Source organism: Dasypus novemcinctus, chromosome 3 (genome assembly GCF_030445035.2).
Source record: "Dasypus novemcinctus isolate mDasNov1 chromosome 3, mDasNov1.1.hap2, whole genome shotgun sequence".
NCBI classification, from domain to species: Eukaryota; Metazoa; Chordata; class Mammalia; order Cingulata; family Dasypodidae; genus Dasypus; species Dasypus novemcinctus.
Window position 1 is genome coordinate 177,721,733 of NC_080675.1, and position 72,089 is coordinate 177,793,821.

Here is a 72,089-nt window from a genome sequence, read left to right on the forward strand (position 1 = left end):
GTAAAATATATAAAACCTGAAATTTCCCATTTTAACCACTTTCAAATACTCAACTCAGTGGTACTAATTACATTCACAATGTTTTTCTACCATCAACACCATGCATTACCAAAACTTGTTCATCATTCCAAACAGAAACGCTAAGCATAAATTCCCCATTCTTTACCCCCACCCAGGCCCCTTGTTTCTGAATCTATGTATTTTGCATATTCTAGTGAATACATGTAAGTGAGATCAGATGATAGCTGTCCTTTTTCATCTGGCTTATTTCACTCAACATAATGTCTTCCGGGTTCATCTATGTTGTAGCACATATCGGAACCTCATTCCCTCTTCATGGCTGAATAATATTCCATTGTATTTATGTACACTTTATTTAACCATTCTCTGTTGATGGGCACTAGGATTGCTTGTCTTTTGGCTTTTGTGAACAATGCTGCTATGAACTTCAGTTTTCATTTGTCCTTTTGAGCCTTTGCTTTCAAATCTGTTGGATATAGACCTAGGCGTGGAATTTCTGGTTCATATGGTAATTCTACACTTGGCTTTCTGAGGAACTGCCAAACAATTTTTGAATGGACTGCACCATTATTTATTCCCACCAACAATGAACAAGTGTTCCTATTTCTCTACATGCTCTACAGCAGTATTATTTTCTAGGGCTTTTTAAGCAGCTGTTGCAAATTCAATCATGTCCCCCACAAAAAGCATGTTCGGGTGTGTATTAGTCAGCCAAAGGGATGTGATGCAAAGTACCAAAAATCTGTTGGTTTTTATAAAGTATATTTATTTGGGGTAGAAGCTTACAGCTACCAGGCCTAAAAGAGTCCAACTCAAGGTACCATAGGAGGTACTTTCTCACCCAAAAGTCTGTTGCCCCTCATTGCCGCACGATGGCAGGTGACGCCTGCTAGGGTTCAGCCTTCTTCTTCCCTCTTAAGGCTCCATGGCCCCAGCTCCTTCCGATCTCAGCTATAGGCTGGCATAAGGCTCATCTCTCTCCCCAGGGATCCTGTCTCCGGCTCAGCTGCTCGCTCTTTTCACAAGGTCAGCTGTAGACTATCAGGCTCATCTTTCTTCCCAGGGCCTCTGCCAAGTCTAATGAGCTCTCTCTCCCTGCATATCTGCTTCTGCATGCTTGCTTCAGTGTAAGAATCTGCTTTATCAGCCCAAGGGGGCTGGGACTCAACCCTGAGCCTCATTCTGAGGATGTGGTTGAATCAAAGCCCTAATTTTAACATAATTTAATCAGACATCTCAGCTGGATCTAATACAATCAAAGGGTTATCATGCCCAGAAAAACAGACCAGTTTATAAACATAATCAATATCTCTTTTTGGAATTCATAAATAATATCAACCAATAGGTTAAAGAACTCAGAAGGGTAATTAGGAAATATCTTGAGATGAATGAAAGTGAATACACAACATAACAAAACCAGGAAGCGGACTTGGGCCAATGGATAGGGCGTCCATCTACCACACGGGAGGTCCACGGTTCAAACCCCAGGCCTCCTTGACCCGTGTGGAGCTGGCCCATGCGCAGCGCTGATGCATGCAAGGAGTGCCCTGCCACACAGGGGTGTCCCCCATGTAGGGGTGTCCCCCACATAGGGGTGTCCCCCACGTAGGGGAGCCCCACACACAAGGAGTGTACTACGTAAGGAGAGCCCCCCAGCATGAAAGAAAGTGCAGCCTGCCCAGGAATGGCGCCATACACACGGAGAGCTGACACAGCAAGATGACGCAACAAAAAGAAACACAGATTCCAGTGCCGCTGACAACAACAGAAGCAGACAAAAGAACACACAGTGAATGAACACAGAGAATAGACAACAGTGGCAGGGCAGGGGAAAGGGGAGAGAAATAAAAATAAATATTAAAGAAAAACATAACAAAATCTACGGGATGCACAAAAGGCAGTGCTGAAAGGCAAACTTATAGTGCTAAATGCTCACATTAAAAAAGAAGAAAAATCTCAAATCAGAGGCCTAAACTCACACCTGCAGGAATTACAATAAGAAGAATAAATTAAACCCAAAAAAAGCAAAGGGAATGAAATAACAAAAATTAGAGCAGCGATAAATAAAATGTAGACTAAAAACCAATAGAAGGGGAATAGTTATAACTCAATGGTTAAGTGCCTGTTTCCTATGTATGAGTCCTAAAAAAATACAATTAATGAAAGCAAAAGCTGGTTCTTTGAATAAAAATCAACAAAATCAACAAACCTGTAGTTAGGCTGACTTAGAAAAATACAGGGCACAAATAAATAAAATTGGATATGAAATGAGGGCCATTACTACCAATCCCATACAAAATTTTTTTTAAAAAGGTAAGTGGATACTATGAACAATTGAACATCAGCAAATTAGATAACCTAGGTAAAATGGACAATCTCCTAGAAACACAAAGATATATTGACTCAAGAAGAAACAGAAAATCCCAATAGACCAATAACAAATGAAGGGATTAAATTAGTAATTAAAAAACTCTCAACAGGGGAAGTGGATGTGCCTCAACTGACAGAGTGTCCACCTACTATATAGGAGGTCCAGAGTTCGAACCCAGGGCCTCCTGGCCTATGTGGTGAGCTGGCCCACGCACAGTGCTGCTGCACACAAGGGGTGCCATGCCACACAGGGGTGTCCCTCACACAGGGGAGCCCCACACGCAAGGAGTGAGCCCCTCAACTAGAGCCGCCCGGCACAAAAAAAATGCAGCCTGCCCAGGAACAGCGCCGCACACATGGAGACCTCATGCAGCAAGATGATGCTACAAAAAAAGAGACACAGACTCCCGTAGCTGCCGCGAATGCAAGTGGACACAGAAGAAGACACAGTGAATGGACACAAGAGAGCAGACAATGGCAGGGAGGGGAAGAGAAAAATAAATAAATCTTTAAAAAACAAAACAAAACAAAAAACTCCCAGCAAAGAAAACCCAGGACCAGAGAACTATACTGATGAATTTTACCAAACACATTCAAAGAGCTGATACTAATCTTGCACAAACTCTTCAAAAAATTAAAGAGGAAGACTTCCCAACTCATTTCTTGAGGCCAGTATCACTCTAATACCAAAGCCAGGCAGAGGTCTTACGAGAAAAGAAAATTACAGAACGATAATAACCCTTGTCATACAGATACGAAAAAACTCAACTAAAACACTATCAAACCAACTCCGACAGCACGTTAAAAGAATTGTATACCATAATCAAGTAGGATTCATCCCAGGCACGCGAGGATGGGTCAACAATTTAAAAATCAATTAATGTAATATACATCACGTTAACAGAACAAAAAAATAAAAAACCAGGTTCAGAGTTTTCAGGTAAGATGGGGGGTAGGGAGGTCCAGGACTCAGTTTGTCCTCCAGGGCAGCTAGTAAACAGCCAGGAACTGTCTGGAAACTACTGTTTGGGTGCACTGGAGACCAGAGGAACACTGTACATCTTCCAGGGAAGAGTGGAAGGACGACATGGATATACTGTGGTGAAGATCTGTGTGTACCTCTCTCTATGCTAGGGAGGCATGGCAGGCCAATTCGGGAGCCACTCCCTGCTTCCTGGTTGGAAATAAAAGTCCTCTTTCTCAATAATGGGGGTGGGGTGGGGAAGGGCAGGCACCGATTGCAATTTTTGATTAGTGAATTTGGATCTCAAGGTCCCAGCTCTGAGAACAGCTACAGTTTCCACGAATTCAGGACACAAAGCAGTGGGCAACCTCTGTTGCAACCCCTCCTTGGCAGGGGTGAAAGTGGAGCTAAATTAGAGACGTCAGTGCCTGCTTGGGGCAGTGGGGAACAGTTTCCTCATGGGAAGCTCTTCCCCCAAGACCTGGGTGGGGCCTGTTATCTGCTTCCAGTACACAAAGGAGGGGCACACAGGATAAACATTTGCATTACATAAGAATTTGGGAGGGAAACATGCTTCACAGGTCCCCCACAGTTCTGAAAACCTGTAGGGCATACTCCATTAGATTTCAAAGTCTGAGAGTCATCCTTAGAAAGATGTCTTGTCCTTGGGGCCTCATGGGGACCCACGACATCCACAGGCTTACCCAACAGCCATATTTTCAGTTCCACCTTCTTCAAGCACCTGAGTGGCAACCGAGTTCCAGAACTCACCCTCACCCCATCTGAAGGACAATCTCAACCCCTCAGTACAGTGAGGTGGTGGCAACATACTCCCTGAGCCCTGGCACTCTCAGAGAAGTGGGGTGGCAACCTAACTCACCCCAACCACTGGGGAAGTGCTCCACAATCTCTGTAGCCTGGGGCAGCCAAACTTTCCCTGAACAATCTTTAAATGCCAGGGCAAACTTACCATTTCCACACACACACAAGTAGGGTCTCTGTTTTTGATTAGGCCCAGCAAGTGGGTGGAGATTCAACCTGAGTCATGCCTCCCTAAGCTAGTCCAATTGAGAAGGTCTCATACCCACAGGAGTGGACCAGCCCACAAACATAATCTTTTTGTTTTGGGGTTTCAAAAAATAATTTTAGACTGTCACACAGATGATATGATCCTATACCAAGAAAGTCTTGAAAAATCTACATCAAAGCTACTAGGGCTAATAAGCAAGTTCAGCAGAATGGCGGGACATAAGATTAATATGCAAAAATCAGTAGTGCTTCTCTACACTAGTAATGAGCAATCTGAGGAAGTCAGGAAAAAAAAATTCCATTTACAATACTAACTAAAAGAATCAAATATTTAGGAATAAACTCAACCAAGGATGTAAAAGACTGGTACTCAGAAAACTGTAATGCATTACTAAAAGAAATCAAAGAAGACCTAAAAAATGGAAACACATTCTGTGTTCAGGGATTGGAAGACTAAACATTAAGATGTCACTTCTGTCCAAATTGATTTACACATTCAAAGCAATCCCATTAAAAATACCAAGAGCCTTTTTTAATGAAATGGAAAAGCCAATTATCAAATTTATTTGGAAGGGTAAAGGACCCCAAATAGGCAGAAATGTCTTATAAAGGAAGACTGAAGTTGAAGGACTCTCACTTCTGGACTTTAAATCATATTACCTAGCTACAGTGGTTAAAACTGCATGGTACTGGCATAAAAATAGACATATAGACCAATGGAACCAAGCTGATTGCTTGGAAACAGACATCTATGGTCAAGTGATTTTTTACAAGTCTGTCAAGCCCACCCAACTGGGACAGAACAATCTATTCAACAAATGGTGCTGGGAGAAGTGGATATCCATAGCTAAAAGATAGAAAGAGGATCCCTATCTCACACCTTATACAAAAATTAATCAAATGGATCAAAGACTTAAATATAAAAGCCAGTACCATAAAAATCCTAGAAGAAAATGTAAGGAAACATCTTCAAGACCTGGTGGTAGGCAAAGGTTTCTTAAGCCTTATGTCCAAACATAAGCAATGAAAGAAAAAAATGGATAAATGGGACTTCCTTAAATTTTTACACTTCAAGGGACTTTGTCAAGAAGGTGAAAAGGCACCCTACTTAATGGGAGAAAATATTTGGAAATCGCATATCTGATAAGGGTTTGATTTCCATGCTATATAAAGAGATCATACATCTCAACAATAAAGGGGCAAGCAAAATCCAATTAAAATGAGTAAAAGATTTAAATAGACCTTTTTCCAAAGATGAAATACAGATGGTGAAAATGCACATGAAAAAATGTTTAATATCACTATTAGGAAAATGCAAATCAAAACTATAATGAGATATAATTTCATACCTCACAGAATGGCCATTATTTTAAAAACAGAAAACTAAAACTGCTGGAGAGGATGTGGAAAAATAGAAATACTCCTTCACTATAGGTGGGAATGTAGAATAATGCAACCTCTGTGGAAGACAGTTTGGCAGTTCCTCAGGAAGCCACGTAAAGAAACACCTTATGATCTGGCAATCCCTCTACTAGGAATATATCCACAAGAAATGAAAACAGGGACATAAAGAGACATTTTCACACTGATGTTCATAGCAGCATTATTCAAAATAGCCAAAAGATGGAAACCCAAATGTCCATCAACTGATGAATGGATAAACAAAGTATGGTATAGGGAGAGTGGATGTGGCTCAAGCAATTGGGTGCCCTCCTCCCACATGAGAGGTCCTGGGTTTGGTTCTCAGTGCCTCCTAAAGAAGACGAGAAAACGCTGCAACCAGCAAGATACTGCAACCAGAAAGACACCGATTATTAGTCAACCAAAGGGGTGCTGATGCAAAATACCAGAAATCTGTTGGCTTTTATAAAGGGTATTTATTTGGGGTAGAAGCTTTCAGTCACAAGGCACTAAAGAATCCAACTCAAAGTTACTTCCTCACCCAAAGTCTGTTGCCACATGTTGAAACAAGATGGCAGGCAATGTTTGCAAGGGTTCAGCCTTCCTTCTTCCCTCTTAAAGCAACGTGATTCCAGCTTCTTCTTGTCGGAGTCAGTGACCCAAGGGTATCGGGAATGAAAGACAATGAAAGATTGGGTTCAGGGGATCTGAGAGCATTGATTACTCAAGCTCATCAGACAACTTTATTGAGTCAAGGGGCTAGTATATATACGCCTAACATATGTGACATTCAGCATAAAATCAAGTTACCTATTACCCTTACCTCATTCTGTATTAACTAGTGATTGATGAACACCAACAAACTTTACTGGAACTATTATTATAAAAATCAGTAACTATACTCATAAATCTTGTTACTCAGGTCGTTCCATTCTATATGTTATTGTTCCACCTGTAGGTGTACTTTCCCAGCCATGATTGTGATCTGCACCGATAATCATAAGGGACAGCTTGACTCAGTGGTCAAGGAACTTGCTTCCATGGAAACAACATGCCTTTGTTTCCCACATCTTCTGATCTCAACTGTAGGCTAGCATAAGGATCATCTCTCTTCCCAGGGCTCATTTCTTTCCATGCTCAGCTGCTCTGCTCTCTCCATAAGCCCAGCTGTAAACTATCAGGTGAACCGCTCGGCTCTCTCCCTGGGGCTCCAGCATCAAAAAACTAAAACTCTCTCCTCTGCCCTGTCATTTTCTCTGTGAGTCCCTGCCCACCAAGGCATGAGGACTCAACGTCCTACTGAAATGTCCAAATCAAAGCCCTAATCGTAATTTAATCAAGTAGAAGTGAAACCTCTGAATTTAATACAATCTAATATGCAGAGAGGAACAGACCAGTTTACAAACACAATCCAATATCTATTTTTGGAATTCATAACCAATGGCAAACTGCTACAAGCTGCAACAAGCAAGACGCCGCAACCAAGCAGGTAACGCAGCCAAGTACAAAACGCAACCAGCAGATGATGTAACCAGCAGGAAGTGGAAGTGGTTCAAGTGGTTGGGAAATCACCTCCCACATGGGAGATCCCAGGTTGAGTTACTGGTGCCTCCTGAAAGAAGATGAGCAGGCAGGTGAGAGAGCGATCTGGATGGGGAGAGTAATATAAATAAATAAATAAATAAATAAATAAATGGATAAATGAATAAATAAATAAATATTTTCTTAAAATGTGGTATATACATACAATGTAATATTTTGCTGCTGTAAGAAGAAATAATATTGGGACATATATGACAACATGAATGAACCTTGAGGACATTATGCTGAATGAAATAAGCCAGACACAAAAGGACACATATTGTATTGCCTCACTAAAATGAACTAAATATGAAGCATAAACACGTGGAGTTAAAACCTAGAGTATAGGTACTAAAAGATAGGATGAGGGCTGAGAAGAGGTACTAATTTTTAATGTAGAGTTTTTAATTAGCTTGACTATGGAAGTGTAGAAATGGATAGAGTTTTTGTTGACCATTATAGTGAGTATAACTAGCATGGCTGGTTCATAAATGGGATTGTGGCTGAAAAGGGTAGTCTAGGGACCTAAATGTCAATGGAAGGAAAGCTAGAGAATAATCTAGGGACTGAATAACAGTGAACCTGGTGGTGGATGAAGATTGTGGTTAATATTATAAATACAAAAATGCTCTTCTATGACCTAGAACAAATGTACAACACTATTACAAGGTGATAAGAATATGGTGATGCATGGGAAAAATACAATTAATGTAATTTATAGGCATAGTTAACAGCAGTGTTGCAATTTTCTTGCATCACTGTCGAAGAAGGAAGTACATCAATGCTAAGAGTCAATAATGGTGTGCTATGGGATTTTCTTCTTTCAGACTAAGGAAAATGTTCAGAAATTTACTGAGGCAATGACAGTGCAACTCTCTGATGAAAGTGTGAGCCACTGAATGTCCACTTTAGATAGATTGTACAAGGCATGGGCCTGTATAACACAGTGACCCATGCGGTAGATGATGGACTGTGGTTAATAGTACAAATAGCAGAGTGTTCTCTTATAAACTTTAACAAATGTACAATACTAATACATGGTGTTAATAATAGGGAGGTGAACGGAAAAAAATATACCAAACATTAGCTATGAACCATAGTTAGTAGTAATAGTTTGATGATGTTCTTTCATAATCTGTAGCAAATATTCCACAACAGTGTAAGGTGTTGGCGGAGGTGTGGTGTATGGGAATTCTGCACGTTATGCATGAGTGTTTTGCAAGCTCACAACTTCTCTAACAATACATGTATAAAATACAACCCATTTCTGGTACTTTGCAGCCCTTTGGGAAACTAAGACACTTGGGAAGTGTTGCCAAATTAAAAAGGACTTTCTAACCTCCTATTGGTTAAATTTGTATCAATAAAATATTAATATAAACACTTCAGAAATTACATAAAGTTCCTAGTGATTTGTCAATGGCCTCAATGCCCACGAGAGATCCTAGTCCTGATCTGCTAATTTACACAACAATATAGTTAGTGGTCCTAATTTCCATTGTCCTTTTAAAAATGTTATATGTCCCAGAAAAAAACAAATTTCCTTCTGCTGCATTATTTGTGTAATGAGCTCTCATCAGAACTCTCACCTTTATTAAGCAGTAATAATTTAGTCATGGCTGTTTTACGTTTTTTGTCACCTACAGACTATTTTTATTCTGAGGCTTCACAGAAAAACACTGGCAATCAGTTACAGGCTAGTGTGTCATGTTCAACATAAAGGACAGCCTCAGAGACCCGTGGAAAGGACTGCTCCAGGAACTCTAGGGTACACGCTTCTAATGTTGTGGCTCGAATAACTTTGAGGTCATACTACTGGACCCAGTAAAGATTCCAGAATTCTAGTGAAGAAGACAATGGGTTCATGAGATTGACAGCATAAAAATGAGCAGAACAAGGACTAATACCTAGGACTGAATGAACTGATAGAGAATGACTATAGTCTGGATTGATGATTCTGATCTTTTAATGTTCTCTTTTCAGTATAAAGGAATCCCTTTCTCTTTTCCCTTAAAGGTTATATGATTCATAAATCATTCCTCTTTTTCTCCCTGCCTATACCCTCCAGAATTTAGGAAATCTTATTGAATATTCTTATTTTTATGGCAAAATAATTACTTGCCTTGGCTAATTCAGAATCTGTTCTTGATAATAGGACACAATGTCATGTTTGAGAACAATGCTCATTTAATCAGATATGACTACAGACTTTTGGGATCTAATGTTGACTTCGTGGAGCCAATGCTTAGAAAAGTCTTAGAAAAACCAGTCTGGTATCTGGCTCCAGGTTTCCCAGCCTTACAAGTCAGTAAAGAAAGCTACTTTCTGATAAGCATAGGAATGATATGAAACTTTGGAGATCTTGAGAAAAAGGAATTCACCCAAATCTATGTATAGTGCAGGTGAAACCTGGAGTTCTTGGCTTAGCTTCCTAGCCTTGGAAGCCCTAAATTAGAATCCTAGAGTCTGATTCTTATGTACCTTTGAGTATTAGTTTCTCAAATTTGTGGTATTTTGCTTCCTACAACACTTTTCTTTCAACCTCACATAAGATATAGTAAATACAAGAAAATTAAATAGATGTAAAAAGGATGGGAGACTGGCATTTTTATTTGCTTTTTACTAGAAACAAATGTTGGAAAGCTCTATTTTTATGTGCTTTATAGGGCCATATCCTATTAAAACTCTTATTAAGCAATTTCTGTGTTTCAGACAGAGGTGGGCAATATGGACATTCTAGATTCTTATTCTTAGAGTTTCTATTCTTATTAATAAAGAAGTGAGCAAAATGGACATTATTATTGCTTTAATGAAGCTTAAAGTTTAGTTCAAAAGAATGATATCAAACGAAACCACAAACAAATATCTGCACTAACAAATTGAGATATGTGATATTAAGGAAATACAATGGGAGACCTTCCTTAAGTTGGGCGATCATAGACAATCTTTCTGAAGTTTTAATAGCCCACATTAGTCTTTAAGAATGAGAACAGGCCGGCAGCCAGAAGGGAGATGAAATTTTTCCACTCACATTTGATTAAGCACCAGGCATTCTGAGGCAGGGAGAACTTGAGCTATTGAAAGGTCTAAAAGAGGACAAATATGGCGGGTACACTGTGATTGAGGGCAAGAGCGTTATGTGCTGAGGTTGGAAGTGTTGGCCAGAGTCAGGACATATTCCTTGTTGATATTTGGCTTTATATCTAAGTATAAAGAGAGGTCACTGATTCGTTTTAAGAAAGGAATTGATGTGATCCAGTGGATATTTGTGAAAATATACCTTTTTGTAGTGGGTATGAATGCATTTAAATTTCAGATGACTTTGAAATGGAAGACCCAACATAGTAAACATATCAAGTCTCTTCAATTTGATCACAAATTTTAAGCAATTCCCATCATAATTCCAACAAGATTTTTTAGAAGATATACACAAGAATATTTAAAAATGTATATGGAATGAAAAATAAACTAGAATAGAAAAGGATGCTTTGAAAAAGAAGACTAAAGTGAGAGGAATTCATCTCCTTGATTTCAGCACTTATTGTGTAGTTAATCAAGACTGTTGAGTTTTGGTTAGGGATAGATACATTCATCAGTGGAACACAATGAAGAACACAGAACCCAGAAATATATCCACACAAATATGCCCAAGTGAATTTTGACAAATGGGCAGTGCATTAGTTAACCAAAGGGGTGCTGATGCAAAATACCAGAAATCTGCTGGGCATTATAAAGGGTATTTCTTTGGGGTAGGAGCTTATAGATACCAGGCCGTAAAGCATAAGTTACTTCCCTCACCAAAGTCTATTTGGACAAGATGGCTGCCAACACCCATGAGGGTTCAGGCTTCCTGGGTTCCCACGTTCCTGTGGCTTGCTTTTCTCTGGGTTCCAGGTTCCTTCCTTCCTGCTGCTGGCTTCTCTTTCCTCTGTGTGCTGACTTCCTGGGTCTTCAGCATCAAACTCTAACATCAGAAATCCCTAACTCTGTTCTTCGCCATGCCTTTTATCCGTGAGTCCCCACCCACCAACTCAATCATGCCCAGGTACAGATCAGATTACAAACATAATCCAATATTTCTTTTTGGAATTCATCAACTGTATCAAACTGCTACAGGCAGAAACAACTCAATGGAGTAAGGGTATTCTTTTCAAAAAATTGTGCTGGAGCCATTAGGGAAGAATTTTGGCTATTAACTCACACCTTATGCGAAAGTTATCTAAAAATGGATCATGAACTAAAATTAAAAATGTAAAATTTGAAAAAATTTTAGAAAAAATACTAATAGTAATCTTCCAGATCTGGTATCAGGCAGTCTTTAGACTTGACCCCAAAGGTGCCATCCATAAGAATAGATTGGTAATTTGGACTTCAACAAAATAAAAGAATTGTTCTACAAAAGACCCTGCTAAAAGGATGAAAACAAAAGTTACAGACTTTGAAAACATTTGGAACCACATATCTGACAAGAACTCCTATCTAGGATGCATAAAAATACTCAAAACTCAACAATAAGGAAACCCAAACAATCCAATCACAAAATGGACAAAAGACACTAACAGGTATTTCAGTGTAGAGGTCCTATAGATGGCAAATTAGCAAATGTTGGTCATCAGGGAAATGCAAATTAAAATCACACTGAGATAGCTTACATACCTATCAGAATGGCTAAAATAAAAAATAGTGAGAACACAAAATGCTAGGGTGTCTGCAGAGATACTGGATCACTTTCATATTGCTGATGGCCATGTGAAAAGGTATAGCCATTTGGAAATCAGTTTGGCAGTTTCTTAAGAACTGTAAATAACTAGCAGAAGACCTAACACTTGTTCCCCTGGGTATTTATCCCAGAGTGATACAAAAATCTTGCATTTAAGAATGTAGTAGTACAGATTACCTGGGGCAAAGAGGAGATGAGGAGGAATGGGGAGTTAATGAATAATGGGTACAACATTTCTGTTTGGGGTGATGGGAAAGTTCTGGTAATGGATGGTGGTAACAGCACAATTTGTTAATGGGCTTAATCCCACTGAATTATATGCTTGGGAGCAGTTGAGTTGGGAAAGTATATGTTGTATATGTTTCCACAATTTAAAAAAGGCTAAAGAAACAATTACAACTAAACACAATACGTGCTACTAGACAATCTAGTAATGGAAGAGAAAATGCCCAAAATGATATTATTAGAACCATGGAAGAATTGGAATATAAGAATGAAAGTGTTATATCACTGTTAAATTTCACATTGTCTTAGAAAATGTACATAGAAGTATTAAGTGTTCCAATGTGACAAAATGTTAAAAGTTGGTGTATTGGTACATGGGTGGGAGGTAGGTTGGAGTTCTCTGTATGGATTTCATATTATTTTTGCATCTGTTCTGTTAGTTTGGAATTACTTCAAATTAAACAGTATACATAAATATACAAATTACACAAAAACCTCTATGCAGCACATAAAAGAATTTTTAAGATAGATAAAAAGAATATAGTATACTGTAAAGAAATAATCAAATGAAAAGGTAGAATTTGAAGGTGCTGGAAAGACATAATCAACAGTGCAAATTCTCTTAAAAGTGAGATGAAATACAGTCCAGCAGGTGTAGCTCAGTGGTTTGAGAAACTGCTTCCCGTGTAAGAGGTCCGGCGCTTAATCCCTGGTACCTCCTTAAAAAAATTAAATTAAATTAAATTAAATATTGTTTTAGGACTTGGCTTTTGACAATAGGAGAATGTAAATTTTTCTAATACAATGGGGCAAGGGAGGAGGTGGGAGGTGGGTCAAAGGTGGTTCAACTCCTGCCTGAAGGGATCTTCTTTCTCCTTAGATAAGATTATCAAGTGAAAGAAGGCGAACCAAGGTTAGAAGAACGTAGAGAAGATTGGGTAAAGATATTGGGGTTTTTGAGGAAATTAATTTATTAGGGAAATATGAACTTCATAATTTGAGAATAATGTTTACTGCCCTTTTGGTATGTAGATAATTTTTAATTTATGGTGATATGATTGTATCACTTTTTGATATTTTCTTCACCAATGTGCAGCTGTGTGGTAAATTTGTGTGGCGGGTGCAGCTCATCCACTGATAGAATTTTTCCAGAGAAAGGAGAGATCAGTTAGGGAACTTGAGGTATTCATAAGAAAGTGATTATCTAAGGGATGAAGTAGAAGAGCAGTTGGGTTTTTGTGTGTTTATAGGAGTATGTTTGTTTATTTTAGAGAGAAGGGATGGGATGAATGGATTTGGGGCCTGGATACAGTTGAAATAACACTTAATTGCAGCTATTTGTACAAATAATCTAGTAGTATAGAAGGGTGTGGTCCGTCCATTTATCAAGGAATCAGGAAAATCTACCCCAGGTAAAAGAACAGAAAATTTAAATAATAGGAAGAGAGACAAGTATTTGTCAAGGAAGCAACTGACCCCTTCTTAGGAAGGAATGCTATCCAAGTGAGTGAAGAGGGAGGGCTCCCAGGACATGGGTCCTTCATCGTTCTGTAGAGTTGTGATGCCTGCTCTTTTGTCAAGATTGCTTTGAGAATTAAAGGCACTAATATCAATCTAACACTTAGGTGAAATGTTCCAGGACTTGTTCCAACCATGTTAAAATATTAATTTCCTTATGAACTCTTGAGTTGGACACCATCACCATCAATCCCCCTTTCTGAAGAGCAAATGGAGGGACAGGGAAGATAAGCCATTTGCCCGAAGTGGTTCATCTAAGCAACAACGATTGAAACCCAGGCATTGCAGCTGCAAATACTGAGTGTTTAATCTGTGCCAGGAAGAATCTTCCCAGATTTTCCTTTATTCCCCAGACAGGAAGAGAGAAAAAGCTCCAGGCATGACTTGGGTGGTCCAGCTCTCAGTTACACTTGGAGGGTGAAAATTTCAAATTCCTTCCTTCCAATAATGGAAATGACCTCTTTTATACTCATCTTAAAGAGGCAAAAACTCCTGTTATAAAAATGATTCATCCTCTTTGGGCCCAAAATACATATATATATAGATATAAATGCCTATATACATTTTTTTAAATTTATGCAGTAAGTTTAATGATTAGAACAAAATGAAATCAATTAGGAAAAATTATATATAGGAGATGACTTACACAGAATAATATATCCTTTTCATGTTAACAATTTTAATAGGGTTTAAAATAAGTGATTATTCTTCAGTCTTCTAAATTGAAATTGTTCAGGGGGCTATAAAGTCTGGAAATGCAGACCAAATACATAATAAATAGTTTATTGATAATACATGCTATGTTCAATGTGTTGTTACTAACAAGTCAAAAGGTTGTGCAAAATTGCAGTGAACAATGTGTATTAAAGCAGCATTTCCATCAATCCTTGTATATACATCTGCAATGCCTTGCCTTAGATGACTTGTGTCTCTAATTTTCACTGAATAACCTTGTACCTTTAGGATACCTGAGAAGAATTAATCCAGGGAGCTAACTTTATTAAAATATATATATATTGTCTATGTTTCCAGACTTTTTGGCCCCTATATTTTATTTTTTGTAAGATTCACCTACTGTAAATTTTATAAACATTTTTACCATTTATATATACCAAGAAAAAAATGGGTACCAATTATGAGATAATGGAGGAAACAGTAATAAAAACATGTCTTCTTGGTTTTCAAATAATTCTATACCAAATATTTTGTTAAAAATGAAGTGATTTTTAATCCATGGATGAAAGATTGTTCGAATGATATTGAGGATATATTACAAATTTGGTTTTAAAATAGATTTAAACTTAAAACAGGTCTTACAATAATTTCAATAAATCAGTCTTCTCCAGAACACAACATGGAGGTACTACAACCATGTGATGACTCCTTAAGGCTCTAGGGGATAAAATCTTTTTCAAATAGAGAAAGCAATTCAGTCTCTCTACAATGTTAATCCTAAAATCTATTCTCCTTTATATATTACAATATTATTGTCAGTTTCATATGCTTTTACTCTATGAAGAACTCCCATAGGAAGAAATTTCTGAAGGTTTTCCCATATACACACAGCTACATTTTCTGTTGTGTTCACAACCTCAGTGAAGTACGGCACATCCAGGTCCAGATTCCTGTGGTTGAGGGGCTTCATAATTGCCTCCTCTATATACTCTTTGAGGTCAGTCAAGTTCATAGCCATCCCTGTAACAGGATAAATCTCTCCATGTACTGTTACCATAACTTTATAATTGTGCCCATGGCCATGTGGAATGTTGCATTTCCCAAAGAGTTTCAAGTGTTCTTCATTGCTCAGAGATTTGCTGTGGAGTTGGTGGCTTGCGCTAAGGAGACTAGGTGGGACACTTGAGCATGGCCACGCTGGCCTTCACCCAAGCTTGCAGTGCTCATGGTCTTCCAGGCCCACATACCTCTCCCTGGGCCCGCGGCGGGCAGGAAGCCTGATATACATTTTTTCATCTACCCATTTATATACACAAGACATACATATGTATATGCACACATTCATACATATAATATATATACTTTTTTTTTTCCAATCTCTGTGCCAGCTCTACTCAATGCTCTGTAAAATGGCTATGAAGTCTAATTTTTAAGAACCATCCTGGACTCTGCATTATCATACATGATTCCCCATCTCCCAGTTGGCTTTCATTTCAAGTTGTGTAACTGGATTTTGTCTAGGTCCTTGGCTAAACTGCAGGAAATGAATTTCAAGAGCAAGCCACATTGATTAAGCTGGTAATTTATTAAGGTAGGGAGGGAAGAGAAATGGGAGAGAATAACAGATCATAAGTCCTGGGTAGAGAGGAAGGGGATGAAGAGGGATAAAGAGGGCTGATTTATAGAATACAATTTCCCATTATAGATTATAAATCCCTAGTTTTGCTTGCATATTGATCCAAGCAGGGGTGAAAAAGCCAGAATAAGGCACAAACAGGCACTGGGACAGGGCAAAAGCAAGAGAGAGCAAAAGGCCTTTGCACTTGCTGTTTAAACCATTAATTATTCTGCCCCCTTGATAATGGCACAGGAGGAGTCCCAGCTGTTTGCTGTTTTGATTGATTACCCTACCAATCAATCCCCTGGAAGGGCCCAATGTTAAAGTCCTTGGGGAATATTCAGGGTCTCTTCTGGCTTCCAGAAGAAATCTCATTCTGAATTGGATTTCTGAAGACTGTCTTCCAGCAGCCATCTTGGGGGTACTGAATGACACGTGGACTTCTTGCCAGGTTCCAGATTCATCTATTGATTCCCTATTTAGCCTGCTTCATTTCCCCCTCAGAGAGTTTACACCTTTATTCTTAAAGAGGTGCTAAAGGATAATGATCATTCTTCCGTAGCTACTTCCTGCTGATTAGGGGCAGTAGGTCCTACATGACAAGGTGAAAAACTCTCCTGCTATTCTATCTCAGTTAGAATAGAGGAAGATGGGAAACGGACTTTGGCCCAGTGGTTAGGGCGTCCGTCTACCATATGGGAGGTCCGCGGTTCAAATCCGTGTGGAGCTGGCCCATGCACAGTGCTGATGCGCGCAAGGAGTGCCGTGCCACGCAGGGGTGTCCCTCGCGTGGGGGAGCCCCACGCGCAAGGAGTGTGCCCGTGAGGAAAGCTGCCCAGCGTGAAAAGAAAGTGCAGCCTGCCCAGGAATGGCGCCGCCCACACTTCCCGTGCCGCTGACGACAACAGAAGCGGACAAAGAAACAAGATGCAGCAAATAGACACCAAGAACAGACAACCAGGGGAGGGGGGAAAATTAAATAAATAAATAAATCTTTAAAAAAAAAAAAAAGAATAGAGGAAGATGAATCTGGCATCCTGGGTGAAGCTGGATGAAGTCCACATATGGCAAACAAGATGTTGATTCTGGAAGAAATATACTTGATCAGAATTTTGAAATTATATGGTCCCACTAAGTTTACTGGACCACAAAAGTAGAAAAGGCCAGGTGCCTGCAAAGGCTGCATCTTCCTGAATTTGGTAGGAAAAAGTATTTTTCCTTCATTTATGTTATGCCATTGGCTAACTCTAGGGAAGTTCCAATAGACAACAGGGTTAGGTATAAATTGTTAATTCCAGTTAGAGGAGAGGAATGAGAGGAGGCATTGCCTTTTTAGTTATAATATAGGGAATGAAACAGAAAAGATTTTTTAAAGGGGCATCTGGTTTCCTCTCCCCCTAACAATAGGCATTTGGATTAGAGTTAGAGGGAACAGCTGGCTTTGACACAGACACTACTTAGCTTTGTCTCTTGAAAAGAGATTTCAGGCCTTCCAATGACTGGCACTCTTGGGCAACTGGCTTCACTCAAGATAAGTGTACTAAGCTGGAAATTCCTTTAACTTAAATAGCTGCGGGAGTGATCAGTACTACATGATAAAGTTCTTTCTGTTTTGGTTCTAATTGAGAGTGAGGCTTGTTTTCTTGCCAGGTTTTGATCAGAACCTGTTTTTCAGGTCCTGGGTGAGGAAAGGTTGTCCATGGACAATCTCAAAGGGGCTAAACTGAAGTGGGTCCTAGCCACCTCATTTGTTGTTTCCCTTCTGGTAGAAAATTCTTAGCTCTCACAGGATGGCATATGGTTTGCCAGTCCTCCCCAGGGTATGAGAGGGACAGGGTCTGGAATAAGGGCTCGGAGGGAGACCTGGGCTAAGCATGTCTTCCACCTGGTGTGGGTGAAGACTGAAAGGTCACCCTCAAGTTAATTTGGTGGCTTTTTATATCAAAAGGGCTTTTCCTACTGCTATTAGGCAAGGTGGCCATTCTTTTATCTTATAAGCACATTCATTAACTACTAAGAAAATGAAATTTACCAGGACTTTTAACTTGTTCAATGTTTCTCTGCATATGATCTAGAACAGAAAAGATAGCACCACAATCATCAGGCATGTATCTAGAACAGGATATAGGTATAGTACTAAATACCAATAAATGTACTACTCAATGCATAAGTTTTTCTTTGAGCTGTAATTAATAGATTTAAGCTCTAGGTTTGCAATACCATACATGTTATCTCTCCATGGGAGCAGGCCATAATGTCAACTGTGTTTAAGTTCTACTCACAGTATTCTGGTAATCATTGCTCCACTTGGTATGTCTTTCACACAGCCAGCAAACTGCAGCACTGTTGACCCTAGGGAGAAGCTAGGAAAGTAGATTCCAGTATTCCCCAGGCCTGGTGCATATCACCCTTCTGCACTATGAAACAGTGCTAGTCTGGGGCAATATCCATTGCACATTGGGCTATATCGAGCCATCGTTGGCTGCTGCAGGAGTTTGAAATTGCAACATAGTCTCCATCAACTTCAGGAGCACAACCAGAGATGTAATAGAATCCTTTATTGTTTTAGGGGTCAGTGACCAACCTAGTCAATAACTCAAATGGAGAGGCAACCTGCAGTGTATTGAAGGCCTGGTTTGAATGCACAAGAGAGTTTGACAATGCTGAAGTCTATCTTTTGGTTTTTATACACTTCCTAAACACTTCCAATGCAATGTGTAACATATCAAATAAACTTAACTTTTTAGTACTTTGCTTTTTACTTATACACTTTTACCATGGAGATATTAATTAGCAGGTACTTAACTATAGGAGCACAGGAAAAAATACTTTTTCCAATTTTATGAAAACTGAAGATTCCCAGTGGAATCAAGGTTATCTTTCATTACCACCACTTAAATATGCAGATTGAGGTGGCTTCCAGATAGCTTTCCTTGTTTTGAAGTTACTTTTTGCCATTAATATCAATTTAGGTTCCAAATTAGTAATGGCTTCCTAGAATTAGCCATTTAAATGTTTCAGTTTAGAAGACACTTTTACAAACTCTTTATAGTTAACCACAACCAGATAAGATGGGTTAATTTACCTTAGATTACAATTAGCAACCAATAGAATTTATTTTATTCACTTAAAGGAGGGCAGATCTACAGTTCTTGAAATTAATTTCATTAGATATGAACTTTCATCACCTTAAAGATTTAACAAATTTATATACTTGGTATTTCATAAACCTAGGGATATAACACCCAAGCTAAATAAAACTGAAACTGTTATAGCTTCTGCAAGGAATTTTTTTTCCTTCTTTTCAGGAGGCTAAAACATCTTTAATAAAATTATCTTAAAAGCACACTGACCACTAGGTTCTGGAAAACTTTATTTTTAAAGATCTTTCCTAAGCTGTCAAGGACTTTTCCTTTACTTGTTGATATTTGGTAATAGGATTTTTTTTTAAGGTTAATTTATTTATTTCTCTCTCCTTCTCCCCCTGCCCATTGTCTGTTCTCTATGTCTATTTGCTGCATCTTCTTCTTTGTCCGCTCCTGTTGTCATCAGTGGCACGGAAATCTGTGTTTCTTTTTGTTGCATCATCTTGTGTCAGCTCTCCGTGTGTGCAGTGCCATTCCTGGGCAGGCTGCACTTTCTTTCACACTGGGCAGCTCTCCTTATGGGGCGCACTCCTTGGCATGGGGCTCCCCTACGCAGGGAAACCCCTGCGTGGCACGGTACTCCTTGCGCGCATCAGCACTGCGCATGGGCCAGCTCCACACGGGTTAAGGAGTCCCGGGGTTTGAACCGCGGACCTCCCATGTGATAGACGGACGCCCTAACCACTGGGCCAAGTCCGCTTCCTGGTAACAGGATTATTAACCACACTTATTTTAAGGCTGTTAAAAGGTTTAAATTGAGGGATTACAGGACAAACTGATTTTCCCCAGATTAGAAGCTTCAATCTGTCACACTTCATCTTTCTCCCACAGCTCTTGCAAAGAGAATGCCTTGGGGTTAGGGTAGGTTAAAGAGTTTAGGAAAAACTTTTTCCTTTCCCAAGTTTCTATATTTAGATTTCTATATTACTTTTCCATCCTGTTCAGGCTAATTTGGGCCCCAGAAATACTTATTCAGATGTATAACCACATATTTGATTTTTCAATTTGACTAAAGCTAGTCTAAGAATTTGCATTTGTTAATTTAATATTATCATCCCGATGTATGAAATTATATATTGAACAAATAGGCAGACACGAATAGAGTTTGACACAGAAACACAGGACTTACTGTTAAAATTTTCATTCTCTTACAAAATAAGCTTAACTCTAAGATAACATTTAAAAGATTTCTTTGACGCCTCCTTTTAATTACTCTAATTTGCACTGTGACCATGCAGTTTTGCATAAGAATTCCATTCCTTGATTCCCTATCTTACTAGCCTATTTCACTACCTCTTCTTATTTGAAGCCATAAAAACCATAAACTTCTTTAGACAGATTTGAGGTTTTTTTCTCTCCTGTCTCCTTTCTTGACAGCAGTGAAATAAAGCCCCTGCTCTCTCTGAAGCACTGGTGACACTACATTGATTTCAGTGCACATTGGCTGGCAAACCTGTGGTTTTCGGCACAACACGATGTCAGTGACCCTCAAATGGTGTGGCAGTGTATTCTGGATTAGGATAAATGAGAGAATGGCTTTGGCCCACTGTTTAGTGTTCTCAGAGCCCCTTCAGTTTTCAACCTGCAGTCTAGGGCTGGGGTGTTTGAAGAAAGCCCTTTAAATGAGAAGTGCCAGAAGCTATAGCGCAAGATCAAACTTGTGCTTCCAGATTTTAGTATTTTTATTTGAATAAAGTAATTAAAACCAGCTATTGGATTTGGGAATAGAGGCCAGGAATGTCATCTTAAGGGGTGATCCCCTGGAAACCGAAGAGGGTTAGAGCCTGTTTTGGAACCTGTGCTAAACTGCCTTGACAACTTCCACCCAAGCTTCCCAGGGATTATAAACTGCAATATTCTGAACTGGTCTCTGCAGGTAAGTAATCCATGTGTTGGAAGGTAGCAGGAAAGGACGTCTGGCGTATCCACCTCCACAGCTGGTGCCTTTGATCAGGACATGCAGACTCCCACCTCCACCAGAAATCTCACGCAGGAGGGGGAAGAAGGTTCTCATTATTTCTTGCAAAGTGGGAGCACTCGGGGCTGCCGCCCAGAACATGCTTATAGAAAATAATTAAAAGTTAAAACATTTTGGAACTGAAATTCACTTGGTGTTTCAGGCAAAGTGACCTTGGGGGCAAAATATTTGGGAATGAGATTTATTCTGGGAAAGCATTTCCATATACTTCTATTTATGGTCTTCCACTCTGATTTTGAGCAACAATATTCAGGGGAGGTTAGGGAGGGAGGTGACTGAGAAATGGGGGGATGCAGAGGACCCACGATCTGGACCCTGGGAATTCGAGTGCCCACAAAAATCCCCCAAGGGAAGAAGCAAAAACGTGGTCTCTGCAGGCCCCAGGACCAACGAAGGGAGGATGTGCTGCCCACTGTGGTTTTATATACACAAATGCCAAAGTGTTTTTTTGGAAGAGGAAAGAAAATAAAGACGGACAGATTACTCCAAAGATCCTTGTATTCTGTGCAACAGAATCAGCAGCATGTACCATAATGTACATGGTACATTGGACAATTGAAGGCACGTTCAAGACACCACTGCTACTCCCAGAGTGGTGCAACTGAAGCAGGCCAAATAGGGAATCAGTAGATGGATTTGAAGCCTGGCAGAAGCCCACGTGTCATTTGATGCCCATAAGATGCCTGCTGGAAGATCCGCACAAGAAATCCAATTCAGAATGAAATTTCCTCTAGAAGCCAGAAGCCCCGATTATTCCCCAAGGACTTTATCACTGGGCTATTGATGGGTGGGGTGATCAATCAAAAGAGCAAACAGTTGGGACTCCTCCCATGCCATTAGCCAAGGAGCAGAATAATTAATGGCTAAAAAAGTAGAGAAGCTCATGTGGCTCAAGTGATAAGGCTTCTGCCTACCATATGGGAGGACCTGGGCTCAATCCTTGGGGCCTCCTGGTTAAAAAGAAAAAGAGAAAGTGTGTCTGCTTGGCAAACCAGTGCCTCCACGGCAAGCCGAGTGCCCACCCGTGCAGCGAGCTGAGTGACCACATGAATGCCTGTGTGGTTAGCCGAGTGCCTGCACAACAAGCCAAGTGCCCACGTGGTGAGCTGAGTGCCCAAGTGGTGAGCTGAGTGCCCACATAGTGAGCTGAGTGCCCATGTAGTAAGCTAAGTGCCCACACAGCAAGCCAAGTGCCCACACGAGTCACGCAGCAAGATGATGACACAATAAAAGAGAGATGAAGGAGGGGTCAAGGTGAAGTGCAGCAAAAGCCGGGAACTGAGGTGGCACAGGTGACAGGGAACCTCTCTCCACATCAGAGGTCCCCAAGATCAAATCCTGGTGAATCCTAGAAGAGAAAAAACAAGAAGACAAAAAGAGAAATAGATACAGAAGATCACGCAGCGAATGGTGATAGACAGCAAAAACAGCAGGGTGGGGGACGGTGAGAGGGCAGAAAAAAAACAAGTGCAAAGGTCTCTTGTTCTCTCTCACCTTTGTCCTGTCCCAGTGACTGTTTGTGCCTTTCTCTGGCTCCTTTGCCCCCACCTGGACCAATATCCAACGTAGTCTAGAACCTAGACAAAATCCAGCTACAGTAGAGTTACCAATACAATAACAAGTAACTAAGCTAGTATCATAAAGGAGTGGGAAAGACGTATAAACAACAACAGTCTCATGTAAGGGAATGGAAAGTAACCATTACAAGAACAAGTATAAACAACTATAGTCAGTGGGTACAGGGAGACATTTTGCTTTATGTTTTCCTTGGTAATGGCCCAGTCAAAGAAATGCTAAGCCAGTTATCTTGGTATCATAGAGCCCATAGTTAAAACACAGAAGTGCAGTGTTAAGGACCAAGGCCTAGCAAAATACTGTTTTGTCATGAGCCTTACATTCTCCTACTGCAACACTCTGCTCCCATTTTGTAATTAATCCTCAAGTTAAATGATTCATTCTCACTCTCCCAGCTGCTTTCCACTGGAAATCTCCAGTCACACACCTATAGCAGGAATGTGGTCAAGCGATTTCATTTTCCTTGTCATTACTCAAAAGAGGAAGATGGGAAAATGTGAACCAACCTCACAAATGGCCCCTCTGAAGTAAGGATTGTGGCAAAATGATCAAGTGGGGGCTCTCACACGGCAAACTGTTACTCTGAAACTTGTTCACAGGGTTTTAAAAAAAAAAATCAGAACAGACCATAAAGAGTTAAAAAGGAGCACAGGTGTTATTCTGAGGTCTCTAATTTATTCCCACAAGAAACTCCCCGGTAGCCCCCTGAGTCAGGTTGTTTTCCTCCTCTTTGTCTACAGATGGTGACAGAGAGGCAGAGAACCTAGGATACGAACCTAGGATACGCTCGGGACACTAAGGTAGAGACCAAAGCTCAGGCGTCTAGCTAAGAGACTTGCTGACACCCCCCAGGGCGCGGACACCGCGTGCTCCCGGGGGCTGGGGCTTGGATCAGAGCCCCCGACGGAACGCGGCTCAGTTTCTTCTTATAAAACGAGCTTTGCAATTCTACTTAATTTGCTAATTTTTCACTTCCTGGGGACAACGATCACTTATCACAGCAGGAGCCAATGTGAGCAACCCTCAGGACTGAAAACCAAAATAGGTGTCTTCACCTACGCCAAGGAAACCCCCACCTAGACGGGGGTCCTAGAGGCCGATTCCAATGAGCAGGCGTTGGAGGAGGGGCCTCAACCCCCGCCCCCCTCACGCAGCACCCCCCGTTTACGCAACACCCCCCCTTACGCACCAATCCCCGCTTACGCAGCACCCCCCCCCCCCCCGCGAGCGTACGCAGCACTCCCCCGGGCGTACGCAGCACCCCCCGCGCATACGCAGCCCACGCCCCCGCACACGCAGGACTCCCCTCCCCCCGCCCCGGGCTGAAGCAGCGCCCCCTGTCAGGCGCCTGCGACCCCCGCCCCGCGCGCGCCCCGCGCTGGCCCGTGGCCCGAGAAGGAAGGCGTGGGCCGGGGGCCGGCAGGAGGTGGCCCCGGCGACGCCCGCGCCGCGCGGGGGCCGGCTGCCAGGGCCCGCCCCTCCCCCTGCCGGCGCTACAGGGCCGCCTCGCCCCCGCCCGCCGCGGCGCGGCCTTCCGCCGCCTCTCCTGCGGGCCGTCACGCGCAGCCGGCGCCCAGCCCGGAGGACCCCGAGCCTGGTCCCCGGGGTTCAGCCCGAGGGCGGAAGGGGGCGCAAGGGGCGCGCTGGGCCCCGAACCCGGAGAGCGGGGCTTCTGCTGTGCGCACCACCGGCCCCGAGGGGGCGCCCGAGCCCGCCCCGGAGCGCCTCGGGGTCAGGCCCGCCCGGCGCCGCCCCCTCAGCGCGACGCCGCTCGGCGGCCCTGGGTCCGCGGCCTGTCACAGTGAGTCCCGGGCGTCCTCCTCAGCCGGGCGAGGAGGGCCTCGGCCGCGGGCCCTCGGAGAAGCGTTTGTCCTCCGAGGCGAGCACGGAACCTTGGAGTCTCCGCCTCGTTCCCACGGGCTTTATTCTTACGAAATTCGGTAGTAAAACTTATTTTTAATAAGTATCCGTTCATGGAGGTGTGTGCCCGCTCGAAAGCCTGGCATGGTGTGGGGTTTTTTTACGGATTCGGGATTGTTCTGGGGACAGTCCTGATAGAGATTCAGAGAAAGGGGGAAAGCATCTGCCGTACGGAAATGAATGTGGAAAATAGAGGAAATTTCCATTCGGAAAAGTTGGGGACGGGCTGGAGCCAACTGGCGGAGCCGGGGTGTCAAGGGCAGTGGTGTTCCGATATGTGCTCTTTTATTCATTTTTTTAATGCCTAGTTCTTCCTGCAATGCTATCATAGTGGAAAAAATGTTGAAAAATTTACCGTGTTCTAAATGCCACTGAATTGTACTTTAAAACCGTTAATGTTTGTGAGTTTTACCTCAGTAAGGTATATATGTGCCACCATCAAATTAGGATATGTTCGCACTGCGTAAAATTAGTGCATTAAGAGAAATCGGTCTTTGTATACTGCCACACACGATGGTAGTTTCTATTATCTAATATTGCATACTGCTTGAAACTACCAAAGATGAAATTGCTTGATTTAATTTTTTTAGTATAGTTAATAACCAGGTCAGTGACTGCTTTTTGTAAAGCATATATATTAGTTGAAATTAAATATCTCCTATTAAAAACTCAAAATATAAAAGCACTTAGTTTAATTTTGTCTGTCTCCGTTTGAAAAGTGATTTTAAGATATCCATAATCTCAATTTTTATATACCTTTTCACATAATAATTATATCTTCATCTGGTGTTGAATCGTTCTCAAAATCATCTTTTTGTCTGTACTTTCAAATTTGAAAATATATTCGTGTCTTATTAAATATTACATTAATTAAATATGCTCTTAAAGTTACTTTCTCATGGAAAGCAAGGAGATAGGCCTTCTAATAACCAACCATTTTTAAGTATTGTCAGGATTTGTTTGGTCAACTTTAGTAACTATTTTCTCTTGGTTTCATGTAGCTTTCCATGCTAAGTTGCATAAGTATTTGTAATCTATTTGCATCAAGAAGCTTTTGATTTTAAAAGTTTATTTCTTCATCTAATATATATACATCAGATATATCTGATATTCTGTATACATTTGAGAAGTGTTAATTTGATTACATTTGCTCCCCTCCTGTCTTGGCACATAAAGGTGGATTCCAGCATTTTACATAATCATCACCATTTTTCCACCTTGCACCCTGCCATGATCAAGATATTACCTCATGCTCCCATAGGCATTATAATCCTCAGATAGACCTTTGGAGCAGAAAGAAACAGAAAAATCCCCATACTCTGATCAAGCATCTCTGTTCATGACACCTGAAACACTCATGCACAAACTGACAAAAGACAGCCAAATGTCCTCCATAGCTGTTGACCTGGGGAAAGAGCTGTCTCTTTTCAGAACATGAAGCCGAGGAAGGAGTTCCTGTGAGGAAAAAAAGGGGGGGGGGACTACAGATATCTCACTATTTCAACAAATACCCCAGAGGCACTCAGGACACAAAGGCCTACTTCTATTTATATAATATTCACATATTTTCTCGTTAGTAGCATCCAGACTCTTAGAAGGGCAGTTACTTTCACAACTTTGGTTGAACTGCATTTGGGTAGATTTGGTCTCTGAGCACTTTAATGCCATGGTAATGACAGGGGCATTTTTTAAAAGTAATTTCTTTTGAAGTAAAATAAGATGTATGAGAAATTGCGAGAGTAATTCAAATAAGTCCTCATCCCTTCACTCAGATTTCCCAGTTATTACGCCACATTTGCCCATTAGCAGACATTTCACAAAAATTACTCCAGTAAATTTATCTATGTTAACAAGGACACTCTTATAGGAAACAACAGCATAAACCCAAATCAGGAAATCAACATTACTTCAACACTATAATGCCATCCATAGATACCTGCAACTTTGACCTACTGTCCCAAACACCCTCAACTGTCTCCATTGTCATCTAGTCTCCACTTTAGAACTCTACCTGAGATGTTCCTTTAACAATTTCACATATTTGACAGATTTAAGGAGCACAGATATCCCATCTGCATCTACACAGTGCTTCCTCTTAAGAAGACTCAGGCCCTACATTCCTGGCAGAAACACCACGGCCTCAACTGCTTTCCTCAGTGCAGCACATCAGAGGGGACTGGAGGTCCACCCACCCCACCCATGGTGATAACCAGGTGATATATCTGCCAGGCTCCTCCACACACAAGAACATGTTTTTGCTTTGTAACAAGTGATATTTTTGAGGATATATTTTGAGATTATGCCAATATCATGGTCCCCATCCAACCTCCATCAACCAGTCTTGGTATCCATTGATGATTTGACCTGAGTCAACCTCTATTTTTTTTTTAAGATTTGTTTTTTACTTGTTTCCCCTCACCCCCAATATCTGCTCTCCATTTCCATTTGCTGGGTGTTCTTCTGTGTCCGCTTGTCAGCAGCACCAGGAATCTGTGTCTCTTTTTGTTGCATCATCTTGCTGCATCAGCTCTCCGTGTGTGTGGCACCACTCTTGGGTAGGCTGCACTTTTTTTGTGCAGGGTCTCTCCTTGTGGGGCGTACTCCTTGCACATGAGTGCCTGCATGGCACAGCTCTCCTTGCACACATCAGCACCGCACATGGGCCGGCTCACCACACAGGTCAGGAAGGCCCTGGGTTTGAACCCTGGACCTCCTCTGTGGTAGGCAGACACTCTATCCATTGAGCCAAATCCACTTCCCTCAACCTCCATTTTGACAGTTGCCAAATGGTGAGTTTTTTTCATTTTCATCACTGCTCCTATACCTCTCATTTGGCCTTCTACTCTACAAAGGGCTTGTTCTGCTCACTATTATAGCATTATGGGTTTATGTATTCTGTTATTTATTTTATTCATATATTGTTATTTGTTATCATTATTTATTTCAGTGCTCAAATTGTACCAGATAGAGTGTGCCCTTCAAGCTGACACAGTCAGACCCTGAGTAAAGTGATCTGCACTTGGTCAAGGTGATGGCCAACAAATGAAAATTAATTTATTTCTGACTTTAAATTACATGCTGTATCAAAGGTGCCATTTACTTCATGAAGCCATGAGGGCAGCCATTATTGAATATTTAAAAGATGCCATATTGTTCCCTGGTTGTATTCACGAGTACTTACTTCAATGTGTTTTGCACATAAAGAGCTTCCTTGGAAACAGAAGTCTCATCATGCCACTGTTCTGTTTTCGCTTTGTTGATGGGTACCCACTGGCCTTAGAACAAGGGCTATGGGACTTAACAATGGCCTTCAGACCTTCAGTGCTCTTTTCTGATGTCTTCTGCCTAGTCCACCCCATCCCGCCCCAATTGCCTGCATTCCATTTACTCTTTGTTTCTAGAAAGAGCAGGCTTTCTTGTCATGGGGATTTTGTACCTGTTCCTATTAAATCAATTTATTACCCAACCAAATTTTCTAAGACTTTGCCCAGCCAACCCTTAAGGTTACAGCTAACATTACCTGTTCTTTTCAAGAATTTTTCCCATTTCCACGAAAGAAGTCCCTTGTGTTCTATACACAAGTTAACCTTGTCGTTTTACTTTAAATTATCTCTTCTAAGAAAAACTTAAACTCCACTGGGCAGATGATTGACCGTTTTATTTGCCTGTATAATCCCACTCACACAGGCCTGGGTCAAAATGGTCATCCCAACCCTCAAAAATGTTGTCAAATATCCAGAATAGAAAGACATAGGGTATCAGAATGAATTACATAAAAATAGCAAAAATATAATACATGATTACTTAAAAGACTACTGTTTTTTAAAAAAACACTGCATCTTTTCAGAGCAATGAATTTTTTTATTATTTTTTGGAGAAGTTGTAGGTTTACAAAAAAAGACTGTAAAAGATAGTGTTCCCATATACCCTCCTATTGTTGACACTTAGCATTAGTGTGGTGCCTTTGTTACAACTGATGAAACAATATTAAAATTGTACTGTTAACTATCATCCATAGTTTACATTAGGTATATTTTCCCCATATACCACCCTCTTATTAATACCTTGCATTAATGTGGTACATTTGTTATAATTCATGAAAGAGCATATGTATGCTTTACTATTAACTATAGTCCATCATTTACAATATAATTTGCTGTACTATACAAGTCCTATGTGTTATCTTTTTATTTTTATTCCAGTAAGATATATACAGCCTAAAATTTCCCCTTTTAACCACATTCACATATATAATTCAGTGCTGTTAATTATATTTATAATATTGTGCTATCATCACCACTATCCATTTCCAAAACTTTACAGTCAACCCAAATAGAAATTCCATTCAAGTTAAGCATTATCTCCACATTCTCTATCTGCAAACCCAGCCCCTTGACCTATATTCTAGATTCCAACTCTGTGAGTTTCCTTATTCTAATTATTTCATATCAGTGAAATCATACAGTATCCTTTTACTCTTCAGTGTTCATCCAGTTTATTGCATGTTTAAGGACTTTTATATTTATACCACATTTTGTGTATTCATAAGTTGATGGACACTTGGGTCGCTACGCTCTTTTGGCAGTTTTGAGTAGTTTGTATACATCATGATCCTCAATCACAATATTTCCATGTACATTTCCTAATATCAAGGATATTCACTTATTCAACTCCCTTAAGTACAGTTACACAGTTCAAGAAAATTGATATTGATAAAACGCTTACAGGATACCAATTTTTTCATATAACCCTCTAATGTCCTTTTGAGTCTTTTCTCCATTGTTAGATCCCATCAAGGAACATATATTGCATTTAATTGCCATTGACTCTTCAGATGTTCCTTTTTTATTTATTTCTCTCCCCCCCCCAACCCCCAGATGACTGTTCTCTGTGTTCGTTTGCTGCGTGTTCTTGTTTTTTTGTCTGCTTCTGTTGCTCTCAGCGGCATGGGAATCTGTGTTTCTTTTTGTTGCGTCATCTTGCTGCGTCAACTCTCCATGTGTGCGGCGCCATTCCTGGGCAGGCTGCACTTTATTTCGCGCCGGGTGGCTCTCTTTATGGGGCGCACTCCTTGCGTGTGGGGCTCCCCTACGCGGGGGACACCCCTGCATAGCACAGCACTCCTTGCGCGCATCAGCACTGCGCATGGCCAGCTCCACACGGGTCAAGGAGGCCCAGGGTTTGTACCGCGGACCTCCCATGTGGTAGACGGACGCCCTAACCACAGGGCCAAATCCACTTCCCTGTTCCTCTTTTTTGTTCATTGGAGAAGTTGTGGTTTTACAGAACAAACATGCAGAAAATGCCTGATTCCCATACACCACCACCAAAATTTGCATTGGTGTGGAACATTTGTTGAAACTGATGATAGCACGTTTTTATAATTATACTATTAGTTAAAATCCATGGTTTAACTTAAGAGTTCACTGTGTAGTATAGTTCCATGGATTTTTTAAAAATTTTACTGTTACCATACATGCAATATGACATTTTCCCTTTTAATCATATTCAGATATATATTTCAGTGCTGTTAATTGCATTCACAATGTTGTGCCACCACCACACCATCCATTACCAAGATATTTTCACACTCCAAATAGGAGCCCTGTATATTTCAAGCCTCAACTTCCATTCCCTAACCACACCCCATCCCCTGGTAACCTATATTCTATATTCTGACTCCTTTCTAATTGTTTCAAATCAGTACAGTCATGTAATATTTGTCCTTTTATGTCAGGCTTATTTCGCTCAACACGATGTCTTGAGGTTCATCCATGTTGTCAAATGTATCAGGACTTCATTTCTTTTTATTGCTGAATAATATTCTATTGTATATGTATACTACATTTTATTTATCCATTCATCAGTTGATGAGCAGTTGGATTGCTTCCATCTTTTGGCAGTTGTGAATTGTGCCACTATGAACATTAGTATGTAAATATCTGTTTGAGTCCAAGTCCCTGCTTTCAAATCTTTGGGGTATATACCTAGTGTGGGATTGCCAGATTTTGTGATAGTGCTCTGCTTAGTTTTCTGAGGAACTGCTAAACTGTCTTCCACAGTGACTACTCCATTTTACATTGCTAACAGCAGTGAATGAGTGTTCTTATTTTTTTCCCCTTTCTCTCCATTTGTAATTTTGCTTTTTTTTTTTCCAGGAGGTACATGGGAAGCAGGTGCTCAAACCACTGAGCTACACCTGCTCCCCTCCATTTTTTTAATAGCAACCACTCTTAATGAGTGTGAAATAGTATTTCCTTGTAGTTTTGATTTGTATTTTCCTGATTACTAATGATATTGAGCATCTTTCCTTCTGTTTTCTGGCCATTTGTATATCTTCTTTGGAAAGATGTCTGTTCAAGTCTTTTGCCCATTTTTTAATTGGGTTGTCTTTTTTGTTCAGTTAAAGGATTTCTTTATATATTCTGGATAGTAATCTTTTATTGGATATGTGCTTTCCAAATGTTTTTTCCCATTGTGTAGGTTGTCATTTTGCTTTCAGGATAAAATCCCCTGAGAAGCAAAAGAGTTTAATTTTGATGAGGTCCCATTTACCTATTTTTTTTTTCTTTTATTGCTTGTGCTTTGGGTGTAAAGTCTTAAGAAACCATAGCCTAAACACAAGTCCCAAAAATGCTTCAAAGAGTTTTATAGTTCTAGGTCATATACTAATGCCTTTGATCCACTTTGAGTTGATTTTTGTATTTGGAGTGAGGGTAAAGATCCTCCTCCTTTTTGCAAATGGAGGTCAAGTTTTCCCAGCAGCATTTGTTGAAGAGACTGTTCTTTCCTAATTGAGTGGTCTTTGCCATTTGTCAAAAATCAGTTGGCCTTGAATGTGAGGTTTGACTTCTGAGCCCTCAGTTCTCTCCCACTGGTCTATATATCTGTCCTTATGCCAGTACCGTGCTGTTTTTTAATTACTGTGGCTTTGTGATAAGTCTTAAGATTGGGAAGTGTGTGTCCTCCAACTTCTTTCTTTCTAAGATGTAATATTGACATCTTAATGATATTTAGCTTTTTAATCCATTAACAGAATATCCTTCCATTTATTTAGGTCTTTTAATTTGTTTTTTGTTTTTGTTTTTAAGATTTATTTATTTCTCTCCCCTTCCCCCCGCCCCAGGATCTGCTCTCTTGTGTCCATTCGTTCTGTGTTCTTCTGTGTCCACTTGCGTTCTCAGTGGCACTGGGAATCTGTTTCTTTTTTATTGCGTCATCTTGCTGCATCAGTTCTCCATGTGTGCGGCACCACTCCTGGGTGTGCTCCTTGAGGGGCGCACTCCTTGCACGTGGGGCTCCTTGAGGGAGCCTTGCGGGGTGGTGCTCTTTGAGGGGTGCATTCCTTGCGCGTGGGGCTCCCCTATGTGGGGGACACCCCTGTGTGGCATGGCACTCCTTGCACACAGCAGCACTGCATGTGGGCCAGCTCACCACATGGGCCAGGAGGCCCTGGGTTTAGACCCTGGACCTCTTATATGGTAGGCGGATGCTCTATCAGTTGAGCCACATCCATCTCCCTTTAATTTGGTTTTGTACTTGTTACCACTTATATTTTTGTACATTGTATGTTCAAAATAGATTTATCCTTACTTTTATGCATTAGCATTTTAGTATCTGGAATATAGGAAGTAAGAAGTGGAGTTACATACTAAATAATACAATAATATTGGCAGGGAAGCGGACCTGGTCCAATGAATATGGCATCCACCTACCACATGGGAGGTCTGCGGTTCAAACCCTGGGCCTCCTTGACCTGGGTGGAGCTGGCCCATGCGCAGTGCTGATGAGCGCAAGGAGTGCCCTGCCATGCAGGGGTGTCCTCCACGTAGGGGAGCCCCACGCACAAAGGAGTGCGCCCCGTAAGGAGAACTGCCCAGCGCGAAAGAAAGTGCAGCCTGTGGCGCCGCACACATGGAGAGCTGACACAACAAGATGACACAACAAAAAAGAAACAGATTCCCAGTGCTGCTGATAAGGATAGAAGCAGTCACAGAAGAACACACAGTGAATGGACACAGAGGGCAGACAACTGGCCGGGGGAGGTGGGGGAGGAAGAGATACAAATAAAAAATAATAATATTGGCATATATAATTACCAAAAATGTTACCTTTACTGCAGGTCTTTATTTCTTTATGCTGCTTTGAACCACTGCCTAGTGTCTTTTCCTTTCTGTTTGGAGAAATCCCTTCCGCGTTGCTCATAAGGCAGGTCTAGTGGAGATGAACTCCCTCAGCTTTTGTCTATCTGAGAATGTCTTAATCTTGCCCTCATTTTTGAAAGAGTTCTCACTGGATATTCAGTTTTTGGCTGACAGTTGTTTTCTTTCAGCACATTAGGTATTTCAACCCACTGCTTTTCTTGCCTACATGGTTTCTAATGAGAAATTGGCACTCAATCTAATGGGGCTCCCTTAATACATGGCACTTTTCTCTTGCAGCTTTCTGAACTCTCTCTCCTTGTCCTTTGCATTCAATAGTGTGATCAATATATGACACATTGTAATTTCTTCATGTTTTTCCTGTTTGGTCTTCTCTGAGCTTTTTGGATGTCTACATTCACATCTTTCTGTAAGTTTGGGAAGTTATCTGTCATTATTTCTTTGACCTTTCCTTCTGCCTATTTCTCTCTTTCTTCTCCTTTTGGGACTTGGCATGATGCATAAATATTGGTGTGCTTGAAGGTGTCCATTGCTGTCTTAGGCTATTTTTCACTTTTAAAATTTCTTTTTTTTTTCTGCTTCTCAGCCTGACTCATTTCAAGTCTCTCGTCTTCAAGTTCAGAGATTCTTTCTTCTGCCAGCCCCAGTCTGCTCTTGAAACCCTCCTGGGCATTTTTCATTTCAGTTATTGTGGTCTTCAAGTCCAGTATTTCTGTTTGGCTCCTTTTTAAAAAAAGTTTCTATCTCTTAGACTCTCATATTGCACATTCATTATTTTCCTCATATTCTTTAGTTCTTTCTCTGTCTGTTCCTTCATCTCTTTGTGCATTTTTAAAAATCCCTTTCTTAAAGGTTTTGTTCAGTATGTCCTCATTCTCATCTTCATTCGTGTTTTCTAGATTTTTATCCTCTTGCTTTGGATGGGCCATCATTTCCTGTTTCTTTTTTTTGTCTCATACTCTAGTTGGCCACTGTGCATTTTAGTATTTTATAATGTTAAATCTGTGTTTTATTGCCTCAGATGTCTGTTTCTTGATTCTTAAGCCAGCTAGTTATAAGACAGATTTTCTGAGCTTCAGCCCTCTTTATCAGGAAAATCTGCTCAAGGTGAATGTAGTGTACAGTGTTCCCTGTCTTTCCAGTCCTCTGTTTTATCCTTGGCTTTGCTTTCTGGTTGTTTTGAAGCTCCGCTGCTTACAGGAGTTTAGTTGTCCCCTATGTTTCCCAGGAGACACACCTCCCACTCCCAGGTATTTGAAGCCAGCAGGCTTTTGTCCCTGCCTGTCTGTCTCTATAGTTTTTTAATACTCCTTTCATTGTCTCAAGCTATTTTTCCTTGCAGGGCAAATTCTGGGAGGAGAGACCCCCCCCCACCCCCCGCCCCAGAGGGGACTTTCCCAAGCCAGTAAGTATTTCCCAGCCAAAGCAAGGTCTGAGAAATGTGAAGGGGTTGCAGATCAGCTCCAGAGTGCCCTGGGGAGGATCAAGAAACATACCAAAAACTTTTCCTACATCTCTCCAAAGCTAAGCATTCCTGGCCTGCCTAGCAAATGCAACCCTTTAGCAAACTAGCCCCTGCAGCCCTGAGGAAGCCCTGCATGTTTAAATCACCACTGCCTCTGCCCCTGTTTGGGGAGGGTTGAAACAATGGTTGCTGTTGCCTTTCTTCAGGGTGCTTTGAAATAGTAGCTGCCCTTAGAGCTCAGTCCCCAGTGATCTGAATTCTCTATTCAAAAACTTTGATCAGTGATTGGTAGTGTCCTCCCCTGTTCTTAAGGAAGAGGATTGTTAGGTCCTTTTCTGTCACCAGGTAGCTAGCCCAGGGACTAGGCCTCCTGGCAGCCTGCCACATTGGTGGGTATAGGTGCTGTTAGGTGCCATGCAGAGAAGGCAGTTTACTGTTCTTTACCATCATTTATCAGCCTATTCCTCCTGAATTTCCCTGGATGCTGTACAGTGTTCTTCTGGCCTCTGGAGTTTCAAAATAGTTGTTGCAGACAGTTATTTCCTCTTTTAGTTATTTTGATGGAAGAACTGAGACCTGAAGTTCCATACTCTGCCATCTTTCCCATTAGTTGCACCACCCACTTTCATTTTTGCTACCCAGTTTTATCAGCACTTACTCATTTGACCATATATATTACCAAGAACCCACAGTTCTCATGTCCATCCCACCTTTGACCACATCAGCTAATCCAGAAACCTGTCCTAATCCCTTTACCTCCCTATCCAATGGATACATCCAACCTAGCACATAGATAGGATGTAGCTCCTAATCTAAATATAGATTCATCTAGCTTTCAAACACAGAGTGACAATCTTACTATCTATTGCTAATTAATTTGTCTATGCTCTATTGGTACTTTAGATCTTTTCCATGCCATTTGTATTTTATATATTCTGACCTTTACTTTCCTTTTCAACAGCTTCCTACTATACAGCTGAATTAAATAGTTTGACAGATTACCTTAGCTCACTGCCATGATGTCTACAATTATTCCTGCATTCATACCCATCCATTATGCCTCTCCAATTAAATTAAAATTTTTACTAACCTGGACATGTAGAGTCCAATTTCCCCAATTGAATTCCTTTCTGTCCTGATTTCATGACAACTTACCATCACTTACGTATTAAGTCTCTTTTATTAGTAATGTCTACCTTCTCAGTATAGAGTGCAAGGCATCCTGTACTGCACCCTGAGGGCCAGAAGGGGTCGCCTGAACCTGCTTTTTTTAATCAACCAGCGTTTCAGGACCAGAAACACATGTCCAGCCAGAAGGTCCCTGTGGGATCCATGGAGAAAGCGCTGCTTCTGCAGTGAGGACACAAGCTTCATTCCTGTGGGACTGACCTGGGGAAGTTCCTGTGGCTCTGGGACAACTCAGTGTTTCATCCATAGTGAGTAAAAAGCTTCTTGTTTGCGGCCTTTATGCTGAGGAGGGGGTTTGCCACAGCTTTCCCTCCTTAAATAGTGAGCACAGAACCTTTCATTTACTGACTGTGTTCAGGTGTCTTATTCTTTACTCTGTTTTATAATATTTTAGCAAAATTTATTTTACTATAGTATCCATTCATTGAGGTTTTTGGTGCGTCAAAATCATAGCATACTGTACAATTTCTTGTTTTTATTATATTAAATATTGGGACCTTCCAGTCCCCTGATCTGAGAACTGGACAGTGCCTAGCTGAGCCATATTGGAACCTGAGTGAAAGGGGAAATGAAGGCCTACCTCAAAGAAAAGTACTGGACAGTAAAGTGGCAGGACAGATTTTGTTGGAACTATTACAGCAGGGGAGAAAAGAAGCAACAATAGCTGGTCTCAGCTCTGATTAACACTGAGGTGGCTAAATGTGTTTAAATGTTTTTAAAGAGGGAAAGATACAGGGAACAGAAAATTCCTAAGAGGGGTGTGGGAGAGTTCTGAGGGAAGCTGGTGATGAGCTTATGGAACAGGGTCAGATAGCCATGCAGTCCTCCTGAGAAAGGGACATTCCCTGGTTTAGTAGTATTACATTATGCTAGGTAAGAGCTCAGGATGGGGTCTCTACAGTTTGGACAAATACAGTAGGACAAAGCACATTCTCTTGCAAGGATTCACAGTTCCTCCTCTTTCAAGAGAAAGAGAGGAGTTCTTTCTCAGGGTTGTTGTTCAGGGTCACTGGAGAAGTGCCCAGCCATTGCTTCCTACTGCTGGGTGATTCCAGAGTTAATGAGGTAGCAGACATGACAACTAAGGATGTTTATTCATACTGCGGTGATCCAGTTGTCCTGTGAGGGTGAAGATGCACTTGAGAGACAAAAACATGACTGTTAGAAATGCGATAAAAAGGTTAAGTCCCTTGAGAAATCCTGTAAGGCATCCAATAAACTGAGAGAACCAACTAAAAAGAATCAAACCAATCTGTTTCAAGAGGTATACACACAATTTACAAACTATTCTGGCTGCTTCTCTAATGTGGGTATCTGCTGCTATTCTTGGTAAATTTCCTTTTGATTGTCATTTAAAACTGCATAGCATTGGGGGCCCACTAGTGTGCACATACCTTCTTTTATGAGGTTTAGATACTTCATCAGTAGTGAGTTAATACCCTGTCCTAGGTAATACTTTTCCAATTCTAAAGCTACCTTTTCTAATACCACCTGTAATCTTATAATGTATCTCCTGGATCAGGTATAGCTGGTCCAGAGACAAAGGGTATAATAATAATTACTGAACATCCCGTATGTTTACTTGGATAAATTTTTTTTTCCATGATGTATTTTGAGCTGTCTCTGGTCTGGAAGTCAATTCTTCACCAGTTTCTATGGTATGGAAGATTTTTCCTTTTAGAAGCTTATCGAAAATATTCATTTGGGGAACAGGGTAAGTAATGGAACAGTAATCAACCCAGTTTGCTGGGAGTACCTCAGATACCTTGCATCCACTTACAAAATAGTGTCCTCAATGAGTATAATAAGGGTATTTGCTTCCTTTAAGGAATGGGCTATTGGCTTATAGGGCTAGTTGGTGTAATTACAAAAGAAGGATCATGATCATAATTTTAACTGTTATTTGCGATTTTGATCCCATTTTACCAAAAATTTCATTTGCCTTTTATTTTAGTGCACCAGAGATTTTTAAAATTTATTTTCTACTTGATCAGATTCATTTCTTTTTTTAAAGATCTATTTATTTTATTTATTTATTCCCCCCCTCTACCCCCCATTGTTTGTGTGCATTGTCTGCTCTCTGTGCTGTTCACTGTGTGCTCCCTTTGTCTGCTTATCTTTGTTTTTGGGAGGCACTAGGAACCAAATCCGGGAGCTCCCATGTGGGAGGGCAGCACGCAGTCACTTGAGCCACATCTACTCCCTGCTTGTTATGTCTTGTTGTGTCATCTTGTTGCGTCACCTCATTGAGACATTTTCTGTTAGATCACTGTCATGTTCATTTTCTTTAGGAGACACCAGGAACTGAACTCAGGACCTCCCGTGTGGGAGGCAGGTCCCCAACTGCTTGAGCCACATCTGCTCCCAGCACACCAGAAACTTTTGCCTCAAGTGGAATAATTTCTTATGTTACTGACATCTTGGGGTGCTTGGAGAAAATGGTGTCTCTTGAGGGGGTCTGGCCCCTACAGTATGTTCTGTCTCATGAAAGTAAAAAGAGTCTTGCCACATAAGAAACCAAGCATTTACTATGCCCTATATGGTGGCTAGAATCTGCCTGGCTCTAGTAAAACACCATGTTCCTTGGGTTAGAGGTCACACTGTAATTCCAGTCTTGGGAACTCTTAAGGTGCATTCCAGAGTTATGTGAAAAAGGTGATCTATCTCATTGCTTATATGTATAGTTTCCTGTCCAGGTGCAAGCTCTATAAGCGTGAGGAATATTAGAAGAATACCTATTTTTGGACTAAGTGGGGAATGAGTGCAGACCCAGCAGTTACTTTGATTGGTTTCATTTGCTATATGATGAGGTAGTATGAAGAAGGAATTGTGCTCATTACAGAAATATATAGGACACAATAGGGTAAACCCTCACTGCTTAGAGATGCCTTCCCTGACTTCACTCTGGCCCTTCCTTGTTCATTTTTCTCCATTACCATTAACATCCTATGTATTCAGTTTATTTTTCTGTTTAGTATCTGCCTTCCCCTCTCTAAAATACCACTTCCCTATGGACAGGTACTTTCCTTTCTTAACTGCTCTATGCCCAGGCCTAAGCCCAGCTTTTTTCCTTTATTTTAAGGAGGAATCATTGACCATCTTATGATCTTGTTTGGGTGCCCCACCCCTACCTGTCCAGAGTATCACTTCCTGCTTTCCTTCCACAATCAATAACTGCCTGTTTGTGCTTATTGTTTTTAGAGGGAGTGACATTTCTGTGTTTTTATTATATATTTGTTATAGTTTATGAGAGAACATTCTCTTACTTGTTTTGTTAACCATAGTCCATCTTCCACCACAGGACTCATTGTGTAATACTGTCCCATGCCTTGTACAATCCATACAAAGTGTACACTCAGGAGCTCTCATTTTATCACAAAATTGTACTGTAATTACCTCAGTCAATTTTAGAACATTTTCATTACTCCAAAAGGAAAATTCACATACCTTCCTATAACCTCCCCCATTGATGACCATTAGAATTGATATAGTATCTTCTTTGCCAGAATTGCTGCAAAAATATTCCAATATTACTGTTAATGATAGTCCTCAAGTTACATTAGTTGTATTTTTCACATGTATCACCATATACTTAATACCTTGAAAGAGAAGAACTTTCTTTTATTTGTATTATTAACCATAATAGTGGTGATAGTGGGCATCCTTGTCTTGTTCCAAATCTTAGGGGATAAAGCTTTCAGGTTTACACCATTGAAAACCTGGGTTTGTCATGTATGCCATTGACCATGTTGTGGATGTTTCCTTCTATTTCTAGTTTTCTAAGTGTTTTTATCAAGAAGGGTGATGGGTCAATTGAGAAAATCATATTTTTTTCTCTTTAATTCTATTAATGTGGTATAAAATGTTAATTGAATATCTTATGTTGTACCATGTTTGCGTTCCTAGGATAAATCCCCTGAGCAGTTTGATATGATTATGAATTCCAAAAATAGATATTGGATTATGTTTGTAATCTGATCTGTACTTGGGCATGATTGAGTTATGATTAGGACATTGAGTTCCCACCCCTTAGATAAAAGGCATGGCAGAGAACAGAGTTAAGGGTTTCTCATGTTGGAGTTTGATGCTGAAGACTTAAGATGGAGGCTCGGGAAGTCAGCTCACAGAGGAAAGAGAAGCCAGCCCCAGGAAGAGAGGAACCTTGAACCCAGAGAAAAGCAAGCCCCAGGAACGTAGGAACCCAGGAAGCCTGAACACTCTCAGACGTCGGCAGCCATCTTGCTCCAAATAGACTTTGGTGAGGGAAGTAACTTAGGCTTTATGGCCTATGTAATTCATTTGTTTAGAAGGTAATCCCAATAATTGAAAGTGAGGGAAGAGGTGAGAATGTATGAGATTCAAAAGGTATGGGAAAAGTTTGAAATATTTATGAAGAATTGTGAGATTTAATTAGCAAGATATTAAGGTTGCTAGATATATTGAAACTAGGTGCTGTGACTCTGTGTTGAGACCAAGAACAATATTTTAGTCATGTACTTTGTTGAGAGGCAGTCATGCAAAAATATTTGGAATCACTTCTTCTTGGTTTCTGATTGGCAGATGTGGTAAATAGTCAAGGGGACATAAGAAATGTTGGTGTTGGTAGTATGGGTTGAAATGAGTAAATAGGGTGTTATTTACTCCCCGGTAAATTGGTACTCATGTCGTTTACTTTTTTACAGCAGGCTAGAAGCATTAATCCAAAGTCAACTAGCGCCAAATTAAAATACATACCAAGTTGCTTTAAATTTAGCTCAAATTAGCATAATTTTAGCCATTGAGAACCTGCTTACTTTGCCTGCTCTTGAAATTGCACTCAACTTCTAGTCACCATGGATATAGCAGACCCTGTAGCAGGCCATAAATTGCTGCTGCCTTTCATACTGCTTTGACCCAGAGATTCCCACCTGGCTATTGAGCCATATCATCTAGACATACAAGCCCTTTGTGGCAGTTTGAGAGTATTTTACAAATCTCAAAAAGAGAAAATTTATGTCTATAAACTAATCTTTTCCTCTTGGTATGATATCCTTTGATTGCAATAAATTCAGTTGAGGGCCCTTTGATTAGATTACTTGATAGTATCACTTTATGACTTTGAATTAGACAGTGAGGCTTGACTCCAGTTTAGTTCCCGCCCCCTTGCTGAGTCTGATATACACAGACTCACAGGGACAGACAGAGGGAAAAAGGAGCTGGCGTATTTGATTTTGCAATGTGAGAGGATTGCTTAAGCACAAAACCCCCAAGAGACTGGGCCCACAGAGCAACTGAAGAGGAGACCAGCTCTGCTATATGCCTGATAGCTTGAACTTGGAAAGAGAGTGAATAGCCAAGACTGATATAGGAGACCTGGAAAGAGACAAGCCCTATGCCTGATAGCTCAAAGCTGAGCTCCAAAAGACAGTAGATTCTGGAGGGGAAGGCTGAAACTTCAGCAGAGAGCAGGGGCCATCTTGCTTTACCATGTGGCAACATACCGAGATCAACAATAGCTGACTTTGGTGAGAAAGCATCTCTGTATAATGCCTCAATAAAGACATGTCATGGCCTTGGAACTGTAAGCTTTTAACCCAATACCCTTTATAAAAGCCAACACTTTTCTGGTACCTTGCATTGGCAGTCCTTCAGCAAACTAAAACATCCTGTTTCCAATCTCCCCTTTATCCCCAGGTGTTCACTTTGCTTTTTCCCCTTCGTGGTAGTGGCCTCACATCACTGTCTCTGGAAGGGCTCTTATAGGGAGGGACTTCCTTTCTCATGCAACCTTGTCCTAGCAGCATCCATTAAAGCTTGTTTCATGTTATTGCCATGCTTGGTCTTTTCCTTCATGAACCCTGAGATCCTTAAACTCACCATAGTAGGGATCTGTAAAGTAAGCAATACAAATGAAGCTAAGTGAGGTGTAATGTTTGGACAGAGGAGTTAATGCACTGGAAAAAGCTAGGATAGGAGGTTTTGATCACAATGTGTTGTCCCTGATTATTGATGTGAGAGGCATTTCATGTAAAACCTAGATGTGCAACCTTCAAAGAATGTGAGTTTGGGAGACTGGCAGGACAAAATTCAAATTCTAGCTGTGTCATTTTCTAGCAATGTAATTTTGTTATATTACTAAAACTTTGCGAGTTTCTGATGAAATTCATTTGTTAAATGGGTAAATAAACTATAATTATCAGAGTTATTATATGGACTAAATAAGTGTATGTTTGTAAATCCCCAAGCACTGAGTCACATTCAATATAAACTTTATTTTTATTCTTCTATTTTTAGTTTTTGCTGGACTTAATGTATAAAGAAGTGAGTTCTCTTTGATGTATTATCATCATATCAGTTTATAAATGCTTTCACATATATAAATTATAAAATGCAGGAATACTGCAGCAAATTATGAATAATATTGGGCAGGATTTCGATGACTACTAAAGTATCAGTTGGAACAACAAGATTTCTTCCAAATCACTTAATTCTATATATTATGAGACTCATTTTCTTAAGTGGATTTGGGGACATAGAAGTAACATTATGACCCATCTATTTCTGCTACTTTCTGGTGCAGGGGATTTTCAGAGCTAGATATACACCATGCATGCCATTTTGCCTGCAAATGTTATAAGTCCTTAAGTTGATCAACTACATCATAAAATAGATTAAGTTGATGGGTTTATTTCCAGGTCCATGGTGGACAGATGTAAAACTCAGGATTGAGGGAGTGATATCCTTAGAAACTCAATATAGAGGAGCCACAGTGACTGAGGAGAAACGTATCTGGGGGAGCAGGGAAGAGGGGAATGGAGTGGGATTCAGGAGGGCCGTAGAACAACTGTTGGTGCATAAACCAAGAAAAATTAAGTCTGAGGAATTCTTGAGTGGTTTTCCTAGAGGTGGAGACCAAAATCAAAAAGTGACATGAATCAGTTTTGAAACACTGAAAACAATGGGCTAATTAACATATAGAACAAAATTATTTTCATATTCTTATCTGTAAAATGAAGGTATTCAAATCTGAGAAGCCAAAACCTTACTTTTAACTTTGGAAGCAGAGAGTCCTCTCTCTTTTACTCTTGGAGCAAACTGCAAGATCCTGTTGGTTGGACTGAGGGTTACTCCCACCTGAAGGTTTGGGGAAATTTAGACAAGATTGGAATCTCATGGCCTCTTTCTCCATCCTCAGCTTGCCTATTTAGTGCTTTACATTTCCGCGAGTGAAATACCAGTGAAAGACAAGACAGTTGGTGGCTGAGCTAGTGAAAATGCATCCACAGGTGAGTAGGAAATTGCTCTTTCTGGTTAAATGACACCTTTGTTTTCAGCAGATGATTCCTTCTTTTGACATGAATGTCCTAAGTTTAGTCAAGAGATATTCAAAGATCTAAGCTCCAGTTAATTTTCCCCAGTATTGTGGGAAACTAAGTGCGTCAGGGAACGATCAAGAAATAATCACTTTCCCAGTATTTACAGTTATGTGCTCCAGCTTCCATAAAGGCTGTTCATTCACAGAATAGGTGTATTTTTTCTCATTTTTCATTGGGGATATAATTCACCCATACCATGATACTGGCTACAATAGGCTTACGATTGTAAACACAGGAGAGAGAGATGAGTAAGAACAGAAATTTACAGCCCATTAGGGAGGCAAAGGTTTTATCAGGTAAATTCAATCAATCCGGTGTTACAGATTGGGGATAAGGGCTGAGCAGTGTTGAGGTGAGCACCAGAGAGGGTTAGAGCAGAGGATACAATGAAGAATCATGTATTTCTTTTCCCCAGTTTTAAACTTTTTGGTAGAACATATTTGAACATTTTGAAACCTCAACAAAAGTTAACTAAAATTCTTACTGCCCTTGCCTCAATCATGCATTTTTTTCTTTCTAATTAACCTCGTTCAAATTAAGTAACAGGAGCATTCGATAAGGGAGTATTATTTCCTTAATTTTTAATGTGCATTGAAGAGGAGTATGGTAGAATGAGTAAAATAAGTGTTCCATGGAGATTTTTGAAGAATTGGAGAAACAAGAACCTATCACCAGGTTTCTTTACCCTAAGCAGAGAGACAAGATGAAAATATGAGAGACAATAGTAACTGGTGTTTGGAGTTCCTAGAGAAAATGGAGTATTGGAGGCCTCATACCACAGGAAATCTCAGGAAAGAACTGTCCTCAAGTTTATCTGTCTCAAAGACCCCTAGCTTGTGCTGCTGAATCATCTGTCCTTATATCATGTAATGAACACTTGTGCAGAATTGAGAGAGGCTGCACTTACTGATCCTAAGTTCTGTATAAAATCTGTTTAGTTCTTCAGAATGATGGACAATTGCTTCAACGTCCTCTGCCATTTTAATGAATAATAGACCTATGATTTGTATTTAATATGTCTTTGCTAATTCTAAATGTTATCTCATTGTGTCTTTCAACATTTGTTAAAGAGTTGTTAAATAATTTCATAAAGCAGAATCTGATGTTCATCTGGAAATAATATAAACGTCTTGGTTTTAAAAAAGGTAGATCATGGTATATTGTTGTTAAATAATTTCATAAAGCAGAATCTGATGTTCATCTGGAAATAATATAAACGTAGTCTTGGTTTTAAAAAAGGTAGATCATGGTTATTGTTTACATGAATCTGTAGAATTACTTGAAATTTCGGGGGAAGAGGGTTTTGTTATGAGTTTTCAGTGCAAATTTTATAATCACCAGTCTAGAAATTAAAATTACCAGTTAATTGAGAAATTCCCATGATATATCACATCATCTGCCATATGATATTCCTTTATTTATAAAAGAATTCTGTATATTCAAAGTGTGAATGTCTCCATGAAGTTATCTGAAAAGCAGAAGCCAAGTCAGTATGGAGAATGATCTTATTGGAACTCCAGACCAGTTGTACTTTCTATACACACAACCATTGCTTCCTCTGTGCTGCCATCTAGACCATTTTACTCTGCACATGAGTAGGGGTCACCCTGTCTGAACCTGAATGTCCATGATGTTTTAGGATTCAGTGACCTTCAAAGATGTAGCTATTGACTTCACCCAGGAGGAGTGGGCCCTGCTAGACACATCCCAAAGAAACCTGTTCCGAGAGATAATGCTGGAAAATATTAGTCATCTAGTCTCTGTTGGTGAGTCTCTTGGTATTTACCTATTTAATCATTAATTTATTCATTGAACAAGTATCTAAAATAGCTTTCCCATATCTGACTCTCTCTGCCCTGATTGTTTTATAGCTCCTAAAACTACCTGAAAGAAATTTGTTTCTTTACCTTTTACTTACATTAGTTTGCCACCCCATTTTTTAAAATGCAGTATTCTTGACCGTAATTTCATGTATTTCTTGTTACTCAGTCTCCAACACTCAGAATGGTGCTGGAAATTCAGTGAACATTTTTTAATAGATAATTAAGTAAACTAAACATTGTCTAAATGCTTGTTCTGCTCTAGTCACTGTGCTGCAGGTAGAGACCACAGTAATAAAAATAAGAAAATCTTTTTCCAAATAGAACTTATGGAGCTTATGATTATTGGGTTGTTTTGAAAATAAAATTCATTCCAATGTGGAGAAATTTAATTTCTTCCTTTTTGAAAAGGTCAAAGATTTTATAGTCTGTCTTTGAACTTGGGCATGGGCATCAACAGAGGTCATCACTATATATTTTTTTTAAAGATTTATTTATTTTATTTTATTACTCTCCCCTTTCCCCCCATTGTCTGCTCTCTGTGTCCATTCACTATGTGTTCTTCTGTGCCCGCTTGCATTCTTGTCATGCGGCACCGGGAAACTGTGTTGCTTTTTTTGTTGTTGCATCATCTTGCTGCATCAGCTCCCTGTGTGTGCTGTGCCACTCCTGGGAAGGCTGCGTTTTTTTTTTTTCGCACGGGCAGCTCTCCTTGCGGGGCGCACTCCTTGCACATGGGGCATCCCTACGCAGGGGACACCCCTGCATGGCACAGCACTCCTTGCATGTGGTAGCACTGCGCATGGACCAGCCACGACCGCTTCCCTGCCCTAAACTTGATGATAATAAAATTCTGCACAAAACTCAGATTTCACATACCTTTTTTCCTCAAATAGGGTATCATCTCTGCAAATCAGATATAATTTCACAGTTGGAGCAAGGAGGGGAGCTGTGGAGAGAAGGAAGAGTATTTCTCCAAGGCCAGAGTCCAGGTGAGCTCCAGGAACTTGTGATTCTGTGTGAGGAGGGGTCTGGTCAATAAGTGAGTATGTTCATGGAAATATCAACGGCAGATTTTCTTAAATGAATGATAACAATTTCTGAAATGTCGGCTACTCCATTGGGCAAAATTCCTCAGATGTTGTCATTATTGCATGCACATATCATTCTCTCTTCATGTATCTTCCTATCACTGCCTTAGACTTTAGGGAAAGGGATATTACGTACTTACTGGAATTAAATTTTCACAAAGTAGCCATTGTCCTGGTCCTCCCCCTTGGATATTTTCCCCATCTTTATCTCCAGTTGTCATTTTACTTTTCTCATGTTTCAATCTTGAAAGTATTTGATAATTGTCAATGTCCTCTATGTTTCTACTTCCTAAAGTATTCTTTCATTTGACACTCTTTCTACACCAAAATGTCAGTGTTTGAAACAAATACACATGGGCCTTGAAGAGTTCAACATTTTAATTTCCCTAATGCCATTCTAACTATTTTTTTTCAATTATTTAGGCAGGGAAAGTGGACTTCAAAAACATGAAAATATATCCATGCAAAGTATCTTCACAAAGGATATATCCACTCTTATGTCAATGGTAAGCTCCATGTATGTAAACCCTGATAATACAAATTAGAGACTTGGAAATGGGATGTTAGGAATTCAGCAAAATCATGATTCTAATTAAGTTGGGAATAATTGCTTCCTAGCAAAAAGTTTTGACTAGTTTTAATTTAGGGGTGGCGGACTTGGCCCAGTGGTTAGGGCATCTGTCTACCACGTGGGAGGTCCGCGGTTCAAACCTCGGGCCTCCTTGACTCGTGTGGAGCTGGCCCATGCGCAGTGCTGATGCGCGCAAGGAGTGCCCTGCCACGCAGGGTTGTCCCCCGCGTAGGGGAGCCCCGTGCTCAAGGAGCGCGCCCCGTAAGGAGAGCCGCCCAGCACGAAAGAAAGTGCAGCCTGTCCCGGAATGGTGCCGCACACATGGAGAGCTGACACAACAAGATGATGCAACAAAAACAGAAACACAGATTCTCATGCTGCCTACAACAACAGAAGCGGACAAAGAAGACGACACAGCAAATAGACACAGAGAACAGACAACCGGGGTGGTGGGGGGGAGAGAAATAAATGAATAAATAAATCTTTTTTTAAAAAGTTTGAATTTAGGGAAAATTAATTAGCCTGAGGTCTTAAAAAGGGCAAACATTGCTAAGGTGCCTAATCTTTGAAAAACATTCAAGTCTTCAAAATTAATCTGAAGTTCCACATTTGGAATGCTGCAAAAGTTTCTTATAATGGAAATAGAATATATATAAGTAGGTGAAAGACACTTCACTAGTTTGAAATGAGACATATAATTCTTATGGTAAAATACCAGTATGTACTTCTATAGTATATGTTCTAAACAGAGAAACTTTTAGAAGTACATGCATTAAACAGAGGTTTGGTGGTTTATTATAAACCTGAAGAAAATCTGGACTTTATTTTTTATAATTGTGCATTTTTTGCATTAATATATTTTATTAGAAGACAGGAAATTTCATTTTAGTCGTTACCTTCATGAGGTGAAATCATTGCACTCTGTTCCATTTTTTTTATAGACTACCTCAATTCTAAATGGTCTTGAGTCCCTCCCACTATTTTTTTTTTTTTTGGTCTGTATTTTAAGACATAGAAAAATGAGCATTTTTCAAGTCTGGATTTGTCATTTTTGAGTTGGAGATGTTCTTCAACATTTTTATTTTTTTCCCTTTAAATGATTGTTGTTTTTGTTTTGTTTTGCTTTTTCATATAGAATATCTTACAACTGTACACTTACAGGAGACTAAATGTCTTTAGCATTCTGTCCTCTTACTGTATGAACAGTGACTGCCAGACAAATCTACATTGCACTTTTAGGGGAAAAAAAATTATTTTAAGTTTCTTCAAGATTTATTTGAGCACATAGCAGTTAATTTATATATAACTGTTCCTTAAAGAATACAAAATGCTTGGGATTCCCCTCTACTGAAAATATTTAAGAGACAGTTAAACTATGAAAGAGCTAGAAAGTCATTTATTTTTTATGTAATTTGTTCCTGGGAAAATCTAAACTCTGTAGTTATGTATGTTTAATGCCAATCTAAAGAGAGCCTATAGCTTGGGGGAATAGCATAAATAATAAAGTCCTACTTAAATAACTTTCATCTCATTCAATTTCCTTCCTGCTATTATTTTTTACTATTTGAGTCTTTTTGTTTACATTGGCAGAAATTTGAAATTAATATTTGGGAAATTAAGGTTACAAATTGCTTTGGGCCCTGAAATATTGCAGTATTGTTCATTTTAGCATCAGATTTGCTGGAAAAGAGGGGTAATATATAAAAGATGGTTTTAAAGATGAAAACAGCTCATAAATCACTTTTCCCTAATCTGCATAAGTTAATTAGAATAAAGAACATCTAAAGTCATAGGGGACTATGGGGAAATCTGGGTATCTTCAGTTGGTTGTATTACTTTATGACAGAGGTTCCTAACAAGGGGTCCATGAGCTTGAATTGAAATTCAAAAAAGCGTTATTCTTGTGGGGACATGTTGGTGCGGGTGTGATAAATTTATTTAATAATACACAGTATAGTGTGAACTTAGTAAGGGATCATGGTTTTTATGTGACTAGGAAAGGGTTCTTTGGAGCCAAAGTTAAGAACCCCTGCTCTATGATATCTGAGTTTTTGGCAAACAAAGCAGTCTGTGGTATTTTTTCATTTCTCTGTAAAGTATTTAGAAAATGTAATTTAATGTTAGAAATAAAATACTTGAATGAAAGATGCCTCAACTATTAGTGCTTTTATGAAGCAGAGTTAAACATGCAAAGTGCGAAAACAGACTTGTGCTTAATTTGTTTAGTTTGCTGCTGATTATGTCCTTATAAGTGAATGAAAGTTCTTTGATATTTTATTGTTGCCTTGTGTTTTTAATTAGCTATTGCTTTTGAAAATCTGATATGAGCTGTTTAGAAGTTATGTAGTAGTATCAACATTTTCCAGAGTTTTATATGAACTATTTATGTATTTTAAGAAAGTGAAGTAGTGCCATTTTGATTAGTCTAAATGTTTCCCAGCATTGAAATTAATCTTGACGAAGTGAAAAAAAAAATGTCTGTGCATGCAGGAAAGTAACAGACCATGTTTAGGCAACTAACATTGGAAAGATTTTAACTGAGAGCTATTCCTAAATGATTAGTCTATAATTCATAAGTAGAATAATGAATATATACATGTTTGTGTACAAACCTTTAACTCCCTCTTATCTCTTTTCCCAAAGCAGAGCTCTCACACTCAAGAAAACATCTTTGAATATAATGATTTGGAAGGAGATTTCATACAGAGTGCAACATTAACTCAATATTTGTTAAGTCCCACGGAAAAGTTAACAAATGTTAACAAACATTATGGAAAAACCCTCAGTTACCAGTCATCCTCTAATCAATATAATCAAGTCTACACTACAAATACATCATATGAATGTCATCTATGTGGGAAAGCCTTCAGTCTTCGCTTTTACCTTAAAAAACATGAGAGAATTCATGCTGGAGAGAAATCTTATGAATGTCATCTCTGTGGAAAAGCATTTAGTCAAAATTCTGATTTTAGACAGCACAGGAGATCTCACATTGGCGAAAAGCCATATGAATGCCGTCTATGTGGGAATGCCTTCAGTCATCATTTTGACCTTAGACGGCATGAGAGAACTCACACTGGAGAGAAACCATATGAATGTCATCTGTGTGGGAAAGCCTATAGTAAGTTGTCAGGTCTTAGACGGCACAAGAAATCTCATACTGGAGAGAGGCCATATGAATGTCATCTATGTGGGAAAGCTTTCAGTCGTCGTTATGTCCTTAAAGAGCATGAGAGTGTTCATACTGGAGAGAAACCATATGAATGTCATCTGTGTGGGAAAGCCTTCAGTCATTGCTCTGACCTTAGAAAACATGAGAGGGTTCACACTGGAGAGAAACCGTATGAATGTCATCTATGTGGGAAAGCCTTCAGTCATTGCTCTGACCTTAGAAAACATGAGAGAGTTCACACTGGAGAGAAACCATATGCATGTCATCTGTGTGGGAAAGCTTTCACTCAGATCTCTGGACTTAGACAACACAAGAAGTCTCACACTGGAGAGAAACCATACGAATGTCATCTTTGTGGGAAAGTCTATAGTAAAATGTCTGGTCTTGGACGGCACAAGAAGTCTCACACTGGAGAGAGGCCATATGAATGCCATCTGTGTGGGAAAGCCTTCAGCTATTGTTATGCCCTTAGAGAACATGAGAGAGTTCACACTGGAGAGAAACCATATGAATGTCATCTGTGTGGGAAAGCCTTCAGTCTTGGCTCTGGACTTAGAAAACATGAGAGAGTTCATACTGGAGAGAAACCATATGAATGTCATTCATGTGGGAAAGCCTTCAGTCAAATCTCTGGCCTCAGAAAACATGAGAGAATTCACACTGGAGAGAAACCATATGAATGCCATCTATGTGGGAAAGCTTTCAGTCTTCGTGGTAACCTTAGAAACCATGAGCGAATTCACACTGGAGAGAAATCTTTTGAATGTCATCTCTGTGGGAAAGCCTTTAATCAACATTCTCATCTTAGACGACATGAGAAAACTCACCTTGGAAAGGGAGCATATTAATGTCATCTCTGTGGGGAAGTCTTTAGCCAAATCTCCAGCCTTACCACAGGACATCTCACACTGGAGAGAAATCATATGATTATTTATGTGGGAAAACCATCAGTCATTTTTGTGACCTAAGACAACATGAGAGAACTTGAAACCATATGAATGTCATCTATGCAGGAAAACCTTTATTCAAATAACTGGTCATAGACATAGAACACAAACTGATGAGAAACCATATAAATGACATCTCTGAGAAAGGCTTTGGTCAATATTCTGATCTTGGATTACATGAGAAACACGATAAATATAACACATGTGGAAGTGACTTTAGCCATAGCTTTAATCTATAAACCCACTCGTGGACTCACATTGAATAAACATTATATCTGTTATCAATATAGAAGAGTTTTCAGTCATCCTTACTCCTTCCCAATGTGAGGGTAGACTATATTCCCCAGGGATTGGGGAGATTGACCACCACCCCACTGTTCTGAGGGGGGTTGAACCTCTGCCGTGGAGATTGCAAGAATCTGGCCATCACTCCAGTGTTCTCAGAGGGTGGAGGCTAGAGTTTGAGTTCATCTGCGACCCAGATGCTTGATAAGGGTCAAGCCAAGAACATGTCTGCTGTGCAAACCCTTGGAAAGGGTGGGGCTGCCATTCCATCAGTCCCCAAAGACAGAGCCTCATTCTGTAGATGACTCTCAGATTTAGAAATTTAATAGCATATGCCCTGCAGGTTTTTAAAATTGTTTGGAAACTATGCCCCATTTTCCTTCCAGTTTTTCCCTATGGCAATGGGAATGCTTTTCCTGTGACTCCCCCTCCTTTGTATATTGGAAGCAGGTAAGATCCACAGCCTGAGGGGAATTTTGCCGTAGGACAGACCATTCCTATAACTGATTTTGACCTTGCTTTGTACTTAATGTTGTTACTGAAATGATTTGAGGTTCTGTGGGATATTGTGATGGAATGAATATATTTTGCATATGGAAGGTATATGTCTTTTTGGGGTCCAGAGGGTGGAGTGTGGTTATTTGAGGCTTTTATTGACCCCAGAAAATCATGTCCTTAGAGATAATCCATTTCTGTGTGAATATAAAACCTATTGTAGTTGGGACCTAAGGTAGTGCATGACCCAGGTTAGGTCTTAATCATCTTATTGGAGTTCTTTATAAATGGGATGAATATGGAAAGAGAGACAGAGAGAAAACCTGAGGAAGCAAGAAGCTGAAATCAGTGAAACACAAAAGAGAAAGGAGAGTCCAGCCAGCAGTGCCATGTGAGAGAGGAGTCCAGGATTGCTGGCTGCTGGTCTGCAGGGAGGAAGCATCCATCTAATGATGCTTTGATTTGGAAATTTTTTCCCAGCCTCAAAACTAATGTTACAACCCAATAAATCCCCATTGTGAAAGCCATCCCATTTTTGGTATATTGCATTTTGTCAGCTCGGCAGACAGACTACAAGAGCAAAATCCACTGGGTAAACACCTTCAGTCTGTAATGATGGGAACAAAAATTCAGACAGGCACCAGCCTTGGTGCATACACACGCATACTCTGTAGGAATAACCACTAAAACATGAAATGAGAAGAAATTCTTAGGTTGGAAGGTAAAGCCTCTTGAGTATCAGGAAACTGGGAAGTTATTCAGTGAAAAATCGTGAGAAATCCTTTATTCATAGAGCAATGCAAGTGAAAAATGTGAGGATTCACACAGTATAAAACTTCCAGGGTCATGAGTGAAGGAAAGGCTTCATTGACCACTTACTCCTTAGTCAGACATTAAAGTTCCCACACTGAGGGAAACTCAATCCTGAAATTAAATTTGCAAAACCTTCAGCTGCATTTCACATTAGAAAACTGAATTGGTGTGGGGTGGGGCAGGGATACTAAAGGAACCATTTAACACAAAATTTAGCAAATCAGAACTTTGAGAAAAGATCTATTAATAAAAAATTACTCTAGTGAAGTGGTTTGGAAATATGGAATGCAGGAATTTTTAACAAATGGAATTAAGCTCATTCAGTTGATTAGTCCTTGCAAATATTTAATAGAAATGTAGTTATTCCTTAAAAATCTAGTATTTTGGTCAGGTTCTGGTTTTGTTTTTAAATGCAGATCTAAATACAAAGATTTGAGTTCGCACTCCTTGATTTGGGGGAAGATATTTAAGGCCACTCTCAGGTGCCTTTTTCCAAGACAGCTCATCTCAATCTGCATAGTGTAATTCCAACATTCCACCAATACCAGCTATCTCCATCTATGTCCTGCCCTCACTGAGTAAGCTCAGCTTATCCCAGTTATCCTTGCCTTGGTCATTTATCTCCACCTTCCCATGTCCTTTGCTGATTGGATAACTAATGAATTAAAAAGCATGGTTAATAAAAGGATTAAATAAGCAAATTATGTAAATTCTGACATGCAGAGTCTCAATTATGATACCTTGTTTTTTTCTTTCTGTTCTGGACCCCAGATTCAAAAGGTTGAATTAGTTGCTCACCTGTTTATGATAGAGTATCATCATTTGTGCAGTGTATTGAAACTAAAAATACACTTTACAGTACACATTACTGTTGACTAATGCTTTCACATAAAAGTATAAAACACAATGATACTGCCACTGCTGCTGCTTATTTTAAGACAATATCTTAGCTCTCACTTCTTGAACCTATCAAGTGGAACTAACAAAATACCTTCACTCGTTTTATGAACCTTGTGGCCCTTGATTATAGGTTTCAAAAATAGTATTATGCTCTATGTACTCCTATTTCTGATGAGGTTTTTATGATAGCTTTTTTTCTTGGACTTCACTTAGTTTTTTTTTAACTAGTTAATTTTAACTGGTGAAAAATAATTTTTAACTTTTTATTTTGTACATTTAATAATTGAAAATATAAACAATTAAAAATTTAAAAGGGCAAGTGGATGTGGCTCAAGTGATAGGGCTTCCACCTACTATATGGGAGGACCCAGATTCGATCCCTGGGGCCTCCTGGTGGAAAAGAAGAGAAAGCATGCCCGAGTGGTGAGTTGAGTACCTGCGCAGTGAGCCAGTGCCCGCACAAGTGAGTCACGCAGCAAGATGATGATGCAACAAATGAGAGACAAAGGGGAGAGTCAAGGTAAAGCACAGCAGAGACCAGGAACTGAAGTGGCACAGCTCACAGGGAACCTCTTTCTGCATCAGGGGTCCCTGAGACTGAATCCCAGTGAATCCTAGAGGAGAAAAGATGAGACGACAAAAAGAGAAATAGGTACTGAAGATCACACAGCAAATGGACACTGCAAATACAGTGGGGTGGGGGGTGGAGGAGGGGCAAAGGAAGGGGGGAATAAATCTAAAAAAAACCAGTTGAATAAAAACAAACTGCTCAAACGTACTGGATACATATACTTTTTTTTTAAATCACAATGTTACGCAATGTATTTGGTTCATAGTAATGCAACCATATGGTAACAAAATCGTTTTTAACTATTTTAAGTGGACAGTTCTATGACATTAAGTACATTGATAGTGAATATATTTCATAATTATTTCCAAACTGTTTTCTTCATCACAAACCAGGACTCATACCCATTTAGCAATAACTCCCCAACCACCATCTGTGATAATGCCTATTCTGTAAGTTTCATATAAGAAAAAATCATGCAATATTTTTCCTTTTGTGTCTGGCTTATTTCATTCAACATGTCTTCCAGGTTCATCCATGGTATAACCATGTTCCAACACTTCATTTCTTTTTATGGCTGAATAACATTCCATGATATGTATATACTACCTTTTGCCTGTCCTTTCATCTGTTGATGGACACTTGGATTGCTTCCACCTTTTTGCTATTGTGAATAATGTTGCTATGAACATGAGTATACAAATATCTGTTCCAGTGCCTGCTTTCAGGTCTATTGGGTAAGTACCTAGGAGTGGAATTGCTGAATTATATGGTAATTCTCAGTTTAACTATCTGAGAAACCACCAAGCATTCTACAGTGGCTATACTATTTTACATTTGCATCAACAAATTACAAATGTTCCTATCTCTCTGATCCTTGTCAATAATTATTTTCTTTTTATGATTATAGGCATTCTAGTGGTTTAAAGTATTTCATTATAAATGTAATGTGCATTTTTCTAGTGGCTAATGACTGACTGCGCTGTAGGACAAGCTTATTCTTTGAACTCCCTACTCTGCCACCATCTTGCTTCCCTTGGCTTAGTTTTTTCAGTTAATTAGTTTTAATTGTCAGACTTTTTTCAAGTTGTTGAGTTGTTTAAAAACAGGCTTATTCAGATGCTAAATAGTCTAAGCTTTATGAAAGCATAACTACTAAATTGAAATGGATTTAGAGAGTGATGTGGAACCTTGCTTACTATTTTTGCCCTCACCTCCCATCCATCTTCATCCTTGAACATTTTTTATATTTTTTGAAAGACATGTTTGATATGTCCACATTCTCTTCTTCTTTGGTGTTTTCTTTATCCTCTTCCTTTGGATGGAAGTGCCATCATTTCCTGTTTCTTTGTTTCTCTTGTACTCTTACTACACACTGTACATTTTAATATTTTAAATGTTAACTCTGGGAATTGGTTTTGTAACCAGCTGGTGATAAGACAGGTTTTCTGGAATGTCAACCCGCTTTCCAGGTGTGTCTGCCCAATGCAAATGCATTGCTTAGATTTGTCTCTCTCTTTCTGGGCCTGTCTTGTCCTAGGCTTTTGCTTGTTAGTTGTTTTTTAGTTCCTCTGCTTACAGGAGTTTGACCCATCTGTTTCCCAGGAGTCAGACCTCCCTCTCCCTGGTTTGTTTGTTTTTTAGGAGGTTCTGAGGATTGAACCTAGGACCTCATGCATGGGAGGCAGACACTCAACTCCTGAGCCACATCCACTCCCCAATAAGAGGTGTTTTTTTATTTGTTTTTGGGAGATGCTGGAGATCATATCTGGAAACTTGTACATGGAAAGTAGGCACTCAACTACTTGAGGACATTTGCTCCCCTCCCTGGTGTTTGCAGCTGGCCAGAGCTTTGTTCCAGACTGACAAATTCTGGGAGGAGTGTCACCCCAGAGGGGACTTTCCCAAGTCAGTCTTTCCCAGCCAAAACAGGACCAGGGTCCCATAAGGGGCACATACCAGCTCCAAATTGCCCTGGGGAGGGGATCAGGAAGGGTGCTAAAAGCTTTTCCAGTGATTCCCCAAAGGTGAAATTTCCTGTCCTACCAACCAAATGCAGTCCTTCAACTGACTGCCCTACAGCCTTAAGGAAGCACTCATCTTTAAATCTCTACCTCCTCTGCCCCAGTCTGGGGGGTGTTAAAATAATCGCTGTCTCCCCTTTGTCTTGGGTTGGAGTTGAAACAATGGCTTCTCCTATCTTTGTATAGGGTGGATTGAAACAACAGCTACCCTCAGATTTGGGCCTCCAGCAATCTAAATTTATTGACCAAAACCATGATCATAGAAAAAAAATTTAAAGCCATAATCAGTAATCATGTCCACCCCTGTTCTTGGGGAAGAGGATTTTTATATACTTGTCTGTCACCGGTGAGCCTAGCCAGGGAGTGGACTCCATACCAGCCTGTTGTGAGAGTGGGAATGGGGCACTATTTGCCATAGGGAGAATACAATTTACTGTTCTTTACTGTAGTTTATTAAGCTCTTCCTCCCCTCTCCTCTGGATGCTATACAGTGTTCTGGCCTCCAGAGTTTTTAAGTCATTGCTCCAGACAGTTCCTGCCTGTTTAGTAGTTGTTTTGATGGAAGGACTGAATCCTGCAGCTCCGAACTCTGCATCTTCCCCAGATGTCTACACCTTGACATCATTTACAATGAAGAAAGGACTCCTTGGAGTCTAGGGATGCTGTTTTCTGATCTGAACTCAAAATTTGATGGAGTAGGATGCAACTGAAACCTCAGGTGACATGGTGGACCAGAATTTATAGACTACACACTCTCATCAGGGAAGAGTTTGGGAAGATCTTCTTCCCTGAGGTCTCCATCAGGATAGACTACAGGTTCCTGTATTTTTACCTGGAGGTTTATAAAGTCATTCTAGAAATCTCCACAAACATGAAAGGGCTCTTCAACTTGGAGTTGTGCAAGGCTATAAAGTAGTTCTTTCAAAGCCCAGCAGTCAAAACAATACTAGCAGTCCATCATTGCAGCTTGCTTTAAAAGTAAAAATAACTTGGTTTTGCTGGTAATTTTTGATAGTGTAGAAAATCCTTTCTAGAATGCTAAGATTTTAACAAATCCCTATGAAAAATGGTGGGTGGAATGAACTGGATAACTCAGAATCAAAATCACAAATTGTCTCCCTCTATTAATATGCCTTTAAGTTGAATAGAGTTTTTCTCCTTGCAAGTTGGCTTACATTTTATGTTTTTTTAAAAAGATTTATTTATTTCTCTCCCTTCTCCCCCACCCCCAGTTGTCTGCTCTCTGTGTCCATTTGCTGTGTGTTCTTCTGTGACTGCTTCTGTCCTTAGCAGCAGCACCAGGAATCTGTGTTTCTTTTGTTGTTATTGCATCATCTTGTTGTGTCAGCTCTCTGTGTGTGCATCGCCATTCCTGGGCAGGCGGCACTTTCTTTCATGCTGGGCAGCTCTCCTTACGGGGCACACTCCTTGCACATGGGGCTCCCCTATGTGGGGGACACCCCTGTGTGACACAGCACTACTTGTGTGCATCAGCACTGTGCATGGGCACTGCACATGGGCCAGGTCCACATGGGTCAAGGAGGCCCAGGGTTTGAACTGCAGACCTCCCATGTGGTAGGCAGACGCCCTATCCATCGGGCCAAGTCCACTTCCCTACATTTCCTTTTGAACTTTAAAGATAATTTTTCACCATTCTTATAGGTTAATGTTATAAATCTATGGGATATCTTCAATCATTCAGTATACATTGAACACTTTTTGTATGTTTTTGCACTGTGCTATGGTGGTGCACTATAATATTCTTCAATTTCCTGTGACAAAAAGAGTGATGTAGAAAACATGGAAGGAAATCTTCAAGACCATGGATTTGGCAATGATTTTTTTTTCTAGAAATGATACCAAGAGCATGAGCAACAAAAGATAAAAATCTATAAAGTTCCTTTCATATAAATTTAAAACTTACTTCAAAGTACATTATCAGGAAAGGAAAAGATAGTCCACAGAATGGGAGAAAGTAGTTAGAAACATATCTAATAAGGGTTTAACATCATGAATTCATAAAGAACATCTACAGTAGAATAACAAAAAGACAACCAAATAAAAAATTGGCCAAAGGACTTGAATAACATTTTCCCAAAAATGATGTACAAATGGCCAGTAAGCACATGAAGAAATGCTCAGCATCACTAACCATTAAGGAAATGCAAATCAAAATCATGAGATAACACTTCTTATGCACTATAATGGCTACTATTCAAACCAACAAAAATGTTAATAGAAATGTGAGCAAATTGGAACACTTGTACTTAATGGGAATTAAAATGGTGATGCTACTGTATAAAACAGTTTTTGCTTCCTCAGAATGTTGAACATAGTATTACCATGTATTATGTTTAAGTTCATTGCCAACTAGGCTAGATTATGGTGTCCAGAAGTTTGGTCAAGCATGCACTAGCCTGCTTATACCAGTGAGGGTATTTCATAGATGGATATACATCTATAACATGATTGCATGGAGGGCTGATCGTGTCTGCCACCAACAATGTAAATTGCCCATCAATCTAGGGAGCTCATCCAATCAGTGGCAAGCCTTAAGGGCCAAAACTGAGGATTTTAGAGATTAGAATTTCTTTCTCTACTTGAGCCAGTCAGCTTCTCTGGGAAATTGAACTTCACCTTCATAGGAATTACCAGCTTGCAGCCTGCCCTGCAGAATACAGACTTGCCTAACCATGGTTGTCAATTCCCATAATAAATATCTTAATATTTACATATATATATATTCTGTAGGTTCTGTTTCTCTGGAAATCCCTGAATCATACAGATTTTGATACTGAGTGTGGTTCTTGAGAAACAGAATCAGAAGGATAAGATTTCTTAATTTTTTGGTTCTAGAATTATGGGAATTGGTTCTCCAATCTAATTAGATTTAAAGACATTAATGATACAGGCCATGTTAAATTTCATCAAAAATCCATAAAAGAATATGGTCCAAATGTAAGCCATAAAGTAAATCATTCACCATGTGTCAATATTTGTATATCAGTTGTAACAAATGTATCTTCTACATATAAAAAGTTTATTAATATGGGAAGGGGGGAAAGGGGGAGAAAGTTGGATAAATGGGAGTCCCCAGTATTCTGTCATTTTACTATGATCTAAAAATTCTTTGAAGACAAAATGAAAATAAGTAAGACTAGGGGAGTAAATGGAATAAAATGTCACTGTACATACAGGACAATAGATCTTACAGTGATGAAAATGTAAAAAAAACTTGTTTTAATATTTTTCATTATTTTTAATACCCCAATTTTTTATTTTATTTTTAGGGTTTTTTTAACTTTCTGTATTTTATGTCTTTTTTTTTTTCAGATTTATTTTATTTATTTCTCTCCACTTCCCCCTATTATCTGCTCTCTGTGTTCATTTGCTGTGTGTTCTTCTGTGTCTGTTTGCATTCTTGTCATGTGGCACTGGAAAACTATGTCGCTTTTTTTTTTTTCCTGTTGTGTCATCTTGCTGCATCAGCTCTCTGTGTGTGCAGCACCACTCCTGGGTGGGCTGTGCTTTTCTCACGTGGGTGGCTCTCCTTGCGGGGCGCATTCCTTGTGGGCCACACTCCTTGCATGTGGGGTACCCCTATGCAGGAGACACTCCTGTGTGGCAAGGCACTCCTTGCATGCATCAGACTGCACATGGGCCAGCTCACCAATGGGTCAGGAGGTCCTGGGTATCAAACCCTGGACCCTCCATAAGGTAGGCACACGCTCTATCAGTTGAGCCACAACTGCTTCCCTATATTTTATTTCTTATCTTTAAAACTATCATTATTTCATTTTCTTATTAATTATATTTGGCTATTTTATTGCCTTCATTTTTTTTCAACTTTGATATTTTTAATACTATGTCAGTGGTTGTGCTTACTTTTTTTTTGCTAGTATTTTTTATTGTATTTTTTTTTAAAAGATAAATAGATCACATAAAATGTTACATTAAAAAACATAAGAGGGCCCCAAATACCCCACTCCCCAGCCCACCCACGCTTCTCCCACATTAACATTCCCTTTCATCAGTAAGGCACATTCATTGCATTTGGTGAATGCACTATGGAACACTGCCACACCACATGGACCATAGTTTACATTGTAGTTCACACTCTCCCCCAGGCCATCCAGTGGGTTATGGCAGAATATACAATGTCCTGACATGTGTCCCTGCAATATCAATCAGGAAAACTCCAAGTCCTGAAAATGCACCATATCACACTTCTTCCTCCCTGCCTTCAGCAACTCCCGTGGCCACCGTCTCCATATCAATGATACAATTTCTTCCACTGCTAGAGTCACAACAGTTCTATACCAAAATACCAGCAAGTCCACTCCAATCCATATTATATTCCTCCATCCTGTGGACCCTGGGATGGCAATGTCCACTCCACCTCTAAATCGAGAAGGGGCTTAGATCCCACATGGCTGATGGATGTGATTCTCCTGCTTGCAGTTGCAGACACTCTCGGTTCCCTGGAGTGGTGGTTGACCATTCTCCCCTCCCCATCAGCTGACCTGGGTAAGTCCAATGAACTAGAGAGTAGGTGTTGCTACTCTGCTAAGGCTGAGGGCCCAGCTGATACAAGGACAGTCCAGAGAGTCAAGTCTGGACTTGAGCACACAAACCTTAGGGCCAATCACAGTTTCAGTAAAAGTGACAGAAGAGGCATGTGTAGAGAGATCATGTCTGAGTCAAACTCCATGACAGTCAGGAGCACAAATTCCAAGGAAGGGCCCACTGGCAAGGCCATGAGCTCCAGAGCCATCTGTCATGACTGTAGAAACTGTGTGTCTCTGTAACCCTCAGGAGCACAAATACCTGGGGTTGTAACCACTTTGGCTATCTCTGGGATCCTGCTGAGACATGCAAAAGCATGACCCTCTGATGACCTCCCTACTCATTTTGAAGTATCTTAACCATATAAATTCATTTGTCTTTACCATTTCCCCCTTTTATTCAAGGTCTTTTTCTAGATGCATCACCAGCTGGTGATGGTAGTGATCCCTCAGTGCCAGGGAGGATTATCCCCAGGAGTCATGTCCCATGCTGGGAGGAAGGTACATGCTGAGTTTGGCTTAGAGAGTGGCCACATTTGAGCAACATGGAGGAGGCTCTCAGGAGGTAACTCTTAGGCACCCTGCAGCTCTAGGCCTAGTTGAAATTTCAAGCACACAGGCTCGTAAGCATAGTCATCAGTATCAAGGGCCCATAATTGGACCATCCTCCTTTACAGGTCTTTACAGTTAGTTACACTTGGGGGATTGTTGCTGTTCCATTGGGGAATGTAACAGGCTTCCCCAGGATGGGAACTCAGCACTCCCTCAGTTGTTGTGTGTAACTCTACCTACTATGACAATACCCAACAAACATCTGAACATATCTTTATGCCCTATATACATGCCCTGGAGAACTCCCTCCCACTCATGCATCCCCAATCAATGAGACCCCACACCAGTACTCCTCCCCTGCCATAGTTGAACTCCTCTGTGATCCAAAACGTCTTCAAAAATGAAGCTTAATATATTGCCAAATTCAATTAGTAGGAAAATGAAATAGTATTGACAGGTTTAAAGATTAGAAATAGAATACATAATAATTTAGAAAAATTAAAATAAATTGGGGTATTAAAAGATGAAAAATATCATAAAACGTTGTTTTTGACGTTTTACCTTTCATCACTGGAATAGGTTTTGCCCTTCACGTACAGTGGCAAGCCAATCTCTTCCATTCCTTCCTCAGTGTCTGCATCCCTTTTTTTTTTTTTAATTTTTAATTTTGTCTTCTAAAAAGCTTTAGATCACAGTAAAGTTACATATACAGTAGAGGGGACTCCCATATACCCAACATCAAACCCTTTTCCCCCTTCCCCAACAATGAATTTTTTACATGTGGATGTTATATTTGCTACAGCTGATGTACAGATATTGAAACATAGCTACTAACCATATAGTGGCATTATGGCCTACATTATGGTTTATATTTTAGACTGTACACTTTTTGAAATTTTTGGTTGCATTATGATTTACATATGATTTACATTTTAGATTATACGCTTTTACAAAGTTTTGGTGAAATTTAGCATGGCTTGTATCTATCATTGCACAATCTTGTGGCACACTTCCATTGCCCCCTGTTATCCCCTCTTCCATCTATTCTATTCCTCTCTCCCCCTCCCCTCAAGGTCCACAGTGACAACTAAACTTCAGTGCTTGACAGACAAGATTCCTAGATAGGTACAACAGTGCTGAGGGATTGACACTCTAGTCTGTCCTCCCCCATTGGGAGCCACCCATGCTCTCAAGAGACACCCTCTCCTCTCTTTGAGAATATCAGGCCTCCCGAGGGTGGGGGAAAAACACTTTCCTGACGTTGTATGTGTTTCCACTCACTGATATAACCCAATATGATAAGATGAGCACTCACACACTCCCTAGAAGCCTGCCCCAGGTGCACCCTGTGCCAGATGCACCCCATCAAACATCTTAAACAAGTAACCCTTTCTTATTATATTTTCTAGAGTTTTCTCAACATAGTTTCCACCACATACCTGACAATCTCCCATGTCCACCTGCTACCCCCAAACCTTCCCCCCAATTCTGTGGACCATCTGACTCATCCTCCCAACCCTAACCCCTTCAAGCCTGCAAAGCCCACCCAGTAGTATTTCTATGCCTCCATCTTATCCCTTCACTGCACAACTACTTACCTCCACTCTATCATAGATTTCACCCACATAGGCATCAGTTCACAACATTCCTCTCCCCTTCTATTTCCTGTAAGCCTATCGTCCAGTCTCTAGCTCTCTGAGACAGCTTGATTTGCTTAATTCATATCAGAAAGGTCATGTAGTATTTGTCCTTCAATGCCTGGCTTGCTTCACTCAACATAAGGTCCTGAAGATTCATCCATGTTATCCCATGTGTTAGTACTGTATTCTTTCTTACAGCTGAGTAGTATTTCATTGTGTGTATACACCACATTTTGTTTATCCATTCATTTGCTGATGGGCATTTGAGTTGATTCCAACTTTTGGCAATAGTGAATAATGCTGTTATGAACATTGGTGTGCATATATCAGTTTGTGTCCTTGTTTACAATTCTTCTGGGTATAAATCCAGCAGTGGAATTGCTGAGTCATATGGCAAATCTATAGCTAGTTTTTTGAGGAATCACCAAACTGTCCTCCAGAATGACTGGATCCTTCTACATTCCCACCAGAAGTGGGTGAGGTTTCCCATTCCACCACGTCCTCTCCAACACTCGTAGTCCTCTGTTTTTTTAATAGCCACCAGTCTAATGGGTGTAAGATGGTATCTCATTGTAGTTTTGATTTGCATTTCCATAATAACTAGTGATGTTGAGCATCTTTTCATGTGCTTTTTAATCATTTGTATTTTTTCTTTGGAGAAGTGTCTGTTCAAATCTCTTGCCCATTTTTTGAATGGGTTGTTTGTCTTTTTATTTTTGAGATATAGGATTTCTTTATATATTTTGGATATAAAAGACCTATACACAGAAAACTACACAACACTGTTAAAGGAAATCAAAGAAGACTTAAATAAATGGAAGACTAAATATCATTCAGATATCTATCCTACTGAAACTGACCTACAGATTTAATGTAATCCCAATAAAAATCAATACAGCATTTTTTACTGAACTGAAAAAACTATGAAATTTATTTGGAAGGGAAAGAGACCCCAAATAGTCAAAGACATATTGAAAAAGAAAAATGAAATCAGAGGAATCACACTACCTGACTTTAAAACATACTACAAAGCTATAGTGATCAAAATGACATGGTATCAATACAAGGATAGACACACTGACCAATGGAACCAAACTGAGAGTTCATATATAGATCCTTGTATATACAGTCATCTGATATTTGACAATGCCACAAAGCCCACTCAACTGGGAGAGAATGGCCTCTTCAACAAATGGTGCTTGGAGAAATGGATATCCATATGCAAAAGAATGAGAGAGGACTACCATCTCACACCTTATACAAAAATCAACTCAAGATGTATCAAAGATCTAAATATAAGAGCCAAGATCATAAAGACCTTGGAAGACAATGTAGGGAAGCATCTACAGGAACTTGTAATAGGAACTGGTTTCCTGAACTTCACACCCAAAGCATGAGCAGTGAAAGAAAAAATAAATGGGACCTCCTCAAAATTAAAACCTTTTGTACCTCAAAGGAGTTTATCAAGAAAGTGAAAAGAGAGCCTACCCAGTGGGAGAAATATTTGATAACCATATATCTGATAGGAGCCTAATATTGCCTTCATTTTTTATGAAGTTTGGATCACAGAAGGGTTACAACTGTGGCAGGGGAAGATCATTGCTGTGGGGTGTCAGTGATGGGTGATGCATGGGAGGAAGTTCACCTGGACATACATATAAGGCATATAAGTGTGTTCAGATGTTCATGGGGTATTATCATTGTGAGTGGAGATTCATGAAATAACTTAAAGAATATCAAGTTCCCATCCTGGGGGCCCTGCCACATTCTCTAATGGAACAGCAAAAATCCCCCAAGCACAGGGGCAGTGGCTGATGAGGGAAGATGGTCCATTCATTGGCCCTTGATATTGATGACTATGCTTATGATCCTTTGCTCTTGAAATTGAAACCTAGGCTAGAGTTGTAGGGTGCCTAAGAGTTACCTCCTGGGAGACTCCTTGTTGCTCAAATGTGGCCTCCCTCTAAGCCAAGCTCAGCCTATAAGCACAATTACTTCCCCCCAGTGTGGGGCATGACTCCCAGGGATGAGCCTCCCTGGCACTGAGGGATTACTACCAAGTACCAACAAGTAATGCAACTGGGGGGAAAAAAAGACCTTGAAAAAAGGGGGGGGGGGGGGGGAAGTGAAGCCAAATGAGTTTATATGGCTAAGAGACTTCAAAATGAGTTGGGAGGTCATTCCAGTGGTAATGTTTATGTAACTCTCAGCAGGATCTCACTGACAGCCAAAGTAGATAGCAGGGCTCTTGAGGGCTCTGGAGACATCCAGACATTATAGTCAGGGCAGATACTCAGGAGTTTGACCCCTTACCAGTGGGCCCTACTTTGGAATTTATGCTCACAGTGTGGCAGAGTTGGACTCAGTTGTGGTTTCCCTACACATGGCTCTTCTGTTCTTCTATTTGATCTTATGATTAGTACTAAAGTTGGTAGGTCTGCATCCAAGAGGCTTAAATCATTGAGTTGTCCATGTGCCAGCTGGTCCCTGAATCCCAATGGAGTTGCAACACCTACTATCCAATTTGTTGGACTCACCCAGGACAACTAACAAGGAGGAGATGATGGATAACCAAGAATACCAAGTTGTAGACACACAAAGAGTGTCTACAACTGCAAGCAAGACAGTCCCATCCACCAGCAATATGGGATTGAAGCCTCCCCTCAATTAAAGGTGGAATGGGCCTCACCATCCCAGAATCCTCAGGATTGGGGAATGAACTTGGACTAAAGTAGACTTACTAGTATTCTACTAGAGACTTATTGTGATTCTAGCAATGGAAGAAATATCATTGATGTGGAGGCAGTGGCCCCTGGAGGTTCTGATAGTAGGGAGAGGGAAAACAGGTTGTAATATGATGGCATTTTCAATACTTGGAAATCATCCTGAATGACATTACAATGACAGATACAGGCCATTATATAGGTAGCTGTAACCTATAGAACCAAGTGGGAGACAGTGTAAACTACAATGTGAACTATAATTTATGCTTAGTGGCAATGCTTCAAAATGTGTTTATCAATTGCAATGAATGTACCACACTAATAAAAAATGTTGCTAATGTGGGAGGTGTGGGGAGTGGGGCATATGGGAATCCCCTATATATTCTCTGTAACCTTTATTTAATCTAAATATCTTTTTAAAAATAAAAAAATGAAAAGAAAAAAGGAACTGGGGGTGGGGAGAAGACACTAAAGACTATTTCCAATGATAAAGAGGGCACTGATAGTCCATGGTGTGCATAGGTAATGGAGATACACAAAAATATCACCATTGGCTGCTTCTACTCAAATACTTCCAAGAGGCAAGGCTCTGGGTAACAGTGTATTTGCTACCTTATATTTTTGTGACATTAAAAGATATAATGAGGCTGGCTGGTTTTTCCTGAATACTTTGGGAAAAGCTGTTAAAGAAAAGGATGAGTTCAGAGCTTCAAATTCCAGCTCAAGTATCAAATGAATAACATGAAAATTTCTGTGTGCCCTGAAAGAAGTTCTTTTTTCTAATAGCCAGAGTTGATATTTATGAAAAATAGTCTTATGTGAGTAGCTCAATTTCAATGCATATTGGATTCCCAATCATGCTTGGTGTCTGCTGTCAAAGTGAGTGCACTGTTTGGGAAGAAAAATTGGAATGGGGATATATAAAATGATAATGATTATGGCAGGGACATTAGATCCCTAGATTTAAATGAGTCTTCTTTACCAAATACATCTGTAATCACCTCCCCTGAGGAATCATCCATCTCACCTCCAACTGAGATTAACCCTGCTGTTTTAGTTTCCTAGCTGCTAAAGCAAATACTTTGCAAATAGGTTGGCTAACAATGGGATTTACTGGCTCACAGTTTCAATGGCTAGAAGGCTTACTTCCTGACAGGGCCAGTATCTACTGGCTGGCTGGCAATATTTGAGGTTCCTTGGCTTTTCCATCAAATGGCAATGCGCATGGTGGTGTCTTCTCATTTTTTATCCAAGTTCTCTTGACTTTCAGCTTCTGGCTGCTCACGTGGCTTCTCTCTCGATCTGACTTTCATCTGCCTATATAGGACTCCAATAATCTGGATTAAAGCTCAATCTGACTCATTTGGACCTCATTTTAACTGAAATAACCTCATCAAGAGGTCCTATTTATCAGGGGTTCACAACCACAGTAATGAATTAAGATTAAGAAAATGTCCTTCTGGGGGCCTAACCCCAAGCCACAATACCTGCTTTGCCTGATAAACGTGTAAATTGATTTCCCCGAGAAAATAGTCTCCACACCTCTGTCTGAAATTAACCCTATTTCACCAGAGAAAACTGTAATGGAATCCACTGGCATAACTGACTTGCAGGACACTGCTAATTTCTCTTATGGCCCAACTCCACCATCCCTCTTTGTTTCCAGATCTAAAATTAGACTGAAGTTCCAACAGGACCCTAAAGGTGAGGTACAAAGTGTAATCTATTAGAAGGTGTGTTATACTACAAAGGAACTGCATGATTTTTATTTTATAGACAGAAGTCAGGAGAATATGTATGGAAATGAATATTAAAGGTGTGGGATAATGGTGGAAGGAAGTTGGATCAGGTTGTATTTATTGATAAAGGCTCACTAAGCAGAGATTCTGGATTCAATGTTGTAGATTGAGTATTTAGAACTCAGAAAAGTTCTAGGTCAAGTGGACAAAAATCTAACTTGAATCAGAAACAGTCATGATCTCTACATTCCCAGACTTGAGAGAGTTCAGAGCCACAGAAGCCCCTGAGTGAAGTTAAGCCAGGTACTCTCAGGGAAGACCACTACACACTGCCACAAATTTATACTGTTAATTTTCCTCCTAGTCTTTCACAAAGGTACCTATACCCTTTTACCAGGGTGACTGTGCACTGAGGAAAAGGAAATGATCAGACACTTCAACAATTACTAGACAGTGGCTCTGAATTGACACTAATTACAGGGGACCCAAAATGTCACTGAGCTTCACCAGAGTATGGGTTTATGGAGGTCAGGTGATCAATGGAGTTTTAGCTCAAGTTCATCACACAGTGGGTCAAGTGGGACCCCAAACCAATTGTGTGGTTATTTCTCCAGTTCCCAAATGTATAATTGGAATAGGCATACTTACCGAGCAACAAAATCCCCACATTGGTTCCCTGATCTGTCAAATGAGGGTTATTATGATAGGAAAGGCCAAATGGAAGTCACTAGAACTGCCTCTATCTAGAAAAAAGGGAAACTAAAAACAATGCCACATTCCTGGAGGGATTTCAGAGCTTAGTGCCAACATGAAGGACTTGAAGGATGTAGGAGTGGTGATTCCGACCACATCCCCATTCAGCAGTCCTTTTTGGCATGTGCAGAAAACAGATGGATCTTATATGGACACAGTGGATTATTATAAACTTAACCAGGTGATGACTTTAATTGCAGTTGCTTTTCCAAATGTGATATCATTTTGCTTAAGCAAAGTCTACCCAACTCCTGGTACCTGATATGCAGCTATTGACATGGAAATTTTTTTTTTCTTGATATGTTAGTAAAGGCTATCAGAAACACTGTGCTTTCAGCTGGCAAACCCAGTAATACACCTTCACTGTTCTACCTCTGGGATATATCAACTCTCCAACCTTATGGCATAATCTGCTCCACAGGGAGAGTGATTACCTTTCCATAAGACATCACATTGGCCCTTACATTAATGGCACGTTGACTGGACCTAGTGCTCAAAAAGTAGCAACGACTCTAGTCTTATTGGTAAGATATTTGCACATCAGAGGGTGGGAAATAATTGCAACCATAATTCAGGGTCCTTTCACCTCAGTGAAATTTCTAGGTGTCCAGTGGTGTGAAACAGATCAAGATATCCCTTCAAAGATAAAGAATAAGCTCTTGCATCTTACCCCTCCTACAACCAAAAATGAGGCACAATGCCTAGATGGCCTCTATGGACTTTCAAAGACACATATTCCTCATTTGGGTGTGCTACTTCAGCCCATTTACCAAGTGACCTAAAAAATCATAAAGTTGGGTGGGCACAGTGGTATATATGAGATCATGCTCAAGAAGATCTTGAGAGCACAAGTAAGTTACAAAATGTAGGATACCCATACAATGGATATGGTTCAGCCACAAAAATAAAGTTATGATACATGATATAACATGGATTAACCTTGGAAACATCCTACTAAGTGAAATAAGCCAGATTCAATGGACAAATACAGATGATTGCAATTTTATGAACTATCTAGAAAAGAAAATTCATACATACAGAAAGTAGGTCAGAGGTTATCAGGGACTGGGAAGGGGGAATGGGGAATAATTGCTTAATGGGTAAATAATTTTGGTTTGGGTGATGAAAATTTTTAGTAATGGAAGGTGGCGATGCTAAGAATTGTAACAGCAATCAAGGCCACTAAATTGAACACTTATGGCTAAAATGACAAATTTTCTGTTAGATATATGTTACCATGAGGAAGAAAAAGGAAGAGGCTAACTGATGATTAAATACAGAAAAAGGGATCTGGAATATGAGTAGTGTATAAACTAGAGAGGCAAATGCTGAACCTCATTGAGTAAGTTAATATACATAAAAAATGGAACACTGTAAGCCCTAGTATATATAATATTATTACAATTCAATATGGAATTGGGATCTAAGCTCGTGAGGAGATAGAGGAGCTGTTCATTCATTCATTCATTGCAGATTCTTTTGGAATGTCTTTGAAAAGTACTTTTCAAGCACTGTACTAGACTCTGTAGGTAAAATGGATTCAAGAGAGATCATATTCCAGCCCTCGGGAAGCTTGAGGGAAAGGGAGGGCAATAACTAAAATAAAATAAATACAAATTATTCTCAATATTGTGAAGGCATTAAAGAGGGTGAGGATATATTTTACATTGATCTCTTTCATCTGGGTGGTGACATTCAGGTTGAGACCTGAAGGATGTCAAGGAGCCAGCCAAGCAATAAGCACAGGTTATTTCAGGCAGGTGTCACAGTAAGAGCAATGTAATGCGATGTAAAAGCACAGGGTCCTTTCAAAGAACAGAAGAGAGTGAGGAAGAGGAGTGGCTATTTGAAAGGAGAAATAGGTAGAAGGCAGTTCTCCTGGTGCACTGTAAGCCATGATTAAGTTTGGATTTTATTCACAGCCTTCCTATATGTAAGGGGAGTATAAGAGTGTAATGGAAGGGAGGAGGGCAGAAGCATCAGGATGAGCCAGGTAGTTCATGGGCAAGTGAACACAGAAACCTGGCTGGAGAGGGCAGCTTTGGTGGAAACAGGAGCTAAGGTTGGAGTCCAATATTCAGTCTACATTTTGAAGGACTAAAATTGCTTCTACTTTTATTTCCTATAAGCAATAGGGTATTGTTGATTATTCATCAAAGGAATAATGAATTTAAAATTGTCAAACATATTATATTAGGGAATAAAAAACATTTAAGAAGTCTCTACCAAATTTACCAGATCTATCCAAAAATTGTGTCTTAGGGATATAGCTGATTGATAGACAGAAACTAATATAAGAAAAATTTGCTAGGCCACTTGCAGTGGCTGTGCCCTAAGTCACTTCTCCTTTTGCCTCTTCAACAATCTTGCTCTATCGCCTGTGATGTCACTCAGTTCCTTTCTCTGGTTTCCCCTTGGCACATAATCATGGTCTCCCCTCTAAGTCTCATCCATCACTAAGGAAACAGCCTCTCTCAAGCCCTGTGCGCCTCTAAAACTGACTTCTCACTCTCCTTTAAGAGCTAAGCTTCTTGGAAGAGTCATGTGCCTTCACTGACCACACTCCTTGGTCTAATTCAAGCCAGCATCATTTGGCTCTCTGATCTTAAACTGACTCCACCTTAGCCCACACTCCACTGAAACTGCTCTCCTAAGACTACAATTATATTCAAATTCACAAATGTAATGGATATTTTCTTTTCCTTATCATCTGTGACTGTTTTTCTTCTGATTTTCCAGCATTTGTTGTTGATTTGATCATATTCTCCCCCTACCTCTCCCTTGGCCTCCTGATATCTTTTTGCTATGCCTCCTAACTCTGTTTTTCCTTTCTCAGGGCCCTCTTTCTCTGTTTACCCCTTACATGTGATGTTCCACAAGGTTCAGTCTTGCCCACTTCCCTCTCACTGTAAATATTCTTTCTTCCCTCTTGTCCAAACCTATGATTTAAACTCAATCAATATGCCAGTGAATCATGGCTCTTCACATCTAGTACGGAACACTCTCCTGAACTCTACAACTCAATTTCCAACCAGAGTCTCATGGATACCTCAAACTGAACATCTTTCCCCACAAATCTGCCCCTCCTCCCCATCAAAATAAATGTTTCCACTATCTATTGATTATTTAAGCCAGAAAACTGGCTTTCCTTGACAGTTCCCTCTCTCCCCCTTATATGCAATTAGTATTGGAGACCTGTCAGTTCTGGGTCCTAATATATACTCTTAATTTAACCCTCTGTATTGTTCCAGTTGCCCTAGTCTTAGTCAAGGCTTTCACTATTTCCTGGATATCTGTCACTATCTTCCAACTAGTTCCTTTGCCTTTAGCCTATATTCTCTTAAATTCATCCTCTATACTGCTGCCAGGATGATCTTTATAAAATGAAAATTTAACAGTGTTTCCCATAGGAATTGTTATTTAAGGATTACAATATGCATCTTTTTTTTTAAGATTTCTTTTTTATTTATTTCTCTCCCCCCGCCCCCCCCCCCAGTTGTGCTCTCTGTGTCCATTTGCTGCGCACTCCTCTGTGACTGCTTCTATCCTTATTAGCAGCACCAGGAATCTGTGTTTCTTTTTGCCGCATCATGTTGTTGTGTCAGCTCTCTATGTGTGCGGTACCATTCTTGGGCAGGTTACACTTTCTTTTGTGTTGGGTGGCTCTCCTTACTGGGTGCATTCCTTGAGTGTGGGGCTCCCCTATGCGGGGACACCCCTGCGTGGCAGGGCACTCCTTGAGCACATCAGCACTGCATGTGGGCCAGCTCCACACAGGTCAAGGACACCCAGGGTTTGAACCGTGGACCTCCCATGTGGTAAGTGGATGCCCTATCCATTCATTGGGCCAAGTCCACTTCCCACAATATGCATCTTAATTTATCACAATCTACTTCATATTAAATTCTAATTCCAGAAAAAAACATTTTTGTTTCAATGTGCCATTTCCTCCTCCCTTATTTTTTGCTCTTATTATCAAATATATTGTATCTATATATGTTAAAAACTATCAAAACAATGATATAATTATTTGTTTATAGATGCTCATGTCTTTTAAAGAAGACAAAAAATAAGAAAATATGTAACTAAAGAGTCTATTATTTTTAAACCACATATTTATCATTTCTGTTGCTCTTCATTTCTCCTTAAAGATTTGAGTCACAGACTGGAATAATTTCTTTTCAGCTCGAAATATTACCGTTAGTATTTCTTGTAAGGAATATATGCTACCAAAATATTCTCTCAGTATTTGTTTACCTTTATTTCACTTTCCTTTTTTGAAGAATAGCTTTGCTAGATATACAATTATTGTTTGAGTTTTACTTCTCTTCACATTTTGAATATGTCATCTCAATGCCTTGTTGCCACCAGTCATTACTCAAATTTATGCTTCCCTTAGGTGATGAATCATTTTTTTTGTTTGTTTGTTTTCCAGATTTTCTCTTTCTTTGGCTTTCACGGTATGAATATGATGTGCATAGGTGTATATCTCTTTGTGTTTATCCATCTTGGGGTGTGTT

At 40.0% G+C, this 72,089-nt stretch overlaps 1 protein-coding gene and 1 long non-coding RNA gene across 9 annotated transcripts; one reads left to right on the forward strand and one right to left on the reverse strand.

The window, feature by feature from the left end:
* Positions 1-21,726: 21,726 nt before the first annotated feature.
* Positions 21,727-23,891, reverse strand: LOC131276139 (uncharacterized). The gene is made up of 3 exons (XR_009183613.1): positions 23,328-23,891; positions 22,741-22,823; positions 21,727-22,594 (listed from the first exon to the last, which is right to left on the reverse strand). It is a non-coding gene; the product is annotated as an uncharacterized lncRNA (long non-coding RNA).
* A 575-nt stretch (positions 23,892-24,466) lies between these two features.
* On the forward strand, positions 24,467-53,783 carry LOC101442862 (zinc finger protein 596-like). Of its 8 annotated transcripts, none has more exons than XM_012523037.4 (9): positions 24,557-24,761; positions 26,790-26,954; positions 34,246-34,308; positions 35,651-35,804; positions 42,731-42,821; positions 44,551-44,677; positions 45,628-45,723; positions 46,246-46,328; positions 49,040-53,783. In XM_012523037.4, exons 5-9 carry the CDS (start codon positions 42,810-42,812, stop codon positions 50,411-50,413), a joined length of 1,692 nt encoding a protein of 563 aa, XP_012378491.2. In that variant the 5' UTR covers positions 24,557-24,761; positions 26,790-26,954; positions 34,246-34,308; positions 35,651-35,804; positions 42,731-42,809; the 3' UTR covers positions 50,414-53,783. The 8 variants fall into 8 exon arrangements, with proteins under 8 accessions (XP_004452775.2, XP_058150754.1, XP_004452776.2 ...); XM_012523036.4 differs by having other exon boundaries at positions 24,566-24,761; positions 49,037-53,783; XM_004452718.5 differs by lacking the exon at positions 34,246-34,308 and having other exon boundaries at positions 24,467-24,761; positions 49,037-53,783.
* Positions 53,784-72,089: the final 18,306 nt, after the last annotated feature.

What these genes read in the sequence shown, in the direction of transcription:
- LOC101442862 (XM_004452718.5), top strand. An exon ending in TAGTCATCTAGTCTCTGTTG is followed by an intron (nt 44,678 to 45,627) that starts GTGAGTCTCTTG and finishes TTCCTCAAATAG; the next exon opens with GGTATCATCTCTGCAAATCA. An exon ending in TCTCCAAGGCCAGAGTCCAG is followed by an intron (nt 45,724 to 46,245) that starts GTGAGCTCCAGG and finishes TCAATTATTTAG; the next exon opens with GCAGGGAAAGTGGACTTCAA.